Genomic DNA, 72,089 nt, shown 5'->3' with positions numbered 1-72,089 from the left:
TATCATTTTATCCTCTGTCTCCTTGTGTGGGGTAGCTTTTGCTCACATAGCCCTTAAAGCCTAGTGTTCTCCACGGCACTGTCCTTGTCCCTCTTTTCTTTTCAACTACACGTGCCCCCGGAATGACTCCAGGCTGTATCTATCACCTGTGCACTGATGATCCTAAACAGACATCTCTAGATGAGAACTCTGAGGGCCAAACTGTACATCCAGCTTCATATGCTACTAATATTCCACAGACACTTCAAACTCAAAATGGCCAAAACGAGACTCATTTCCTCTACCCCTCCTCTCTCTTGTCCTGCCCAAACCTTCCCTTTCTCCAGCATTTCCTCTCCTAAATGACAGCATCATCATCCACCCAAAGAGAATAGAGGAGGCTTCCAAATTCTTTTCTCCTAGCCTCTTCTTTACTCCTCTAATCTCCTTAAGACTTGGCGATTCTATCTCCTAAATAACCCATTTCCCACTCTTCATCTCATGGGCCCATGTTAAGCTTGTGTCTTTTTTTTTTTTTAACCATGTCTGATGTAGTAAACCTTACACCAATTTTCCTGTCTCTCTGCTCATCCCTCTACTCCGTCCTTCACACTGGTGCCCATATGATGTTTCTAATTGCTGGACTATAGGGAATTCCTTGGTGGTCCAATGGTTAGGACTTGGTTCTTTTACTGCCAGGATTCAGATTTGATCCCTGGTCAGGAAACTAAGATCCTGCAAGCCACATGTGTGGCCAAAAAAAAAAAAAAAAAATTGCTGGACTCTATAGTTCTGGCTTTAGAAAAGGCAGAGGAGCCAGAGGTCAAATTGCCAACATCCATTGGATCAATGAAAAAGCAAGAGAGTTCCAGAAAAACATCTAGTTCTGCTTTATTGACTATGCCAAAGCCTTTGACTGTGTGGATCACAATCAACTGTGGAAAATTCTGAAAGAGATGAGAATACCAGACCACCTGACCTGCCTCTTGAGAAACCTATATGTAGGTCAGGAAGCAACAGTTAGAACTGGACATGGAACAACACACTGGTTCCAAATAGGAAAAGGAGTATGTCAAGACTGTATATTGTCACCTTTCTTATTTAACTTACATGCAGAGTACATCATGAGAAACATTAGGCTGGAAGAGGCACAAGCTGGAATCAAGATTGCCAAGAGAAATATCAATAACCTCAGATATGCAGATGACGCCACCCTTATGGCAGAAAGTGAAGAGGAACTAAAAAGACTTTTGATGAGATTGAAAAGGTTGGTTTAAAGCTCAACATTCAAAAAACAAAGATCATGGCACCTGGTCCCATCACTTCATGGGAAATAGATGGGGAAACAGTGGAAACAGTGTCAGACTTTATTTTTCTGGGCTCCAAAATCACTGCAGATGGTGATTGCAGCCATGAAATTAAAAGACGCTTACTCCTTGGAAGAAAAGTTATGACCAACCTAGATAGCATATTGAAAAGCAGAGACATTACTTTGCCAACAAAGGTCCGTCTAATCAAGGCTATGGTTTTTCCTGTGGTCATGTATGGATGCTAGAGTTGGACTGTGAAGAAAGCTGAGGGCTGAAGAATTGATGCTTTTGAACTGTGGTGTTGGGGAAGACTCTTGAGAGTCCCTTGGACTGCAAGGAGATCCAACCAGTCCATTCTAAAGGAGATCAGCCCTGGGTGTTCTTTAGAAGGAACTGAGCAGCTGATCTGATCTGATCTGATCTTATAGTTCTGGCTCACAGCCTACAATGGATGCCCCTACAGACTTCCTGCCATGTTGTGGCTTGTTCACTTTTGCATGAAAGGCCCTCCCCAAATCTTGTCTACTAGATGAACTCCAAGTCATCCTTTAAGACTCAGTTTCAAACATTTCTTTGACTTCCTTAGGTGAAAATGATGTCCCCAACTGTTCTCTGCATGTTTGCATGCTCAGCTGCTCAGTTGTGTTTGACTCCTTGCAACCCCATGGATTGTAGCCCACCAGACTTCTCTGTTCATGGAATTTCCTAAGCAAGAGTCTGGAAGTGGGTTGCCATTTCATCCTCCAGGGATCTTCCTGACTCAGGGATCAAACTCGTGTCTCCCGCATCGCCTCCTCTGTATTCAGTTCAGTCGCTCAGTCATGTCCGACTCTTTGCGACCCCATGAAGTGCAGCACGCCAGGCCTCCCTGTCCATCACCAATTCCTGGAGTCCATCCAAACCCATGTCCATTGAATTGGTGGTGCCATCCAACCATCTCATCCTCTGTCATCCCCTTCTCCTCCTGCCCTCAATCTTTCCCAGCATCAGGGTCTTTTCCAATGAGTCAACTCTTCTCATCAGGTGGCCAAAGTATTGGAGTTTCAGCTTCAACATCAGTCCTTCCAATGAACACCCAGGACTGATCTCCTTTAGGATGGACTGGTTGGATCTCCTTGCAGTCCAAGGGACTCTCAAGAGTCTTCTCCAACACCACAGTTCAAAAGCATCAATTGTTTGGCACTCAGCTTTCTCTATAGTCCAACTTTTACATCCGTACATAACCACTGGAAAAACCATAGCCTTGACTAGACGGACCTTTTTTGGCAAAGTAATGTCTCTGCTTTTAAATACGCTGTCTAGGTTAGTCATAACTTCCCCTCCAAGGAGTATAAGCATCTTTTAATTTCATGGCTGCATTCACCATCTGCAGTGATTTTGGAGCCCAGAAAAATAAATTCAGCCACTGTTTCCATTGTTTTTCCATCTATTTCCCATGAAGTGATGGGACTGGATGCCATGATCTTAGTTTTCTGAATATTAAGCTTTAAGCCAACTTTTTCACTCTCCTCTTTCACTTTCATCAAGAGGCTTTTTTGTTCCTCTTCACTTTCTGCCATAAGGGTGGTGTCATCTGCACATCTGAGGTTATTGATATTTCTCCCGGCAATCTTGATTTCAGCTTGTGTTTCTTTCAGCCCAGCGTTTCTCATGATGTACTCTGCATAGAAGTTAAATAAGAAAGGTGACAATATACAGTCTTGACGTACGCCTTTTCCTATTTGGAACAGTCTGTTGTTCCATGTCCAGTTATAGCTGTTGCTTCCTGACCTGCATACAGGTTTCCCAAGAGGCAGGTCAGGTGGTCTGGTATTCCCATCTCTTTCAGAATTTTCCACAGTTCATTGTGATCCACACAGTCATAGTCAATAAAGCAGAAATAGATATTTTTCTGGAACTCTCTTGCTTTTTTGATGATCCAGCAAATGTTGGCAATTTGATCTCTGGTTCCTCTGCCTTTTCTAAAACCAGCTTGAACATCTGGAAGTTCATGGTTCACATATTGCTGCAGTCTGGCTTGGAGAATTTTGAGCATTACTTTACTAGCGTGTGAGATAGTGCAATTGTGCTATAGTTTGAGCAATCTTTGGTATTGCCTTTCTTTGGGATTGGAATGAACTCTTTTCACACCTTATTCATGTTCAGTTGCTGTGTGTCAGTGTTTCCTGCTTGCCTGTGAGCCCCTGTGTTTTCATCTTCAGTCTCAGTACTTGGTCTTTACTGGGCATCCAGTGAAAGGCTGCTGAATAAATAAGTGAATGAATACATGAAGCAGCTGGTCAGTGCAGGGCTGAGTTTGAATGTGGGGCAATAATCAGGCCCAGATGTGGGGAGTTCTAGTAGGAGAGCAAGGGAGATAGAGCTATTCCTTTTCATTCTCAAGGCCTGTACCCCAGGCTTGTGTGCATCACTTTATACAGACACACCTGCCACAAGTCTTCTACTTTAATGAAGTCAGTCCACAGGTATAAATCACATAAACTCAAAATTAGCCCCCTGAGGACCTTTTAAAATACCTCTAAAGTGCAGGATACATGTACAGACCCTTTCTCAACTTGGTTCATCTGGGTTTCTCTCTGGCATAGGAATAGATTCACTTCTTTATCTGAGAACCAAAATGAAGTAGTTGGCTCACATCCAAGGGCACTGTTGAAATACAAATGCTTACCACATTCATCAGGGTGAGATGCTCTTCACTATGACAAGGAGGAGGAGGAAACTGAACCAGACCAGCCAACTCTCACCTAATAGATCTCATTCTACTCAGACAGATGTGTGTCCTTGGTGAGAATCACTCATCCCCTACTGCAGTCACCCATTGCCCAAGCCCATTTCTCAACTTCACCCCTCTGCCTATGTCTGACTTCTTACCAAGTCACCAGAGGCCCTGCTCTTCTCCAGAGCCACCCTCTGCTCAGGGGAGGTCAGCTTTCTTCCTGATCGCTGCTCCAAGCTCTGTCTGCTCAAGCTGTGCACTCTGACAGGATGCCTTCCTTGTTCCCCATCCTCCAATGTCACCAACAGGACAAGGCCCTGCACATTTCACCCTCTCCAAAGTGCCGGTCTGTGTCCATGCTGACTTCTTTCATTCCTGAGTTCCTGTTGCCCTTAGGGTCAGGACCAAGTACTTGAGTTCAGTCTACGGAACTTTCCCTGTGCCTGGGAGTTTCAGTCTGCTAGTCAATATCTGTATCTCTTTGTAGAAGAGTATTTGACAAATCAAGAAGAGTAGGTAATTAGAAGGACTGAAAAAACCCAGTGTTGGCAAGACTCTGTAGCAACTGAAACTCTAACACACTGCCAGCAGGAGGGAAAACTGTTTGGCAATATCTATTAAAGCTAAATATTTATATATACTTTGACCAAGCAACTCCATTCTTGGGTACACACCCAAGGGAAACAAGTGCTTATGTCCACCTAAAGACATGTACAAGCATGTTTATGCCAGCTTTATTCACATAAACAAAAAACTGGAGAGACAATTCAAATATCTATCAATAGTACATCAGATAGTATTTTATACAATAGAATGTTACCCAGCAATGAAATAAATTAACCTCTGCTATATGTAATGAAATGGGTGAATCTCATAGACATAATATTGAGTGAAAGAAACCAAACATAAAAGAACATACACTGCATGATTCCACTTATATGATGTTCAAGCACAGGCAAGATAATTTATGTTGTCTATACCCCTTTCGCAGAGTTATCTTTGCAGAAATACGACTGGAAAGTGACACAAGGGAAAGTTTGAGAGTTCTGAAAATATTTAAATATTGATTTGGGTGATGATTGCCCAAGTGTACCTGCAAAGAGTTATCAAGCTATATATTGGTACATATATAAGATTGGTACATTTCACTGTCTTCAAGTCATAAATCGATAAACAATTTTCTCAAAAAAAGTAGGTTATGAATAGCTCTTGCTTTTGCTATCCAGCACTTTAAAAAATCCTTTTATTAAAGTAATTTAAACCTGACTTACCACTGACCTTTACCTTCAGGGGATGTAGACAAGGCATATATAAATGTCACATGATCCAGGACTGGTCAATCAGAGTTTTTCACACATTGGCCACAGTATTTGGTTCAGAGATGGACATGTGATTTAAACCAAAGTAATGAGATTCACTTCCACTGTATAATCATAAGGGATTTGATTTAGGTCATACCTGAATGGTCTATTGGTTTCCCCTACTTTCTTCAATTTAAGTCTGAATTTGGCAATAAGGAGTTCATGATCTGAGCCACAGTCAGCTCCCAGTCTTGTTTTTGCTGACTGTATAGAGCTTCTCCATCTTTGGCTGCAAAGAATGTAATCAATCTGATTTTGGTGTTGACCATCTGGTGATGTTCATGTGTAGCGTCTTCTCTTGTGTTGTTGGAAGATGGTGTTTGCTATGACCAGTGCATTCTCTTGACAAAACTCTGTTAGCCTTTGCCCTGCTTCACTTTGTACTCCAAGGCCAAATTTGCCTATTACTCCAGGAATCTAAATTCCTACTTTTGCATTCCAGTCCCCTGTGATGAAAAGGACATCTTTTTTGGGTGTAAGTTATAGAAGGTCTTGTATGTCTTCACAGAACTGTTTAACTTCAACTTCTTCAGCATTACTGGTTGGGACATAGACTTGGATTACTGTGATATCAAATGGTTTGCCTTGGAAATGGACAGAGATCATTTTGTCATTTTTGAGATTGTACTCAAGTACTGCATTTCGGACTCTTGTTGACTATGAGGGTTACCCCATTTCTTCTAAGGGATTCTTGCCCACAGTAGTAGATATAACAGTCATCTGAATTAAATTCACCCATTCCAGTCCATTTTAGTTCACTGATTGCTAAAATGTTGATGCTCACATTTGCCATCTCCTGTTTGACCACTTCCAATTTACCATGATTCATGGACTTAACATTCCAGGTTCCTATGCAATATTGTTCCAGGTTCCTATGCAAGATTGCCAGGAGAAATATCAATAACCTCAGATATGCAGATGACACCACCCATATGACAGAAAGTGAAGAAGAACTAAAGAGCCTCTTGATGAAAGTGAAAGAAGAGAGTGAAAAAGTTGGCTTAAAACTCAACATTCAAAAAACCAAGATCGTGGCATTTGGTCCCATCACTTCATGGCAAATAGATTGGGAAACAGCAGAAATAGTGACAAACTTTATTCTTTTGGGCTCCAAATCACTGCAGATGGTGACTGCAGCCATGAAATTAAAAGATGCTTGCTCCTTGGAAGAAAAGCTATGACCAACCTAGATAGAATATTAAAAAGCAGAGACATTACTTTGCCAGCAAAGTTCCATCTATGGAACCATCTATGGAACCATAGTCAATGCTATGGTTTTTCCAGTAGTCATGTATGAATGTGACAGTTGGACTATAAGGAAATCTGAGCACTGAAGAATTGATACTTTTGAACTGTGGTGTTGGAGAAGACTCTTGAGAGTCCTTTGGACTGCAAGGAGATCAAACCAGTCAATCCTAAAGGAAATCAGTCCTGAATATTCATTGGAAGGACTGATGTTGAAGCTGAAACTCCAATCTTTTGGCCACCTGATAGGAAGAACTGATCCATTTGAAAAGACCCTGATGCTGGGAAAGACTGAAGGCAGGAGAAGGGGACAACAGAGGATGAGATGGTTGGATGGCATCACTGACTTGATGGACATGTGTTTGAGCAAGCTCTGGGAGTTGGTGATGGACAGGGGAGCCTGATGTGCTGCAGTCCATGGGGTGGCAAAGAGTTGGACATGACTGAGCAACTGAACAGAGTGAGATTCAAACCCATAACTTGAAAGTTAACCCTAAACTTATGTGTACATTTATAAGAAAGTGAGAGGTTCTATGGACATATGTCAGCTATCTGTTGTTAGATCTAGCTCCTCAGAAGAAAAAGAACAACAACAACAAAAGAACTCCTAATCCTCCAAGTCCCCTTACTGAAACTGTTGCCTGACTCTGAGAAACAACTCCCTCCTATATCCATCCCTCACTTGCCTGGAAGTCGTTGCCTCCCTGGTGAAGTGGAAGTGAGTAGAAAGAGTGTGGTTCTGCCCTTGTCAGATATCTTCCATACAGACTTAAGGATCACATGACCACACTCTAGCTGCAAGAGAGGCTGGGCACTGTAAGAGTCTGACTTAGTGGCCTTCATCACATCCCATTTCTGGAGAAGAAGATGGCAACCCACTCCAGTTTTTTTGCCTGGGAAATCCTATGGACAGAGGAGCCTGGCTGGCTACAGTCCATGGGATCACAAAGAGTGAGACATGACTTAGCAACTGAACAAAAACAACAACAACAACAACAATCACACCCCCATGGCCACCTCTAATCTCAGCCACAGCTACAGTGCACAGCCATCCTATGGGAGCCCAGATGCTGTTCTCCCTGGCACCATCCCTCTTCCTGTATGAGGTCTTGTCCTTCAGCGTTCTTCCCCCCGGGCCTTCTCCAACACCCTGGGACCCTGCTTAGCCTACAGGTAATAGTACCCCAAAGTACAGAGGTGTTAAGGTCCCTCTTGACAACTTCCGACCACTGAAGGGCAGAAGCTAGTAGATAAATTCTCTCACCATTAGGTGAATGGCTATAGGAGACCTTCTGTACTGTCCTCATCTTGATAACAGACTTTCTTTCTTGACATCACACCCCTCAGGGGTCAGGTTTCAGGGGTCTCTCCTCAGTAAAATACCTAGGCCAAGTCCTGCTGTCAGACTCTGATCTGGGGTGAATTCAGACTAAGACAAGAACTCATGGAAAATCTGGGGAGCGCTAACTATTCTCAGACAACAGTCTGTGGAACTTTGTCTGTCAACTTAAGGTGAGTAAAAGTTTGGAGATGCAAAAGCCTATTGGAAATTTCCAATTTAAGGCCTCAGTGGTTTGCAGAGCCCTTGGGAGAGGCAGCAGTATCAGACCATCTTTGCTTCACTCCTTCATGATTACTTCTTGAATTTTCAGTTCAGTTCAGTCACTCAGTAGTGTCTGACTCTTTGTGACCTCATGGACTGCAGCACTCTCGGCCTCTCTATCCATCACCAACTCCCAGAGTTCATTCAAACTCATATCCATTGAGTCAGTGATGCCATCCAACCATCTCATCCTCTGTCATCCCCTTCTCCTCTCAACTTCAATCTTTCCCAGCATCAGGGTCTTTTCAAATGAGTCAGCTCTTCGCATCAGGTGGCCAAAGTATTGGAGTTTCAGCTTCAACATCAGTCCTACCAATGAACACCCAGGACTGATCTCCTTTAGGATGAAATGGTTGGATCTCCTTACAGTCCAAGGGACTCTCAAGAGTCTTCTCCAACACCATAGTTCAAAAGCATCAATTCTTTAGTCCTCAGCTTTCTTTATAGTCCAACTCTCACATTCGTACATGACTACTGGAGAAACCATAGGCTTGACTATACAGACCTTTGTTGGCAAAATAATGTCTCTGCTTTTTAATATGCTATCTAGGTTGGTCATAACTTGGATTTTACTCCAGGTCATTTCCACTGTTATCTTATCTGGTTTATGTTAAAGCAGGTTGTGCTGAGAGGATGGTTCCAGGCTTAAGTCCTTTGTGTAAATGGCAGTAACCTGTTGTAATTCTGCTGCTCTTCTGATGAGATGATGTGACTGTGTGGCTCTATCTTTAAATAAGATTATGCCCTCATTTCAGCCCTGATGTGTGACAAATCTGGCTGACATATATAAAGTTGAATAATTATTACTGTAGCCTAGTGGGCTACAGTTTATGAGCTTGCAAGAGTTGACAGAACTTAGTGATTAAACCACCACCACTGAAAGCTAGAAAGAGGCAAGGTAAGTCCTTCCCTACAGCTGACACCTTGATTTCAGATTCTAGCCTCAGAACTATCAGAGAATGGATTTCTGTTGTTTTTAAGCCACATTTGTTGTAATTTGTTACATCTGCCATAGGAAACTAACATAGGGAGTCTAGGTTGCTTGGATACACAAGGGCCTTCTCTGTGTGAATTCATCAAACTGTATGTGATGTATGCAGTCTTCTATGTATATGGTACATTTCAGTTCAGTTCAATTCAGTTGCTCAGTCATATCCAACTCTTTGCGACCCCATGAACTGCAGCATGCCAGGCCTCCTTGTTCATCACCAACTCCCGGAGTCCACCCAAACCCATGTCCATTGAGTCAATGATGCCATCCAACCATCTCATCCTCTGTCATCCCCTTCTCCTCCTGCCCTCAATCTTTCCTAGCATTGGGGTTTTTTCCAATGAGTTAGCTCCTCGCATCAGGTGGCCAAAATATTGGAATTTCAGCTTCAAAATCGGTCCTACCAATGAACATCTAGGACTGATCTCCTTTAGGATGGACTGGTTGATCTCCTTGCAGTCCAAGGGATCTCAAGAGTCTTCTCCAACACCATAGTTCAAAACTATCAATTCTTCGGCACTCAGCTTTCTTTATAGTCCAACTCTCACATCTATACATGTCCACTGGAAAAACCATAGCCTTGACTAGACGGACCTTTATTGACAAAGTAATGTCTCTGCTTTTTAATATGCTGTCTAGGTTGGTCACAACTTTCCTCCCAAGGAATAAGCGTCTTTTAATTTCATGGCTGCAGTCACCATCTGCACCATCTGTGATTTTGGAGCCCAGAAAAATAAAGCCAGCCACTGTTTCCCCATCTATTTGCCATGAAGTGATGGGATGCCATGATCTTAGTTTTCTGAATGTTGAGCTTTAAGCCAACCTTTTCACTCTCCTCTTTCACTTTCATCAAGAGGCTCTTTAGTTCTTCTGTACTTTCTGCCATAAGGGTGGTGTCATCTCCATATCTGAGGTTATTGATATTTCTCCTGGCAATCTCGATTCCAGCTTGTGCTTCCTCCAGCCCAGCAATTCTCATGATGTACTCTGCATATAAGTTAAATAAGTGGGGTGACAATATACAGCCTCCATGTACTCCTTTTCCTATTCAATTAAATTGAATACACGTCAATTAAAGTTAAAAAAAAAGAGGGGCTTATCTGGTGGTCCAGTGGTTAAGAATTGACCTTGCAATGGAGGGGACAAGGGTTTGATCCCTTGTTGGGGAGGATCCCACAGGCTGAGGAGCAACTAAGTCCAAGTGCTGCAACTACTGAGCTCAAGAGCTCAAAGTACTGAAGCCCGTACACCCTAGAGCCCGTACTCCACCACAAGAGAAGTCATTGCAATGAGAAACCAACTCGCCACAACTAGAGAAAGCCTAGGATCAGCAAGGAAGACCTAGATCAGCCAAAAATAAAAATCAGTTTACAAAAATGTAAAAAAAAAAAAAAAGAAGAAAGGAAAGTAATTAAAGTATCTCTCTTCCTTATCTGAGCCCACACCTGTGCTGTTCAGTGCTGCTGGAGAAAACCTGCCAACCTCAGCCAGGAGTGCCTAATCTCTGCAGAGCTCTTGTGCTGCCCACCAATCCCTTCACATGTCCGTGGGGAAGGGCTTTCTCTTGCTTCCCATGAGGCTGCTTCAAAGTTCTCTTCTTAAAATTCACTCCACAAGAGGATCTCCTCCACTCACATCAAATGACCCCGCTGGTAACTTGTCAGTGAAAAGGACACCTCTTAAAGGCAACTCCTGAGTACCCTGCAATTCCTCCTCCACACCCCACTGTTCCTCTACCTTCCAGTTAAAAGGAATTCTGCCAAGAATCATTCTGGTCTCCGGATCCCATCTCTTCTAGCCTCTAAAAAGCTCACATACTCTTTTGCAGTGTTCTTATATTTATAAAGAAATCCACACTTCCTTCGGCTAATAGAAAGATCTCTCTCATCCCTTCTCACTGCATATCCTGGAGATTCTGAAATGTGTTCCCTAGCAAGGTGTGCTTGGGTACATTTTGAGAATCCCTCCATCTTCTCTGTGTCCTCATCTGTGTCATATATTGATCTTTTGACCTGGTATTTCCTGTTGACCCCTCTCCTGCCCCACATTCAGGCAGCTAGGCATTTTGTTCTGTTGGCTCAGGGAAGGGGTGACACAGCAGAATGTGGATAACAAAAGAGGCTCATTTTAGGCTTTGGGGTTTCAAAATCGCACGCCTGAGAGCAAACGCAATAAATTAGGAAAAATAAAAACAAGCCAAGCTACCTCTGCAGACTAGACAATGAAGAATGCAAAGAGAGAGCAGCCAGTGGCACACAGAGAGCTCAGAGCCAGCCTGGGGTGGTGGCGGGGAGGGTGCTACAGAGGCTGCCCACACCCCACTTCAGGACGGAATGCTCCCCCTCCCCCCAGCTTGCTGGAGTGCTGACCGCTCATGGCTCACACCTCAGTCCCTCCCCAGGCGTACAGAAGGCCGTTTTGCCCAGAGTGTGCCCCTTCCCTAGAGACAACCATAGATTCTTCTGTGTGGATGAACAAAGGTCCAGCCCTCTTGCTTCAACTTAGAATAACTCTTTGAGGACATTCCATGTCCAAGCTTCCTGAGGAACTGATGGGGGCGTCTGCAGCACCCCAGTTCAATCTCTCCCTCAGCCTGAACATAGCTGCTGTTCCCCAGGGTTTCCCCATTCCCACGCCTTTCTAGCTTCTTGCACTCAAACATCCATCCACCTAAATAAAGGCTCCAATGGGTCTTGCCACCTCCTGGGAAGACACATCTGAAAACTGAGGAATGGAAGGAGTCTGGAGGGGCTCCTAGAGCCCCTGAAGCTCAGCCTACTGCAGGACCCTAGGGGAGAAGTGACACTCGACCTGTGTTGGCTGAGAAAGCCTGAGTGAGTCTCTCACTTCCCACAGGCCTGAGCTTCTGCCAGAACAGTAAGGGATCACTGATCTGATCAGGACGTGATACCGGTGATGAGGGACCTGAAGAGGCCTCAGGGGTGGGGCCTGCATGGGTCCACAATGATGACCAGATGGGAATAAGGGGGCCTCAGAAGGTGCTACTATGATGGACAGCGACACGGAGAGCCCAGTATTCTGGCCCTTCACTTCCAAGTATTGATACTATACACACACTCCCTCTGAACTTCCTTAAGGAAAGAAAGTCAGCCTGGGAATGGGCAGAAATACAGTTTACATGGGCTATGAAATCATATTTATCAAACCTCCATATGACCTCCAAGCCAAAAATAAAAAATTAAACATAGATTAGAGGAAATATCCAGCAAATAGGAAGAAAACAAAGGATTACTATTTTTTTATATATTTATTTTCATTTATTTATTTTGCTTCACTCGGTCTTAGTTATGGCAGGTGGGATCTTTAGTTATGGCATGCCAACACTTAGCTGCAGCAAGTGGGATCTAGCTCCTTTCCTAGCAATTGAATCCAGTTCCCCTGCATTGGGAGCTCAGAGTCTTAGCCACCAGGGAAGTCCCAGGACTACTATTTTTAACATGAAGTATCCGTACCGAGTCCATACTGATGGACGAGAAGAATACAAAGACCCCAAATGAGGGGGAGTCTCTGTTATTTGCATACATTACCTTATTCAGCTATTACCTCAGTTGTCTTTTTTTTTTAACATTTATTTATTTATTTTACTTTACAATATTGTATTGGTTTTGCCATACATCACCTCAGTTGTCTTTTAAGCAGGTGCTATGTTTTCTCCGCCTGAGGAATGTGACGGACAGGAGAGGATGACCATCACCCAGTGGTGGAATTAGGGTTCAAACCAGGAGCCTAACTCTGTAGACATGGTCTTGACGAGTATGTGGTATATATAAATATATATATATACATACATATATATTTGCAGTTAAAATATTTATGAAGACAATTACAAACATTAAAAATGCTAATGAGATAATGTTACCTGAAAGGTGAATGCATGTGCACAGTGATTTGTGATTTTCCGTGTACATGAATCTCTGAAGAGGCCGTAATCATGATATGCATGATGGTGATCTTTTCTTTTATTTGTCAAAGTCCAGAAAAGTAAGTATCAATCGTGAGCTGAGGAGTGAAGTCATTCGTATACAGTTCAGGTGTCCACACAGGACCAGCTCCCTCTCCTTCCTACTCTAGCACCCTGCCGCATCATGCCGGGCTGTCATTGTTGGTGTCGTTGTTTGTCTCCCCAGACAGCACCATTAGTTCAAAAGGGAACTAGGGATCAGAGAGGTAAAGTGTTTTGGCCAAGGCAGCATGGGTGGGAAGAAGCCAAGCATGGACTTAAATCCAGGGTCCTCTAGATCTGACCCTAGTTTTTCTGACTTCTATTAAAGTTCCTATTTCCATTCCATTATTCTACTTCTTTGAGAAACCTATATGCAGGTCAGGAAGCAACAGTTAGAACTGGACATGAAACAACAGACTGGTTCCAAATAGGAAAAGGAGTACTTCAAGGCTGTATATTGCCACCCTGCTTATTTCACTTATATGCAGAGTACATCATGAGAAACACTGGGCTGGAGGAAGCACAAGCTTGACACCTGAGCTGTATCAAGATTGCCAGGAGAAATATCAATAACCTCAGATATGGAGATGACACCACCCTTATGGCAGAAAGTAAAGAGGAACTAAAAAGCCTCTTGATGAAAGTGAAAGAGGAGAGTGAAAAAGTTGGCTTAAAGCTCAACATTCAGAAAATGAAGATCATGGCATCTGGTCCCATCACTTCATGGGAAATAGATGGGGAAACAGTGGAAACAGTGGCTGACTTTATTTTTCTGGGCTCCAAAATCACTGCAGATGGTGACTGCAGCAATGAAATTAAAAGACACTTACTCCTTGGAAGAAAAGTTATGACCAACCTAGACAGCGTATTAAAAAGCAGAGACATTACTTTGCCAACAAAGGTCCGTCTGGTCAAGGCTATGGTTTTTCCAGTGGTCATGTTATGGATGTGAGAGTTGGACTATAAAGAAAGCTGAGTGCCAAAGAATTGATGCCAAAGAACTGTGAGTGTTGAAGCTGAGTGCCAAAGAACTGTGGTGTTGGAGAAGACTCTTGAGAGTCCCTTGGACTGCAAGGAGATCCAATCGGTCCATCCTAATGGAGGTCAGTCCTGGGTGTTCATTGGAAGGACTGATGTTGAAGCTGAAACTCCAATTCTTGGCCACCTGATGTGAAGAGCTGACTCATTTGAAAAGACCCTGATGCTGGGAAAGGTTGAGGGCAGGAAGAGAAGGGGACGACAGAAGATGAGATGGTTGGATGGCATCACCAACTTGATGGACACGAGTTTGGGTGGACTCCAGGAGTTGGTAATGGACAGGGAGGCCTGGCATGCTGTGGTTCATGGGGTTGTGAAGAGTCAGACATGACTGAGCGACTGAACTGAACTGATCTATCTAGGAACTGAAGCCTGTTTTTAAAATACGCTTTTTATTCTGGAATAATTTTAGACCTATAGAAGTGTCTCAAAGATAGCATTGAGAATTGTGTATAGTCTTCTCCAGTTTACCCTAAATGTTAACATCTTTCAAACTTAACTTTTTCAAAGTTAAGGAATTGGTATTATTACTATTAATTGAACTCCAGACTTTATTCAGATTTCACCAGTTTTCTCACCAATAATCTTTTTCTGTTCTAGGAACCAATCTGCATGTGTGCATGCTAAATCATGTCAGTCATGTCTGATTTTGTGACCTTACAGACTGTAGCCTGCCAGGCTCCTCTGTCCATGGGGATTCTCCAGGCAAGAATACTGCAGTGGGTTGTTGTGCCCTCCTCCAGGGGATCTCCCAGCCTACAGATCTAAACTGCGTGTCGTAAGTCTCCTGTGTTGGCAGGCAGGTTCTTTACCGCTAGAGCCACCTGGGAAGCCAGAAACCAATCTAAGATACTGTATTTAGTTGAAACCCATTTTTTTTTCATACATTAAAGCATCAAAACCCACACTTTAATTCCAGTGGAAAACACTGTACAATTCTGGCTGTGGTTTTCCAAGTCTGCTCAAACAGCTTTTGGTTTTTTGAACATCTTTGGGGAACCGTGATTCTGACTATCATGAGGGCTTTGAGCAATGGAGTAATGATTATTCTAGCTGTTCTCTTGAAAACAGTTTTGGGAAGGGGTAGGGAGGCCAAGAAAGAAAACAGGGAAACTGGTAAAGAGGCTAAAGCAATAATTCAGCAGAGAAATGCTGGTGGCCAGGATCAGGGGAGGGGTTGTGGAGGAGGGAGTTGAGGTTGGATAAGTGATGGTAGGTTTTATGTGTCAACTTGACTAGGCTACAGTCCCCAGTTATTCAATCAAACATTGATCTGGGGAACTTCCCTCATGGTCCAGGGGTTAATAATCTGCCTGCCAGTGCAGGGGGACACAGGTTCAATCCCCAGTCCAGGAAGATCCCACGTGCCATGGGACAACTAAGCCCGCGTGCCACAGCTACTGAAGCCCACACACTCTAGAGCCCGCGCTCCACAACAATGAGAGGCCCGTGCACTGCAACTAGAGAACAGCTCCCACTCCCACAACTAGAGGAAGACCGAGAGCAGTAAACAAAGACCAGAGCAGCCAAAATAAATTAATTTAATTTTTAAAAATTATTTTTAAAAAACCACTGATCTGGGTGTAGCTGTGTTGACGTGATTAAGTTTCTAATTACTGTTTTGTTGCTAAGCCATATCTGACTCTTTGTGACCTCATGGACTGTACCAGGCTTCCCTGTCCTTCACTATCTGCCAGAGTTTGCTCAAACTCATGTCCATCGAGTAGGTGATGCCATCCAATCATCTCATCCTCTGTTGTCCCCTTCTCCTCCTGCCTTCTATCTTTCCAAGCATCAGGGTGTTTTCCAATGAGTCAGTTTCGAATCAGGTGGCCAAAATATTGGAGCTTCAGCTTCAGCATCAGTCTTTGCGATGACTATTCAGGGTTGATTTCCTTTAGGATTGACTGGTATGATCTCCTTGCAGGCCAAGGGACTCTCAAGAGTCTTCTCTAATGCCACAGTTCAAAAGCATCAATTCTTTGACACTCGGCCTTCTTTATAGTCCAACTCTCACATCCATACATGACTATTGGAAAAACCATAGCTTCGACTATTTGGACCTTTGTCAGAAAAATGATGTCTCTGCTTTTCAATACACTGTCTAGGTTAGTCATAGCTTTTCTTCCAAGGAACAAGCTTTTAGTTGACTTTAAATTGGGGAAATCATCCTAGATTCAGGGTGGGCCTGATTCAATCAGCTGGAAAGCCTTGTAAGTGGAACTAAGGTTTCCTTGATGAAGAAGTTCTGCCTGTGGACAGCACATTTGGCTCATGCCTGAGCATCTTCTCCTGCCCTTCCTCACAGCCCACGCCACAGATTTCAGACTCATCTAACCAGCTCTGCAATCATTTAAGCCAGTTCCTGGCAATACATCTCCTACAGGTTCTGCTTCTGTTGTTGAACCATATATATAGATACAGATATTGAATACCTTTTGTGATTTAGGTTGTTTTAAATATGAAACAAATTTCTAACGTGGAGCTGATAGGATATGCTGGTGGACTGGAAGTGGGATGTGAGGAAGAAAGGCATCAAGGATGATTCCAAAATTTTTACCCTGAGCAGCTAGAAAGTTGCTTACTAGTCTCTTTCTAAGGTAGGAATCAATCAACTATGAAAATCATCCAAAGGAGCCCATTCAAATGATATGAAAGAAGATACCCCATTTCCTCCCAAGGAAGCCCTTATTGAGAGAGGGTGTCACAGGCAGGAATGGGCAGGAGAGCCTAGCCAGCCTTGAGGCGGGCGGGCTTCAATCCAAGGGGAAAATAGGGACTAGAGTCCCCCTGTGTTTCCTGCCCCTCATGCAGAGATAGTGGGGTTTTATCCTGACTCTGGAAGAGCAGATCTTTTCACTGTCCCCTGCTGTGAACCCTACCTCCCCCGCTGGTGTGCACTGTGTGGCAACAAGTTAGCTAAACCCTGAGCCAAAAAACAAGCCAGGAGGGCTCAATAGAGACTTTATGAGTACATGCTGCTCTTTGGGCTTCTTTTTCCTGTAAAGGAACAGGGTGTGCTTGAAAGCAGAAAGTGACCTGGGTTTTTTATTTTGTTTTTTTAAAAAATCTTCCTGGAAGGCAGAAAGGAAAAAGGAAAGCACAGCATTTGTTTGTCACTCTTTCTGCTCTGATGAACACAGCGGTGGGGCCTCTGACCCCAACCTGGCCCTGAACAAAACTGAAGAAATGAAAGGGGCGCTTCCATAATTCTGGCTGCTCAGAGAGACACTGAGGCGGCAGACCTGTGAGGTACCAGCCCACACACCAAGACCTCCATTTCTTCTACCTTCCAGAAGGCAACCAGCAAACTGGCAGTCCTGTTTCACCAAGCCTCACCGGCACATCAGCTATTCACAGAGAATGGAAACCTCCACCCCTGCGGGTCTGCAGTGGATTCCTCAGTTTCTAGCCCAGTCGTTGCCAATATAAACGTTTAAGGGGTTCTCCAGTAAATAAGTCAATGGACTTTCCATGTGGCACGTTAGTAAAGAACCTGCCTGCCAATGCAGGAGACTCGGAAGACGCAGGTTCGATCCCTGGGTTGGGAAGATCCTCTGGAGAAGGAAATGGCAACCCACTCCAGTATTCTTGCCTGGAGAATTCCAGGGACAGAGGAACCTGGAGGACTATAGTCCATGGGGGTCACAAAGAGTCAAAGACGAATGAGTGACTGAGTATATACACACACACAGGTAAATAAATCAATAGAGCATCTTTCATCTGAAGGGGCCAGATACTGTGCTTCTTCAGTCTCAGATCGACAGCTAATACTTTCATGCCGGGAAGCACTTCGTTAAACCAGCTAGTTTCCAGAACCTTCTTCCTCCCTGTCTCTCCTTCTGCACTGGACCTCCAGTGAGAAATCAGGAGCAGATCCTTTGACCCAGAAAAGTATCAGGTGTTTGTTTTTCCTAAAAAAGCCAAGTCTGGGACTTCTCTGGTGGTCTAATGGTTAAGAATCCACCTTCCAATGCAGGGGACATGGGTTTGATCCCTGGTCAGGGAACTAAGGTCCTAAATGTTTTGGAGCAACTAAGCCCATGCATCGCAACTAGAGAGTCCATGCCCATCAACAGAAGATCCTGTGTGCTGCAGCTGAGACCCCATGCAGCCAAATAAATAAATATTTTTTTAAAAAGCCAAGTACTCAGGTTTCAGGTTCACTTTGAGTGATTTCTGCAGGGTCACTGCTTCCTCTCCATCTGAAAGTCTCATTGCTGAGGGAAAATTGGACGAGATCCTAATCGCTCAGGTCTGTGCTGCAAAGAAAGTGAAGTATTTTTGTCCTACCTCCCTCTGCCCTTGATCTCTACAGGAAAGGGGGAAAGCCCCAAGGAGTCTAGTTTGGGGTAAAAACATGCACCATACAAGATTTTCATGAAGATTAGACAACTTGGGCCAAGGGCTTGACAACTTGGAAGCTGCCAAGGGCTCTACAGATGAGATATACAGAAGTCTTGGCTGAAAACCGACTTAGATTGACAAGCCTAATGCAGACACAAGAAACTGAAATGGTCTCTGTGGTCTCTGGAGGGGTGGGGGGCAGGGGGTGTTAGCCAGGCAAGGATGGGAACGAAATCTCCCAAAAGAAGACTAGAAGAATTCTCGACCCAGCAAAAAGCTGCGGAGAGGGGACTGCAAGTAATATAAGAGAATCTGTGGGGTTTTCCCGTTTCTAGTCTCTAGGGCTTTATATGTATGAAGGACACACTTGGTGCCAAGGGCACAGCCCAGGGGCCTGTGGGAAACAGCTCCGGGAGCCCGTCATCTCCACAGTGCACAGGGTGAAGGGCATCCAGAGCCTGGGATCTGGGGAGCATAGGGAATTTTGGCTTCTATATGGTGTTTCCAGACAAAATATTTCTTCCTTTCTGTTCATGAAGCTTCTTTTCTGATGATCCTGGCAATGCAAGCTAGCACAAGGACTAAGCTGACCATGTCTGTCCCACATCTTTCCAGCTCTTTCCAGCGGTGCTTGGCAAAGGAAAACGAGGATGGAAAGTGTGACAGCAAAATGCCTCAGAAACATGCAGAAGGGGCCACTGCTGGGGAGGATGAAGACAAAGCTAATGTAAATTGATTGATGACTTGCTATGAGCCAGGCATTCTTCTAAGTATTGTTTATGTATTAAAGAAAGAAAGAAAGAAAGTGAAGTTGCTCAGTCATGTCCGACCCTTTGCGACCCCATGGACTATAGCCCACCAGGCTCCGTGGTCCATGGGATTCTCCAGGCAAGAATACTGGAGTGGGTTGCCATTTCCTTCTCCAGGGGATCTTCCCAACCCAGGGATCAAACCCAGGTCTCCTGCATTGCAGGCAGATGCTTTGTCCTCTGAGCCACAAGGGAAGACATTGTTTATGTATTAGCTCCCTTAATTCTCAGTCCTATGAGGCAAGATAATTCTTCTCACCATTTAATGGATGAGGAAGCTAAGACACAAAAAGTAATTCTCCCAATGTCATGAGGGTAAAGTCAGGCTTTGAACACAGATCATCTACCTACATAATCTTCCATTCAGTGGATATAACATATTTCCCTAGCTTGTCATCAGAAAATGAGGAAACAACATGCCAGAAAGTGTAAGACACAGGGTGGACTGACTATAAAGATATAGCTAAAGATGTACTAAAGATGTAGCATCACAGCTTAGAAGGTAAAATGGTTTTGGCTACTGTATCAGTAAGTTACTCTACAAATAACAGAATATCTATGGGGCTTCCCAGGTGGCGCTAGTGGCAAAGAACCCACCAGCCCCTGCAGGAAACTGAAGAGATTCGGGTTTGACCCCTGGGATGGGAGATCCCCTGGAGTAGGGCATGGCAACCCACTCCTGTATTCTTGCCTGGAGAGTACCACAGACAGAGGAGCCTGGCGGGCTACAGCCCACAGGGTCGAAAAGAGTCAGATACAACTGAAGCGACTTAGCATGCACACACAGAATATCTAACCAAAATTAATTAAACATAAGGACATTTATTCTTTCACATAGCAATAAACCTAGATTCAGTCCAACTTTAAAGGACTGGATCAGTGATGTCTTCATGGATCTAGATATTTCCCATCTCTTGGCTCTGCCTTCCTGGGTATCTCAACCATGTCTCCCTCCTAACAACATGGCTGCAGCAGTTCCAGGCAACACATGTCAACAAGAATATATCCAGCAAAGAAGGAGTTTCCCATAAGGCTCTCAGCAGATGTCACAGGTCAGTTGTACTAAATTGGATCTCATGTCTGTGTCTTATGCTGCAGGAGAATCTGAGGATGTGAGTAGCTACAATTCACAGCTCTACTGAAAGACAAGCACCTCCAACAAGTCAGAATGAGGTTGGGGTAAGGGGTGTGGTGCCACTAATTTGACCACCTAGTTATTGTTTTTATATTTTCCTTGTCTTCATCTCTAAGGTGTGGATGCATGAAGAACAAATCAAGGCCATGACAACACAAATTGCTAAACCATGACCCAAAGCCAGCTCCAGTCACGTTCCTGATCTGAGGCTGGGTTTAGATTCACATTGTGCAAAACATCCATTTCTGGTGCTGCTGTTGGTTATCTGAAGAAACTGTGCCAACAGTGAGACCCAGTGTCCCCATGGTGTTATGGATGATTGCAGCCTAGAGTCCCTAATTTTAGTCCTACTTTTTCCCACCCATTTAGAAAGAATCTATGCTTCTCTTTTATTCCTCAATCAAATATCTTCCTGCTCAGTCAAAGAGAGAGCTGAACAGTTAAATTGGATCATTTCCTCTTAATAGAATGTTTGTAAAATCCTAGAAATTTCTCATGGCCACCAGAGAGATGTTAGCTGTGTGCAGCACTAGAGTGACAGGAATCGTGACTGTTAGAATTAAGTTCAGCTGCAATAGGGATGTTAAACATGGCTTAAATATGACTGGTGTGTATTTTTTGTCTCGTGTAAAAGTCCTGATTTAGCATTTCAGGGCTAGTCAGAGGGTTCCACAGCGGGGCTAGCTAGGGCATGATCCTCTTACTTCATAGGGCAGACGTTCAGATTAAATAAGGTCATTTATACAGTGTCTAGTATCGATACATCATAAACCTTCTTTTGTTTGATAAAGAAAATAAAGGTAACTAATATTAACTGAGCTTTATCTATTAATATGGGTTAGAGCTCTTTACATATTCACTCATTTAATCCTCACACCACCACTATAAGGAAAGGACTGTCATTATCCTCACTTTACAGATGAAGACACTGAGAGATCTGTTGTTGTTCAGTTGCTAAGTCGTGTCTGACTCTGCGACCACATGGACTGCAGCATGCCAGTCTTCCCTGTCCTTCACTATCTCCCGGAGTTTGCTCAAACTCATGTCCATCGAGTTTGTCATAGCTTTTCTTCCAAGGAGCAAGTTCTTTTAATTTCACGGCTGCAGTAACTGTCCGCAGTGATTTTGGAGCCTAAGATTAGGTGTCTTAATGAGATTGTGTCTTTAGTTAGTGCAGAACTGAGAGGTGAACCCAGCTTATGTGATTTCTGAGCCCAAGAGCATAACCACCCATCTGTACCACTGTAGCCCACGTCACAGGCCTCCCACCACCCCTCTCCCTCAGTCCTCTGGCTGTAAGACAGTCACAACAGGGAAAGTAAAGCATATGCTAAGGGCTAATTGGTAATATGAGGCAGTAGGGGCTGAGTGCTGAACGTGCTGTATGATTCGAACAGGGAGAGGCTCCATTCCCTGGAGTGAGCAAGGGAAGGCATCACAGTGGGGAGAGAGTGAGCTGGGCTGTGACAACTGGAGGAGGGTGAGCCAAATGTGGGGACTGGAGTGGGTAAAGGCTTGGATTCCCAGGTGGCTCAGTGGTAAAGAACCCTTCTGCAATGCAGAGATGCAGTTTCAATCCCTGGGTCAGGAAGATCCCCTGGAGAAAGAAATGTCAACCCACTTCAGTATTCCTGCTTGGAAAATTCCATGGACAGAGGAGTCTGGAGGGTTACAGTCTGTGGGGTCACAAAGAGTTGGACACGAAAGAGAACGCACCACCAAAGGCTTGGAGGAAGGAAATAGCATGTTTAAGAAATGACAAGGAAACCCTCCTGGCTAAATCATAGAATTCTTACAGAGGAGTCCTGAGGAAAGCATTTGGAAATGAAGATTGGAATTAGATTAAAAAGAAACTTGAATGTTGTTCTAGAAAGCTGAGCTGTATTCAGTAGACACTGGGTAGTCATTAGGGGGTTTTGAACAGTGAAATCACATGATGGAAGCAGTTTCTTGAGGAATAATGTGGTGGTGGGAGGGGTGACATGGAGCTTGGGAGACGGGCTAAGAGGCCCTCGAAATGGTCTGGACATGAGGTAATGTGAACTTGAAGTGTTAGCATAAGGTATGGATGGAATGGAAAGGACATGAGAGGCATTGCTAGAGCAGAAATGAGGTGACTGGTGACTGGAGCTGGGAGTGAGGGAACATGAGGGGTTGGGAATGACTGCCAGTTATTAAGGGTGAGTGATGGGAGAATACTGTCATAAACAGAACCTCTGACTCTCGTAGTCAGAGGGGAACCCTGGGTGCCATCCTCTGAGAGGTCTCTATCAAGGTACCCGGACCAGCCAGTTAGTTGTCTTCTCTTTATGCTTTGCTGCAAAGTCCCACTTCCTCCAGAGAAGAATCTAGGGTAACAAGGGAAAGCATGGATTTAAAGTCAAAGATAGGAATTTAAATCTTCCCTGATTGTTACCAGCACGGGCACATTTCTTATGGCACATTTCTGTCACCTTGGATACATTTCTCCATTTCTCTGAGATTCAGTTCTTTTAAGTTAAGGACGATAACACATACTTGATAGCATTTCCGGGGGTTTCAATAACACAAAGCAACCCAATTGGTGAAGTGGTAAAGAATCTGCCTGCCAATGCTGGCAGTTTCAGTCCTTGGGTCAGGAAGATCCTCTGGAGTAGGAAATGGCAGCCCACTCCAGTGTTCTTGTCTGGAGAATTCCATGGACAGAGGAGCTTGGTGGGCTACAGTCCATAGGGTTGCAAAGAGTTGAATACGACTGAAGTGACTTAGCATGCATGCAAAACATTGTGAAGATTTTATAACTGAAAACCTAAACTAAGACTATATAATGAAGCTGAGCACTAAATTGGGCTCTGAGTTTCTCAGCAGCCAATGTGAAATGAGAAATAGGATGAATTTCCTAGTAGTGATTATGAAAATAGGCCTAAAAGATTATATCCACATGCTTAGGATTTGTGTACAAGACACAAAGATGGTACCTTGATATGAATATGAGATGCCTCAGTTTATATTCTTGCTCATAAAGAAGTCCACATCATGTACTGTTCCACCTTCAGTTCAGTTCAGTCGCTCAGTCGTGTCCAACTCTTTGCGACCCCATGAATCACAGCACGCCAGGCCTCCCTGTCCATCACCAACTCCCGGAGTTCACTCAGACTCAAGTCCATCAAGTCAGTGATGCCATCCAGCCACCTCATCCTCTGTCGTCCCCATCTCCTCCTGCCCCTAATCCCTCCCAGCATCAGAGTCTTTTCCAATGAGTCAACTCTTCGCATGAGGTGGCCAAAGTACTGGAGTTTTAGCTTTAGCATCAGTCCTTCCAAAGAAATCCCAGGGCTGATCTCCTTCAGAATGGACTGGTTGGATCTCCTCGCAGTCCAAGGGACTCTCAAGAGTCTTCTCCGACACCACAGTTCAGAAGCATCAATTCTTCGGCACTCAGCCTTCTTCACAGTCCAACTCTCACATCCATACATGACCACAGGAAAAACCATAGCCTTGACTAGACAAACCTTTGTTGGCAAAGTAATGTCTCTGCTTTTGAATATGCTATCTAGGTTGGTCATAACTTTCCTTCCAAGGAGTAAGCGTCTTTTAATTTCATTGCTGCAGTCACTATTTGCAGTGATTTTGGAGCCCCCCAAAAATAAAGTCTGACACTGTTTCCACTGTTTCCCCATCTATTTCCCATGAAGTGATGGGACCAGATGCCATGATCTTTGTTTTCTGAATGTTGAGCTTTAAGCCAACTTTTTCATTCTCCACTTTCACTTTCATCAAGAGGCTTTTGAGTTCCTCTTCACTTTCTGCCATAAGGGTGGTGTCATCTGCATATCTGAGGTTATTGATACTTCTCCCGGCAATCTTGATTCCATCTTGTGCTTCTTCCAGTCCAGTGTTTCTCATGATGTACTCTGCATATAAGTTAAATAAGCTGGGTGACAATATACAGCCTTGACGTACTCGTTTTCCTATTTGGAACCAGTTGTTATTCTATGTCCAGTTCTAACTGTTGCTTCCTGACCTGCATACAGATTTCTCAAGAGGCAGGTCAGGTGGTCTGGTATTCCCATCTCTTTCAAAATTCTTCACAGTTTATTGTGATCCACACAGTCAAAGGCTTTGGCATATTCAATAAAGCAGAACTAGATGTTTTTCTGGAACTCTCTTGCTTTTTCCATGATCCAGCAGATGTTGCCAATTTGATCTCTGACTTTTCTAAAACCAGCTTGAACATCTGGAAGTTCATGGTTCACATATTGCTGAAGCCTGGCTTGGAGAATTTTGAGCATTACTTTACTAGCATGTGAGATGAGTGCAATTGTCTGGTAGTTTGAGCATTCTTTGGCATTGCCTTTCTTTGGGATTGGAATGAAAACTGACCTTTTCCAGTCCTGTGGCCACTGCTGAGTTTTCCAAATTTGCTGGACTATTTGGTGCAACACTTTCACAGCATCACCTTTCAGGATTTGAAATAGCTCAACTGGAATTCCATCACCTCCACTAGCTTTGTTCATAGTGATGCTTTCTAAGGCCCACTTGACTTCATATTCCAGGATGTCTGGCTCTAGGTCAGTGATCACACCATCATGATTATCTGGATCGTGAAGATCTTTTTTGTACAGTTCTTCTGTGTATTCTTGCCACGTCTTCTTAATATCTTCTGCTTCTGTTAGGTCCATACCATTTCTGTCCTTTATCGAGCCCATCTTTGCATGAAATGTTCCCTTGATATCTCTGATTTTCTTGAAGAGATCTCTAGTCTTTCCCATTCTGTTGTTTTCTTCTATTTCTTTGCATTGATCGCTGAGGAAGGCTTTCTTATCTCTTGCTATTCTTTGGAACTCTGCATTCAGATGCTTACATCTTTCCTTTTCTCCTTTGCTTTTCACTTCTCTTTTTTTCACAGCTATTTGTAAGGCCTCCTCAGACAGCCATTTTGCTTTTTTGCATTTCTTTTCCACGGGGATGGTCTTGATCCCTGTCTCCTGTAATCAAAGTATCATATAATCAAAGTGAAGCATACCTTACTAAATATACTTCTGCCTAGTAATAAGCCAGTCATAGTTTTAAAGTAAATGACTAAAGAAAAAAGCAAGGAAACGGTATGTTTGATACCTCAGGAGAGGAGAATGCAGTTTAGTAAATGTAATTTTGCTTCAATGGTCTGCCTAAGAGGAACATGCTGGTCTGAGTGGCATCTTGAATTATCTTAAACAAGATAATGTGCATGCCATTGGTTTCCCTTCACTCAAGTATAAGACCAGCCAATTACATGCAATCTTTCCTCACCAGAGAAATAACAGAGAACTTTGCAAATACTACAGGGCATTATGGTGCCTACCAGTCCTCAGGGAAAGGCTGCCACATAAGATGTCTGGAACTCTTTCCTGCAGAAACTTCCTTGAATTAAGAATAAAGGTTGCTATTATTGTTTTTGGCATAACACAAGACCAAAGTACTGGGGGCGGGGCTTGTTTCTAATAGAGTCGGTGATCAAGAAGATGACAGCATTATAGGACTAGAAGGAACACATTCCGTATCTTCAGTAGTATTATTATCATATGGCCTGAAGTTCCCAGATCTCACTACTCAGTAAGTACCAAAGAAACTGCACTGGGATGCCCACCTGCTGACTCATATTCCAAAGTCTTTCCTTTAGATTTCTGGGACTTACAGGGGAAGTTTTACAAACACTAATAACAAGCCTACTCCCAGTGGGTATCTGCTAGTCATCCTCCTTGTTTGCTGGGCATGGGCTAAACTCTGCCTTTCCTGCTGCCCCTCTAATGACTGCACAGCAAGGGGGAAAGTGGGCATGTGGCTTCTGGGAAGAGAAGATAAGGATGTGGCCATGAGAATCTGTCCCTGGGCTTGCCCTGGACAAAGCTTTAGTTCAGGGAATGGCAGACCTCTGCGTCTACTCCTGATTTGTTACCTCACCTTGCACAGGTCACCTTGGTGCCTTGGCTTCAATTGCCTTTACTAAAAATGGCAAGAGTGTTCACATTTTACAAAGATGTAGTGGGAACTGGCTATTTAATGATCGAATGGTATTTTGAAAACAAGTGCAAGGTAAGTGCTAGGTCAAGAAAGCCAAAGACTTGTGGCTTCCCTAATGAGACAGTGGGATGAGCCTTTTTTTTTTTTTTTGCTTTAGACATACAAAGAAAATAAAATTTAAAATGTGTGTATAATATTGAGAGAGACCAATATCAAATCCCCAAAATCAATAGATTTTTCTTTCAGTCAGTTCAGTTGCTCGGTCATGTCTGACTTTTTGCAACGCCATGGACTGCTGCACGCCAGGCTTCTCTGTCCATCACCAATTCCTGGTGCTTGTTCAAACTCATGTCCATTGAGTCAGTGATGCCATCCAATTGTTTAAGCCTCCTTAAATGAATTAGGTTGCTACATATGTGAAAGCCAGGTTACAAGGAGACCAGATGGTCAACACTGAAATCAGATTGATTATATTCTTTACAGCCAAAGATGGAGACACTCTATACAGTCAGCAAAAACAAGACCGGGAGCTGACTGTGGCTCAGATCATGAACTCCTTATTGCCAAATTCAGACTTAAATTGAAAAAAGTAGGGAAAACCACTAGACCATTCAGGTATGACCTAAATCAAATCCCTTATGATTATACAGTAGAAGTGAGAAATAGATTTAAGGGATTAGATCTGATAGACTTCCTGATGAACTATGGACAGAGGTTTGTGACATTGTACAGGAGACAGGGATCAAGACCATCCCCATGGAAAAGAAATGCAAAAAAGCAAAATGGCTGTCTGAGGAGGCCTTACAAATAGCTGTGAAAAGAAGAGAAGTGAAAAGCAAAGGAGAAAAGGAAAGATATAAGCATCTGAATGCAGAGTTCCAAAGAATAGTAAAGAGAGATAAGAAAGCCTTCCTCAGCAATCAATGCAAAGAAATAGAAGAAAACAACAGAATGGGAAAGACTAGAGATCTCTTCAAAAAAATCAGAGATAACAAAAAAAAAAATTAGAGATATCAAGGGAACATTTCATGCAAAGATGGGCTCGATAAAGGACAGAAATGGTATGGACCTAACAGAAGCAGAAGATATTAAGAAGACGTGGCAAGAATACACAGAAGAACTGTACAAAAAGATCTTCATGACCCAGATAATCATGATGGTGTGATCACTGACCTAGAGCCAGACATCCTGGAATATGAAGTCAAGTGGGCCTTAGAAAGCATCACTATGAACAAAGCTAGTGGAGGTGATGGAATTCCAGTTGAGCTATTTCAAATCCTGAAAGGTGATGCTGTGAAAGTGTTGCACCAAATAGTCCAGCAAATTTGGAAAACTCAGCAGTGGCCACAGGACTGGAAAAGGTCAGTTTTCATTCCAATCCCAAAGAAAGGCAATGCCAAAGAATGCTCAAACTACCAGACAATTGCACTCATCTCACATGCTAGTAAAGTAATGCTCAAAATTCTCCAAGCCAGGCTTCAGCAATATGTGAACCATGAACTTCCAGATGTTCAAGCTGGTTTTAGAAAAGTCAGAGATCAAATTGGCAACATCTGCTGGATCATGGAAAAAGCAAGAGAGTTCCAGAAAAACATCTAGTTCTGCTTTATTGAATATGCCAAAGCCTTTGACTGTGTGGATCACAATAAACTGTGGAGAATTCTGAAAGAGATGGGAATACCAGACCACCTGACCTGCCTCTTGAGAAATCTGTATGCAGGTCAGGAAGCAACAGTTAGAATTGAACATGGAACAACAGACCGGTTTCAAACAGGAAAAGGAGTACATCAAGGCTGTATATTGTCACCCTGATTATTTCATTTATACACAGAGTACATCATGAGAAACGCTGGACTGGAAGAAACACGAGATGGAATCAAGATTGCCGGGAGAAGTATCAATAACCTCAGATATGCAGATGACACCACCCTTATGGCAGAAAGTGAAGAGGAACTCAAAAGCCTCTTGATAAAAGTGAAAGTGGAGAATGAAAAAGTTGGCTTAAAGCTCAACATTCAGAAAATGAAGATCATGGCATCTTGTCCCATCACTTCATGGGAAATAGATGGGGAAACAGTGGAAACAGTGTCAGACTTTATTTTTGGGGGGGCTCCAAAATCACTGCAGATGGTGATTGCAGCCATGAAATTAAAAGACACTTACTCCTTGGAAGGAAAGTTATGACCAACCTAGATAGCATATTCAAAAGCAGAGACATTACTTTGCGAACAAAGGTCTGTCTATAGTTTTTCCAGTGGTTGAACTGTGGTGTTGGAGAAGAGTCTTGAGAGTCCCTTGGACTGCAAGGAGATCCAACCAGTCCATCCTAAAGGAGATCAGTCCTGGGTGTTCATTGGAAGGACTGATGCTGAGAGTGAAAGTCCAATACTTTGACCACGTCATTCGAAGAGTTGACTCATTGGAAAAGACCCTGATGCTGGGAGGGATTAGGGGCAGGAGGAGAAGGGGACAACAGAGGATGAGATGGCTGGATGGCATCACCGACTCGATGGACATGAATTTGGGTAAACTCTGGGAGTCGGTGATGGACAGGGAGGTCTGGCGTGCTGCGATTCCTGGGGTCGCAAAGAGTCGGACATGACTGAGCGACTGAACTTAACTGAACTGAAAGTCATGAAAAATTCTATGCCATGTGAAGTTACATAACTAGGGGCATTAGGATGATAGAAAATTTGGGAGGGAATGAAATCCCATAGATAACATTTGATCATTACATTTTAACAAAAAGGACATTTAATCCTAAAATATTCTAATGACATTAACAGCCTTAATGAAAACCTTTCCTTAAAATTTAAAGAAGGTTTTTAGGACATGCAAGAATACTGGAGTGGGTTGCCATTTCCTTCTCCAGGGGATCTTCCTGACCCAGGGATCAACCCTGGGTCTCCTGCATTGTAGTCAGATTCTTTGTCCTTTGAGCACTACGCTGCTAATGGGTATGGCTTAACAAGCTACTCTGATAATCAAATTTCTTGACTTTAAACTAATTATTCTGGATTTTAATTGTCTTTTGAAAAGAGTAGAGCACATAGGAGAAAAGATGATCTGGTAACCTAGAAACATCTACTTCTCAGATTTCCCCAGAATCTGGGGGGCAGTTTTGTACACTCCCTAAAGCCAGCACTGCTGCTCTCCTTGCCATTCTTCCCCTTCGTTAGAGAACGACATGTGAATCAGGCTGAGAACGAAAATGTGAAGAAGGTACTGTAGGCTGGCTTTGACACCTCCGGTTATACTCTTGTTTGTGTAAATCAGTAAATTCCTCATTGCAGAGTTCTTTTTTCTTTCTACTCCCAAAGGTGTCCTAACTATGCAAAATTATTCCATCAATTGCCTTGAACTTCCCTCGTGGCTCAGATGGTAAAGAACCTACCTGCAGCTCAGGAGACCGGGGTTTGATCGTCAGGTTGGGAAGACAACCTGGAGAAAGGAAAGGCGACCCACTGCAGTATTTCAGCCTGGAGAATCCCATGGACAGAGGAGCCTGGCGGGCTACCATCCATGGGGTCACAGAGTCAGACACGACTGACTGAGTGACTAACACTTGCCTTGGACACAAGCTAGTTAGTTATTATTGTCCCAGAGTCTTGCATGCTGAATTTTCCAACTTTTGAAGACTTCTATTTTCAGTTAGACCCTGGCACTAATTGCAATGATTCTTATTTCATTTGCAGTCAGGGTGAGAGGGCGGGGGTGGTGATGATGTTTGAACTTTAAATAATCTCCTGGTCTTGGGGATCTTCCTAAAAAGGGCCTCCTCCTGTCATTAGCACTGACAGAACTCTGCTCCATTAATGAAGGACCATTTTCCCCAGTCATTTCCTTCCTTTCAGAGAAAGCCTGGATCCCTTTGACACCTTCATGTTCCAAATACTCCCTATCAGCCTGTGGCTTGTTTTCTATAATAGCGTCTTTGATTAAGGCCTTCTTCTATCAGGGCATTTGAATACACAATCCCCACCCCCCACCCCCACCACCCCGCCTCTCTTTTGTCATCCAAGTTCTTGCTTGATGCTTCTGGTCTCCAAGACAGCCCTCAGCCACTGCCAGGGATTAAGATGCCTCTGAAATCCACCCTTGTGCTGCAAATGCCTTGCAAAGAGTCTTTTGAAAACACTGACTTCTTTTCCTTTTTCATCCCTGAAACAGTAGTTACCAGGAGATATTCGGAACATGGCTATTAGGTAAGACACTGCAGACAATAGCTAAGGGGCAGCAAAGAAATTGAAAAGGCTTCATAATCCTTTACTTGTGCCTCCCAAGTGGTAGCTGCTAAAAGCGACTTCTGCAAACAGGCATCTACTTCTGCCATTTACACTAAATCAGATGATCATAGAGCTGGGAGAGCCCTTAATCTGCCCTTTCGCATTAGCCAGGCCCTGCAAGACTTTCTGTAGACTGTTCCAGGATCTTCAAGTGCTGTCCTCACGCCTACACCTGGAAAAGGAAAAACGCCTGGGGAGATGAGACATCCACTTCTTCTGGGACCAGAGGAAGAAAGATATAATTTTTCTCACCCAATCCTCTTTTCTTCCTGAACAATCTCTGGGTGGATATCAACCCCAGCCCTCAAATACCATATAAGATTGTTACCATTATCCTCATTTCACATATGGAGAAACAAATGTTCAAAGAGGTTAAATTACCAGCTTCCCTGGTGGCTCAGGCGGTAAAGAATCAGCATGCAATGGGGCAGACCCAGGTTCGATCCTTGGGTTGGGAAGATCTCCTGAAGAAGGGAATGGCAACCCACTCCAGTATTCTTGCCTCCTGTAGACAGAGGAGCCTGGCAGGCTAGAGTCCATGGGGTCTCAGAGAGTCAGACACAACTGAGCGGACTAACATTTTGACACTTTCGATGAAGTGAAAGAACTAGGGACAAGTGACCACACCAGACTGCACAGGACTAGAGGGTTTTCTGGGACAAGGGACTTTGAGAGCTAAAACCAGGACAATGCTGGGAAAGGCAGGAAGATTGTTTGCCCAAAGGTTGAACCAGGTCTCTAGAGCCTTTCCCCTGAACCCTGAATCATCCTCAGCCTGACCTCTGACCTTGGAACAGTTTGGACACGATGCAAAATGCAGAGTTCATTTCCCTTTGAGTCAGAGAACAAAGGGCCATCAGATTTGGGAGATCAGCTCGGTACAGCCAGTTGCAGGCTCCTCAGAACCACCGGGATGATGAGTCCGGGAGCTCCCTCTGCAGAGAGGTGAACGCCAGACACAAGAGCATGCACCAGCACTTATGCAATTCCCCACATCATGAGACATTTACAGGAGACCTCAAATCACTGCCCACTGCACTGCCAGGGCCTCATTACAGAAACCTCAGAGAAGGCCACGGAGGAGTCAGGCTTTTGCTGAAACGCACAGAGCAGGATTGAGCTGAATTAGTTTACAAAATCAGACCACAGCATACTTTTTTCAGGGATGATCTACAGTCCCTTCCCTCTTTTCTCCCCGCACCGCCCTCACCCCCAGGCTTTCTCTTTCAAGATGTCTCCCTGGATGACAGCAGACTAAACAATGATCGACTAAACACGTGGTGGAAGTGTCGCTGGAGCCCAGTCCTGAGTGGGTGGTCCCCCTACACACACACACACACACACACACACACACACTGTGTCAGGTGTTACCCTCTCATTGCTGGATCCTAGGAGGGTAGGGGGTCCCAGGTTATTGAGGGGGAGGACCAGGGAGTGGATACTTACCAATGATAAGGGAGTGGCGGGTTTCAATGTTATAACAAGTGGTAAAGCTGGGCCTGGGTATTGAGTCTCCTCTCAGCCCTAAGTGGGGGAGCCATCCTTCTACTCTAGCTGCTGAGGGTCCCTCCTCTCCACCCACCCACACCTGACTCTGTCTTCTTGGAGGACAGAAGATTAAGATAGAAAGGGCTTCGAAGAGATCATTTAGTTGGACTCCCTCCTCACACAGGGCTGAGGCAGGGGAGGAGCTGAGAGCTGGCAACACGGCCAGCCCCGGAGTCCATGGGCGCCTCTGGGGTGGAGAGGAGGAGGCAGGAGGAAGAAGGTCTGTAGCTTCTGATCAAAACTCTCCTCTCCCTTCTGCTGATCTGTAATTTTAGCCTGAATTATTTTCAACCCTTTTTCCTCCACTATATAAAACATGCAAATCTCTCTGTTTTGTTTTGTCTTAAAACATCATATTTTTGTTAGCTCTGTCCTTTCTTCTTCCTCTCTGTTCCCAACTCAAATCATTCACGGAAGTCAAGTGTCTTAAATAGATGGAGCTCAGAGCTGGGGGGGACCGGGGGGAGGAGGAGGGGCCACTCTTCCTCTCCTTCTTGGGGCTCTGCAAGTTGCTGTTAGAAGAGGCTGCAGCATGGGCTCTGGGGTGCGTGGACTTCAGTAGTTGTGGCACATCGGCTCAATAGCTGTGGCTCATGGGCTCACCGCAACTAGAGAAAAGGCCCAGCAGCAACCAAGACCCAGCACAACCATCAATAAATAAATAGACTTATTTATTTAAAAAAAGAGAAATGGCTGTAAAGATCATCCCATGCAGTGGTCAGGAATGTGGACTATGCCTGGGTTGGACACCCAGTCAAGCAAGTTTTTACCTAAGGGTTTTGTTTTTCTTTACTCCAGTCTCCACCGCCTGTTTTCTAAAAGCACAGGGCCCATCCCTGAAATTTCAGTAGTGGGTGTGGGGACTCTTTCCTCACCCCATGTGTTAGGGGATTACGAGCAGGCTGAGGTGGCCCCAAACCTGCAACATCTTCCCATTATTCATGAACCAGGAAGCCTCTCCAGTGAGGCTCCACCCTGAGAAAGTCACCATGCTGCTTCTCTTGCAGCTCATGTCAGAGATGGTAGGTCCTCATGTTGAGGGAGGCAGGGGTGAAGCAAGGCATCTGGGCTGAAGAGATGCCCCCCTCCATCCTCATTCCACAGACAGGGTGATGTTCCTCATTACCAAGGGCCTTTTCCTCCTCTGATCATTAGCTGAATGGAACTTCAAAGGAAAACAAGGCCCCTTCCCTCCCCATTCATTAGACTCTGGATGAAACTAAATGGAATGAGAAGAAAAGGCAGCACGGGCCATACCAGATGGAACAGCCTTACCCAGGCCACTTTGTTAAGGGGTGCTGCTTACAGGCGGCAGCATTCTCACCCCCAGTCATCCGCTGACTCAGAACTCTGTACGGACAACAGATGGATTAGGTAAGATGATGGATTCCACACTGACAATGGAATACCTATGGTTCACTGAGAAAATGACCTAATCACTACTAGGTATACAACAAACTACAACGAATAGAGTGTGATTATGTTGTAACTGCCAGCCCCACTTCACCAGGGAAACTGTGACACCCACTGATGGGAGCAGCCAAGCGAGACACCTCCTACCCAGGCCAACTGGCATCCTTTTCTGGATCCAGGTTCTCTGTCGTCTGCAGATCCTTTTCTGCCTCCCACGATGTTCTGTTCTGCACCCCAGACAGGCTGGACCAGGAAGGGCATGCAGGAGTCAGAACTTCCACATCATCTATAGAGAATTCTCAGTCTCTCTGTCTACAAGTTCATACCTTGAGGGCAGAACTTCCAGCAAGTATGCTTCTGTATTTTAGTTACCTCCTCTTCCCCATCTGCTTCTGTACAAGTCAGATATTGGCCTTTGGGAAGTTTGTATCCTTCACAGTGAATTTTCTTAAACGCTTTTGATAGTTTCCTGACTCCCAGGGAATAACTTCTCTCTCTGCACTATTGCTCAGTTGCATGTGCTCCCCATTCATACAGGGATGCACCCAGTGACGTCTAGCTTTGGACAGGAAGACAATGGCTATTCAGACATCACTGTCTTCTATGCGACTCTACCAAACATCTTTGTTTGTTGTAGTACTTGGGGGTTTTAGGCTCAAATACTTTATGCCCACCATGTGTGGGTTCCACAAAGAAGACCAAGGAAAATCTGGGGTCCTGTTTTAAGTATTAGCAGTAGCTACTAATTGTTGATTATATACCATGTTCTAGGCACTATGCTGTAATTTACCTGTATTATATCTGGTCTTTATGGCGAACCTGTGAGATAAGCATCATTATTCCCATTTTACAGCTGAGGAAACTAAGTCTGAGAGAAGTTACACAACTTTCTGTGGGTCACATGGATGGAAAGTGGCAGAGATGGGGCTTAAATCCAAGTCTGTATGATTCAGGAGCCCATACTCTTTCCTTTCTACCATTTTTCCAGTAGCTCGGCAAAAACACCTTTTTTTTTTTTTTTTTAACCAATTCCTGGACATTGCTCCTTCCTTGTAAAGCATAACAACTAGCTCACTTCATCCTTTATCCTAATTCTCTCTCTTTTGTTTTTTCTTCTGCTAAGACAGCAAAAGAGATGATTTATTGTACATGTTATATTCAGCCACAACGGGGAAGAGAACTAGCCCAGAATGTCATAGGTCCAGGGCAAAGGAGCAAAAGGGACAGCTTCCATGTGAACAAGGTGAGTCTCCCAGAGGTGGGTGAGGGGATCAGAACGGCCATAGACATTCCAGATCCACTGACTGGTGGTCGAGGGGATCAGAACGGCCATAGACATTCCAGATCCACTGAGACAAGTTCTAGATAGTAGGCAATTCAGCAACTCGTGCCAGCGCCCCTGGCCTCTGGCTTCTCTTGTTTCTGCTTTGGTGGCTTCCATGGTGTACAAGTTTACTTGGACCTCTGCCTCATCTTTCTCCTTTTGCGCTTTAGCCTGCACTTTCACTTCTTTCCTCCACTCTGTTCTGCTGTTTCTCAGAAGATGGCACTGAGGCTGAGAGCCATCCTAATTCTCTTGATGGTGACAACAGATAATTCCAGAAGCTCACCGCAGGGAAGAGGTCTAGAACAGCAAAGCAAGGGAAAGTAATTACCCATCTGCAGGTGTTAATTTGAAGTGTGTTAACCACCAGGAGAAAAAAAAACACACGTGCGAATTACTGTATCAACCATATATTTCTAATTCACACATCCCAGGCAAAAGCTGAAGCTCTCAGGCAGAGGCAGATGCCAACATGTGGGATTATGTTGTTCACCAAAAAATAATAAACAAGAGGAGGAACAGGAAACTGAGCCTTAAACCCCCATACCTTGTTTTGCAATCCTTTCTATAATTAGTTGCATTATTGGACTTGATGTTTCTAAGAAGTCAACAGCTCTATCAGCCCCATTTGATATAGGAGAAGATGAGAGGCTAACAGATTGCATGCTATTCCTTGGATATGCAGAAAATCAGTGGTCATATAAAGACCTAGGATCTAAATCTATAGAAAAAAAAACCACTGTGGTCAGCTACTTCCCTTAATTATGGGTTGATGAAATCGTTTTAATTCTGCTGAGAGCGAAAGCAAGATTTTCTCATTTAAAACAGGTGCATGCATGCATGCTAAGTTGCTTCAGTTCAGTTCAGTTCAGTTCAGCCGCTCAGTCATGTCCGACTCTTTAAGACCCCATGAATCGCAGCACGCCAGGCCTCCCTGTTCATCACCAACTCCCGGAGTTCACTGAGACTCACATCCATCGAGTCAGTGATGCCATCCAGCCATCTCATTCTCTGTCGTCCCCTTCTCCTCCTGCCCCCAATCCCTCCCAGCAACAGAGTCTTTTCCAATGAGTTAACTCTTCGCATGAGGTGGCCAAAGTACTGGAGTTTCAGCTTTAGCATCATTCCTTCCAAAGAAATCCCAGGGCTGATCTCCTTCAGAATGGACTGGTTGGATCTCCTTGCAGTCCAAGGGACTCTCAAGAGTCTTCTCCAACAACACAGTTCAAAAGTTCAATTCAATTCAAAACTTCACAGTTCAATTCTTCGGCGCTCAGCCTTCTTCACAGTCTGACTCTCACATCCATACATGACCACAGGAAAAACCATAGCCTTGACTAGATGGACCTTTGTTGGCAAAGTAATGTCTCTGCTTTTGAATATGCTATCTAGGTTGGTCATAACTTTCCTTCCAAGGAGTAAGCGTCTTCTAATTTCATGGCTGCAGTCACCAGTTGTGTCTAACTCTTTGCAACCCTATGGACTGTAGCCCAACAGGCTCCTCTGTCCGTGGGGATTCTCCAGGCAAGAATACTGAAGTGGGTTGCCATGCCCTCCTCCAGGGGATCTTTCTGACCAGGAATGGAACCTGCATCTCTTATGTCTCCTGCATTGGCAGGCAGGTTCTTTACCACTAGCACCACCTGCGAAGCCCCCACTTAAAACACACCCACGCAAATTGAAAATCCAATTTTTGAGTCCTGGATGGTTCCTAAACACTAAAGCCGTTGAGGCTGTCATACTTCAAAGGACCTCAGATAGACAGAACTGTTGGTAGCACTTCTGTACCACCTCTCTGTTCACTGGACCCTGATTTTGTTCAGATAACAGGGAAACTTGTCTGAGGAATATGGAACCTTTCCTCCGGGTTCATGAGATAAATTTTGATCAGTGTGATTCATTTCCTCCCTGCAGATGATGGATTTAGCCAATGTGGTATTCATGTGATCCACTTCTCAGCAAGAAGACATAACTGGAAATTTGCTGATGGTTTCTGGATAGATTTTTCTCTCTGACAAAGAGAGATACTAAGGAGAAAGCCCACATCACCTCCTACCTGTCTTGTTGTTGTTTAGTTGCTAAGTCGTATCAGACTCGCTGCAACCCCATGGATTGCAGCACGCCAGGCTTCCCTGTCCTTCAGATCTTCCAGAGTTTGCTCAAACTCATGTCCGTTGAGTTGGCGATACCATCCAACCATCTCGTCTTCTGTCATCCCCTTCTCCTCCTGCCTTCTATCTTTCCCAGCATCAGGGTCTTTTCCAGTGAGGCAGCTCTTCACATCAGGTGGCTTCAGCTTCATCTAAGGATGAAATGTGCCAAACTACTGCAGCAACCTGGCCACCATGAGAGGTGGTAACACTGCCACTCTGAAGGCTACAGAATGAAAAATAGAAAAAGTCTGGGTCTTGAGGACCTCATTGCACCACTGGACAAACTGAAACCACATACCTGCAGAGTTCTTAATTGATGTAAAACTGCTCTATGGTTTCAGCCACTTTTAGTTTCATCCCCATGATACACTGGATAACGAGAAATAGCTTGTAACCAGTGCATTTATACAAGAGCGAAAAAAATGCGTCTGGAGCAAGATAAGACTCTGCTGATGTCAGACTCTATCTCTTGGGATGCACAGCCTTCAGAGGAATTTAGAAACTGAACAAGTAGCATATATTTATTGAGCAAGCACCTGCTTTGTTCCGTACACTGTGCTGGGTGCTGGGTTTACAGGACTGGACAAGTAGGCAAGGTCATTAAGTCAAGGAAATCACATTCTGGGAGACTAATGATAAACAAGTAAACAAATAAGAATAGGTGAAAACATTCTTAGGCAACTTTCAAAATATTGCTTCAAATCAATCCTGAGTATCATCAGACACTGGAACCAGAGGTAGGGATTCAAATTCTACCTCTACCACTTGCTGTGACCTTGGGAAAGTCATTTAATTTTTTCTGAGTATCAGTTCCCTTATCTGTGAAATGATGATATTAAAAAAACTAACTCATAGAATTGTGAGGATTAAATAAGCAAGCAAACTCTCTATAAACCATTTTGCCCAGGTGCTGGCGCGTAGTCAGTTTCTCTAGATCCTAGATGATGACGATGATCATATTCATTGTCACAAGAATTTGTGCCAGGCACTGTGGGTGTCAAAAGATGAACAAGACATAGACCCTGTATTCAAGAAGCCTGGGAGGCGAGAATCCAGATTTGGCCACAGAACAGTCAGAAGTTAGGCAATGAATTAGGAGAAACAAAAGAATTCCTCTGGTAACCAGGGATGGGGTGGGCTAGGCTCCCTGTCTCCGCTTTTCTCCCACACATGTTTTATGACCATTATCCCCTTTTCCAAGAGAGAAAGAAATATTCTGAATGATTGCTGCTCTTCTTTCACCTATAGCCGCTGTTCCCAAGAGAATCAAGTGGGCCTTTTCTTTCTCCAGTGAAGTGAAAAATATAGGTTGTGTTTATCTGGATGGTACTTACCAGTATGGGCTACGTACCAGCAAATATACACAGATGCTCTCATAAATGATCTCACCAAACCCTGTCTCCCTTCATCCTCTTAAAATCAAACCCACTTAATGTGTTTAGTGTCATGCAGTTGACTATTAACTCCTGTATCTAGCTGTCAAATCCAGATAAACACTGACTACCTGGGTCCCCACACCCACACACATACCCTCACCCTTAGGAAGCTTTCCTCTGATGGCCACACAAATCACTGAACATGCACCCTGAGAGTGCATCTTCCCACAGCCTTGCTCACCCACTGGTTATTTATTTGAGCTCTCATGGGGAATCCTGCAACTCTCAGCTAGGAATTTCATTAACAAAGGGAGAGGAGGGACAACTGGGAGGACAGTCTAGATGCAGAGGGAAAGAAATTAAAATCTCTTTCAAAGGAGACCTCACATTGTATCATCCTAGCCTGATCCTCCCTTATAACTTATTTGTACATTCTGTGCCTGAAGAAAAAAAAAAAAAAACAACTTTTCATTGATTGGGCTATTGCCCAGGCTTTTAGTTTGTCATCCTGTCCACGGAGCTGCAAAATCAACCTCAAGCCTATGCTTTGAAATGAGGCAACATTTAACTGGAAGTCCATTCAAAATAAGGAGCTCAGGCCAAGGGTCCAGGGTCCTGCATTTCTTCCTTTTTCTCTCAGCTGCACCTCTCTCATCCGATCTTGGTGAAGAGTTCTCCTTTGCCAAGAAAGAGATCAGGGATAAGAAGGCAGTGCCGAGAAAGTTCCACGAGACTCTCAGAAGTCACCGCCTGAATACCAAACCTGAATTACCAGGAGAGATGGAACGCTCGGCTGTTCTCCTCCTGCCCACGCTGCAGGTTTTTCAGGTCCCTGCTTGAGCGTGCACTCACAGGCGTAAATAAACGTGCTATCCACAGCCTGCGTCAGCCAACCCAGCTATTTAAGCAGGCTGGCATCAGCTAACTCAGCATCCAAATCCAGCGCTTGCCTTTGCCGCTTCCACGTAAGTAACTTTCAGAGGTTTGCCTTTCAGGCAGAGGAATGAACTTGTGTAGAGACTGGACTGAAATGCTGTTGTGACCCTGTTTGCTATTCTGATAGGAAAAGGTAGAGACAAAAGGGAGAATTAAAGAGCCGGCCCCAAGCAGGGAGCCAGAGAACGATGAGGGGTGTGAGGCATCAGACGTTGGCAACCCTGCCTGGGGGTGGAGGGGCATTTGGAGCCAGGGGGAGTCTGTGTTGACCTTTTGACTAGCAGGTGAGATGTTTTTTATATCTCTCCTATCTCTGAAAGACACAGTGAAAGCAGCGCTTGTAGGACTGTGCTCAGCGCATATGAATTTCTATCCTTTAGAAGTCAATATTGCTATTCTACACCTTAGTCTAAAATCAGATATAGTATTGTTTAAAAATATTTTTTGACCCAAAAGGAGTCAAAATTTCCAAAAGGGAAGGTGTCTCTGGGTTGATTAGAGGTGGCTCCGCTGAGAGTCTGCAATGCTATTTGTTGTTACTTCTGGTTCTCATAATCCTTATCAGTTATAACAATGAAAACATTGACCTTGTTTAAGATGAAAATAAACATGCTCTGGGGCTTTGCAGAAATGTAACTTTGTGATATTTGAGCACCAGGTATCTAGGCAGATTGTTAAGTAAAGTGAAATAAGAATTAAAAGGCACAACATACCACAAAGCTTAGGTGAGAAGATCTTAGACGAGGAATGCAAAAAAATTCCCATGAGGTAGCATTGACAGTCAACAGGGCCCTGGAGTGTATTTAGTTCAGTAGGATTAAGAATAACCAGAGTCCAGAAAACAAAATACAGGTACTTGGGATTAAGGAAGGAAAAAGTAGGGGGAGCAGATAGTAGGGGGTATATAATTAGACATCATATTCATAAGTGCATAGGACTAGAATAAGGAATGAAACATGATGTGACTTCCATGTGTGTGTGTTAGTAGCTCAGTTGTGTCCAACTCTGTGCGACCCCATGGACTGTAGCCCACCAGACTCCTCTGTCTATGGAATTCTCCAGGCAAGAATACTGTAGTGGGTTGCCATTCTCTTCTCCAGGGGATCTTCCCAACCCAGGGATCAAACCTGGAATTCCATAGTTCCTCCTTTTGGATCAAGAGTCTGGTGATGAAGAATCTGGGGAAATCCAAGAGCTTTTTCCATGTAGTTCCCCTGCCCTCTGCCCCCAGTACTCATCTGGACGCCCATTTTCTGGATCCCTAGCAGTCTATGCGGAGAAGGCAATGGCACCCCACTCCAGTACTCTTGCCTGGAAAATCCATGGACAGAGGAGCCTGGTAGGCTGCAGTCCATGGGGTTGCTGTGGGTCGGACACGACTGAGCGACTTCACTTTCACTTTTCACTTTCCTGCATTGGAGAAGGAAATGGCAACCCACTCCAGTGTTCTTGCCTGGAGAATCCCAGGGACGGGGAAGCCTGGTGGGCTGCCGTCTCTGGGGTCGCACAGAGTTGGACACGACTGAAGTGACTTAGCAGCAGCAGCAGCAGTCCATGACCCTAAATAAAGACTCAGATTTAAGAAAGTGCATAATTTTTTAACTGAGCTGAAGCTGCTGACTAGGAACCTACAGAGAGGTAGTGGGGAGTCAAGACCCTTAACACAGCAGGCACTTCTTGCCACCAAACCGAAGCTCAGCTGTAAGGTCATAAAGGTCTGATTTCCATCGAGCAAATAATGATTAAGGGGCTTCTCTGAGCAAAGGTTAGTTGGGGGCCAAGAGGAAGAGAAAAGAAATATAAGGTGGCTTCTATTCTTAAAGAGTTTGAAATCTCAAATACAAGGATATAAGAAGCCAGCAAAAAATTAGTACAGACTGCATTGCACAAAATGATAAAATATGCAAACTACTCTATAGGAACAGCAAGCAGCTCAGTGGTTACCTGAGACAGGGGAGCTGGAAAGACAGTTACGCAGATTAGGAGGGTTTGGGGGTGATGGGTGTGTTCACTATCATGATTAGGCAACCATTTCTCACTTGTGAAAACTGATCAGATCACACACTTTAAACGTGCAGTGTTAGAAGCCAGTTATACTCAACAAGGAATAATTTAACAATTCACCTTTTTTTAGATAACTAAAAGCATTTCTAATAATCTGCCAATGCAACATAATGAAAATGAGAAACGAGTATTTTGGGGGAAAATTAACTCAGTAAATAAAGTGAAGGCCCAAACCATCAAGACTGTGGACTTTTATAGAACTGGAAGGGTCCCAGAGATCATCTCAGGCAGGCCCAAACCATCAAGATTGTGGACTTTTATAGAACTGAAAGGGTCCCAGAGATCATCTCAGGCGGTGGTTGTGCACCTCGAGAAAAATACCTGGGATTGAGCCCCGCCCCCACCTGTTAAATCAGAACCCAGGAATGGGTGGTTCCAGTAATACTGTTTAAAGCTCTGCAGGTGATTCTAATGTGCAGCTGGGGATGGGAACCAGTGAAACCCAAACCACTCATGAGACACATGGACAGGGCAGGGCCTGCCCTCGGCCACATGAACCCCCAGCCCCTTGACCATCGTGTGCCAGGGACCCAATTGGATAGTGATAGGACCTCAGAGGATGAAGGACCCCCAAGACCACTGCTTCTGGGTCCTCAGCACCACACTTCCAACTCTAGCTAGGGAAGGATATCTGGCGTATTTCCAGCAAATTCTTGGAACCCAGACACGTTCCTGGTGCCAGGCATGACGAATTAGTCAGAGCCTCAAAGGTGCATTATTTAAGGATTGTGCTAACGTGTGAGAAGGGATGTTTCAAAACTAAAGCTTCCTTTTGTTTCCTACATAATATCTAATCTAAGCCAGGGGATTATAATTATTGAAAAGAATCAGGGCAGATGCATCAGGCGCTCTGCTCTGGGGGACAGCCAAGTCGGTCTTTCAGGAGCTAGCCCGGGTTCTCAGCATTGGGATGAGTCTATTTGGCACCACGGGTCTTTTCATCATGATTCCCAGGGCAGCTGGGGCAGAAACATGAGCGGAGTGGAGTTTGTGGTTTCTGTTCTTCCTATGGGGCCCTCACCTTGGCACCTGTGTCCATGCAGGGGCAGGTGTGGGTCTGCCTTTGGGGCCGCAGAGCCTCACCTGCTCTGCCGGGGCCACCTGCCATGTTTCAGGTGGTTTCTTCCATTTCTCCTCCAAGTCCAACAATTTCTAGGGTCTCATCCCTTAGGGCTTTGCTTACCCAGTTCTGGAAAACTAATTAAAGTAATAATGTTAATAGACAATGATTGTTTAATGAGTTATGTCCCTCCCTGGTATATTACATAGGTTTCAACAAGATAACACATCTGGGAGTTCTTTGAATATAGTTACCATTGGGAGGGAGTAATCAGCAGAATCAAAGTTTTAGGCAAAATGTGCTGTGCAGGAGACCTGGGTTCAATCCCTGGGTTAGGAAGATCCCTTGGAGAAGGGAATGGCAACCCACTCCAGTATTCTTGCCTGGGAAATCCCATGGACAGAGGAGCCTGCCGGGCTATAGTCCATGGGGTTGCAAAAGAGTTGGACATAACTTGGCGACTAAACCATCACCATCACCATATCCCTATTACTCAGAATCCCAGGCAACTTACTGGGGGAAATTATACCAAAATTGGGAGTTTTCAATAGAAGTCCTGCAGTCACTTCCCATATGGACCTTCCTACACATTGTGGGCCCTAAGAGATTTCTTTTTATGAATGAGTCTATTCTTTGTTAAATGCATTCATCCTCCTCAGAGATGGCTGCCTTTCATTTATCTTTCTGAGAAATGGAAAGTCACCATCAGGTCACTACAGTAGGGATTGCTGCTGCTGCTGCTAAGTCGCTTCAGTCATGTCTGACTCTGTGCGACCCCATAGACGGCAGCCCGCCAGGCTCCCCCGTCCCTGGGATTCTTCAGGCAAGAACACTGGAGTAGGTTGCCATTTCCTTCTCCAATGCATGAAAGTGAAAAGTGAAAGTGAAGTCACTCAGTCGTGTCCAACTCCTAGCGACCCCATGGACTGCAGCCCACCAGGCTCCTCCGTCCGTGGGATTTTCCAGGCAAGAGTACTGGAGTGGGGTGCCATTGCCTTCCCCCACAGTAGGGATTAAGACGTCAATAAATTCTGCTTCCAGGGCTCTATAAATATTACCTGCTTCCTTCTCAGGGCAGAAGGCTGGCACTGGCAGAGCAACTTGCCCAGGCTTAGTGACAAGGGGCCTCCTCCCTTGGGGACCCAGTCCTGCAGCCTGGGGCAAGGTGTCCCCTTAGTTCCTGTGACTCTGACAGACTTTCTTGCATTTGGAAAGCTCAGATTGCTGCAGCTCTCGTTGGCAAGTGGTAGCTATACTAGGGTAGGGCCAGCCTCTGAAGAGGGGTGTGATCAGGGTGTTCTGAACCTCTCTCCGGGGAAGCAGAGTCTGCCAGATACAGGAGCTACACGGCACAGAGTCCTGACTGGTGAGAACAGCCGTGAGCGAGGAGGGGAAAGGTGAGCATCGTCCTGGGCCCCTGGAGACCAGGAGACAGCAGACCCAAGCTCTGGGGTAAAGGATTAGACTGTTGCCACCAGGGTAGCACCCTCAAATTTGCTTTAATGCTGCAGATGAAGCCAAATGTTTCTTCTTCTTACCATTCAGTTTCACCAAAAAAAAAATTTTTTTTTAAAATAAGTGACAGGTTTGCACCACTGATGAAATAGGGTTGTAAAACAGTGACAGAATTTCTACCTTCTTGGTATGACATGTCTGAATATTTTCCCTTCATCTTTGTTTCTAAATTCTCTCTGTGTGGAATGGCTTACTTTTCTTGGATATACATATATATTTTAAGGCTGTGTCATGATCTGTCACCCACATCAGTTTTTGGATTTTGTTGATGGTTTCCTCCAAATTGAAAAAGCCAGGTGAACAGGGCTATGCAATGATGAATTGTTAGAGGGGTGGCCTGTGGCCTGGAGTGATTTATGAAGTACTAACCTGTGTTCTTGCCTGGAGAATCCCAGGGATGGGGGAGCCTGGTGGGCTGCTGTCTATGGGTCACACAGAGTCGGACATGACTGAAGTGAATTAGCAGCAGCAGCAAACTGCCTATTAAAAACCAACACCTGAGGAGGGACTCCGTGCTTCCATGCAGGGGGCACAGATTCAATCACTGGTCAGGAACTAAGATCCTGAATTCCATGTGGTGCCGAACCCCTCAACAACTGAGGATCCCAAGGTGGCCCCTGGACCACACCTGTCCTGTCCACAGGCCTTGGGCCAGTGGAGAACAGGCTTGAGGCTGCAAAGGAAAGGGCCTGTCCCCACACAGTGGTTGCCTGCATCTGCCCTCTTCCTGGCCCGGCTCCCTTAGCCTCCCCTGCCTGCCAGTGACCTCGATGTGGCTTTAGGGTTCCAGTGCTGTTGATTCTGAGCACAGGCAGGGTCTGGGTCTTATGAATGCCTGACCAAGCAGGTGCAGATCAGGCTGTCCTTTTTAATGGCTGGGGAAGTCCCTTGATCTTTAGGTGATAAAGTAAACACTCCTCCACAGATCTCCAAGGTAGACAGGTCCTCACAGGGCAGACAGCCTAGCCTGGGAAGCAGAGCAGGAGTCTGGTGGTCAGGAACCTGTTATATTTTCAGCTCTACTTCAGCTATTATGGAATTTTAAGCAGGAGGGAAAAGCCTAAAACATCAGTTGTTCCAGTGGAGTACTACTAGTGCCTCCTTTCATTCTAAAAAATACCTGACCTTGAGCAATATACTATCTGGTCATCTGTGACTACAGTATATGAAGGTAGAAGAGAGTAGGATGAGTTGCCCTGTATCTTGGGTTAGTTGGAGGTTGAACTGCCTGTGAACCCAGGCCTCCCCACTCCTCATTCTGGCCTCTCTGCCAAGTCACTCACTCCCCAGTGACTCAGGTTCCCTGTGGGAAGCATTGTATCCATCCTGCCCGGCCAGAGAGCTGATTTATTTATATTGGCGCACCAAAAAGAAGTTCAAAATGAATGCTAGGGGTTCAAGGAAACTTGTGATCAACAAATCACAAGGTCAAGTTACTCTGATATTTGCTTTAGGCTCTTGTTAGCGCATGGCCATGTTTAGGACATGATAGAAGCTCTTTTGAAAGTAGAGAAGTTAAGCTTCTCAGGTGACATTAGTGGTAAAGAACCCATCTGCCAATACAGGAGACTTAAGAGACTCAGTTTCGGTCCCTGGGTCGGGAAGATCCCCTGGAGAAGGGCATGGCAACCCTCTCCAGTATTCTTGCCTGGAGAATCCCATGGACAGAGGAGCCTGGAGGGTTACAGTCCACAAGGTTGCAGAGTCGGACACAACTGAAGAGACTTAGCACGCATATTACTTTTACCCATCCTTGTATAATTTCTTGTGATTTACTTCTGGTGGTTTTGATAAAAAGTGATCAAACATAAAAATCCAGTCAGATCACTCATGAATGAACTATTCTATCTTTATATGTTAAAACAAAAACAAAGTCACATACAACGTAAGGCAGACACTGATCCACTCTAATCTCCTTGTGTAACTGGGCAGGAAACTAATGGCGCTCATTCCAGCTATTAGATCTAGATGGATCACGAAGGAAGCTTCCTGTAATTCTTAAGGCCATGACAGATCTGTTTAGACAGTCTAGTTTTTGTTGATGTATTTTCGTTTCCTTCCTGTGTGCTTGCTCCCTGAGGAAATTTACATAAACGATTTTCCCCAGTGCTTATATTCCCTCCCTCCTTTCCAGATTTCTAGTCTACTGGTCCAGGAGCGAAATATGTTTTTAAAAAATCTTTAATTCAATAATTTATGCCTGGAAGTGTCTATCACTTTATTATATGTTCTTCACGCTCTTTGTGAATAGTAGAGTAGCATCCTTTGGAGATGACTAGAACTGAGGTTTATGAAGCATGTGTGAAGAAGGAGGGAGGTCTTCTCCTGCCTTCATTAGCCTGGTACCCAGTTCAGGGTTCCACAGTTTAAAAGGAAAGAAAGTCTTTCAAACTAGCTCGAAAGAAACAAGTCTATGAGGAGTGGCAAAAGAACCCTATGCTGTTTAAATTGGGTGAGAGAGGGCTAGAGAGTCATTTGATGATGGCACTGAAAAGCATGGAGTATGTGGACCTGGAGGTCAGTGACCAGCTATTCACCTTGCCCTTTGGGGAAAAAAGCCAGCCCAGGTAGTCTGCACATGAAGAGTATGAGGTAAGCTGTAATATATTCCCTCATTATGCAGCAATTACATTGGAAAGAATTATACAGGCAAGCTCTGAAAGATGGGGCAATCCAACAATATTTTCGTCTTCAAAGTCTTTTTTTTTTTTTGTCTTTAGGCTCATGTGGAATTAACATATTCCTTAACTCATAGTACACACAAGACTCTTCTTAGGTTTTATATCTCATTCTATTTCTTTTGCTCTCCCAGTCTCCCTCTTTCTTGCTCTCTCTTTTAACTCAACACCACATTTTTATGGTCTACCTGTGTTGCCAATTATATTTCTAATATTTCCAATGCATTATTTCTAACTCCATTTTAATAGTCTGCTACTTGATCCATTGGTTTATCTAATCCTATAGTGTTAGACAGTTCTGCCGACAATTCTCACAAATGTTGCTATAATGAATACCCTCACAGGTATAGTCAACCACCGTTTAGATCTGGTTGGTGGAAGACAGGGGATTGGAGTGGAGTGGGCTAGATGGCCTGTGTTTTCTCTAAGCAATATGGAATATTGAGTCACCCATACAAAATGGAGATGCCTGATATTGTAACTTCTAGTCTAGTATTTCATGGAGAAGGAAATGGCAACCCATTCCAGTATTCTTGCCTGGAGACTCCTGTGGATGGAGGAGCCTGGTGGGCTGCTGTCCATGGGGTCACACAGAGTCGGACACGACTGAAGTGACTTGGCATGCATGCATGCATTGGAAAAGGAAATGGCAACCGACTCCAGTATTCTTGCCTGGAGAATCCCAGGGACGGAGGAGCCTGGTGGGCTGCCATCTATGGGGTTGCACAGAGTTGGACACGACTACAGCGACTTAGCAGCAGCAGTAGTCTAGTATTTCAAACATTTAGAAGCTTCACTAAGTTTCTTTTATAAGACTTTAAAAACTGATTGAAATAATTTTCTAGAACTTAAAGAGCGTGATCTTCAGCAATCACTCCTTCTCAAAATGTTATTTTCTTAAACTTGAGTTGGCAGTTTTAGAAGCATTTCATTTCTTTGTATTGCTGACTGATTACTGGACAAAGCAAATGAAATATTTTAAGAAATCTTATTAGGAATAAAGCAGAGTGAAGTTTTTATGGTGTTTTGCTATATTAATGATCGCAAAAGCTGGTGTTATCAGTTGCCCAACATTGTATCCTGAACCACTGAAAGCTGGATTAGAACCTTAACAATGGTATCTTATATCTATACCATGTTTATAATTTATAGTGATATTCATAAACTTAATCTGTCTCACTGAATCCTACAACAACCCTGTGAGACAGGTGGAGTAGGATTATAGCTTCAATTATAGATGAAGAAATGGAGGTTCAAAACAATTAAGTGAGTTGTCCAAAGTCACTTGGAGACTTAAGTGCTACTGTTGGAAAGAGCATGCAGGTCTTCTGATGCTCCATCCAGGCTCTTTCTGCAAAATTATATCTGATGCTCAGAGAAAAGATCTACTGTAGGTTCAGAGCTAGCTTTCTGGTATATCTGTCCTTTCCAATTATTTTGTGATGTTAATGGTTAGGCTAGAGCTGCACGCCCTCTGTTTATCCCATTAGCTGAACACCTGTTCATAAAAACCACTCAATGGGGGAAAAATAAGGCCCATATAACTGAGTATCATGGCAACAAGCAGCATGCATGGTTGGACTTTGGCATAATTTGGAGCTCTACAAAGAAACCAGGTGTGTGTCATTTTATCCATTACTTAAAGTACAGTCATAAAATAAGAATGGTAGTTGGACCATAAAAAATAATAATTGATTCAAGTGTATTTGTGCAAAGAGATAATTCCATTCTATCAAAGAACCTTTCCAGCAAATGCACAAACAACCTGAAGAAGTTACGCCTGCTTGCACTGGGCAGGTTTCAACAGCCTGTGAGCCAGCAGCCTGAACATCTACTGATCATGCCTGTGTAGTCCCGTGAAGGTGCCCAACTGCTGTTCCTTACTAGGTAATTAGGACTCAGGCAAAAATACTATATAACCCAGCATACATTTTGAAAATTAATAAATCATGATGACATGTCTCCAGAATTACAAATGAACAGCCCTCTTCAGAGTCAGGCACAGGAGTGAGAATATTTTCAGAAAGAAACTAATTTTTTTAACATTCTAAAGTGACAGAATGACCACAGAGAAATATGACAGTTCTACTTTATTCTGAATTATCTATGCATGGTTTAGAGGGACCAAATTTTTAAAATACCAGACTGATTTCCATCATCAGAATTTAAAGTTTATTTTTATTTGGCTGTGCTAGGTCTTATGAGGGATCATAGTTGCAGCATGGGGAATCTAGTTCTCTGACCAGGGATGGAACCCAGACCCCTTGCATTGGGAGGGCAGAGTCTTAACCACTGGACCATCAGGGAAGTCCCAACTTTCAAGTTTTTGAGCATCCTTCCTTTTCTATGCAACAAACACATGCACCTCAATACTGACTTAATATAATTAATGTTCTAGATAAAACATAATTAGGAAGCTTAATGGGTGACACAAAAACTAATATTAAAAATATACTCTAAAACATAAAAAGAATGTTAATCTGCCCTTTTGACTTACTTGTGCCATTTTTCTTCTCCACAAACTTCAGAAAGTTGATCTTTTGTTACTTGATTCTAAGTTTAGTAGTGCAAATTTGTCTTTATGTTTAATGGTTTTCTTTAGAAATACCATAACAGAAGTCTAATTTCTTCGTGTGTTAGAGCATCAGACATTTTTCAAACAGAAGGCTTGATGATTCAGTTTTCTTCACAAGTCTCATGCCTCCTGTTTTATCTAGTTTGAAAAGGCTTGGCTGTGTATCATGGAAATCTCTAGTACAAGCCATTTTCGTTTTATTTATGTTTGATCATAGGACCAATCTCTGTTTGATATGTAATAGGTATTCACACTTACTAAGCTCTAGTACAACTCTGCTAACAATACCCAAAGCAGGCCGAAGCCCAAGCATTATTCACCCTGTGAGATAAATTCTATTCTGTGTATTCAAACTGAAATAAAAATGAAAGTTAGGAAATTTGAAGCTATAGTGTATCCTCTTACCTTTTAACCATAGAGCTGCAACAGTATGCTTTCTTGAGAGCAAAAAGCAGCCTCCTATTCAATACTTTGGGTAGGTATATGTGGTCTGTCCTCAAGATCCTAATAAGGCCTGAATCTTGCTAATACATAACAGTAGCTCAGATTCCTAAATTCAAAGGAGAATTTTTACTATCCTACACCAAAGTGAGAAATTTAACGTTTTACATGTAATGAGGGGACCGGACGTCTAGATTTGCCTGGACATTTTTCATATAGGCCTGTTGTTCTGGTGTAATTATTCAAGTATCCCTTTTACACTTAAATGTCACCACTCAAGTGATGACAAATTGTATGGCCATGTTAATTTAACAGATAGACTGAATATTAAAAAAGCACTGTGGCTCAAAATGTTTCTTGGGTCCCTCAGTTGTCCTTTGAAGTAGAAACTAGGTACAAAGTGCTGCGTAGATCATGGACACACCCTAGGGGGACACTGTACTCCCCTTTCTCAGGTCCATGACATCATTAAGCTGCTGATGAAGAATAACATGAAAATTCAAAACCCAGGCCATTCTCATCATCAGAATTTAAAAAGAGAAACAATCTCAGAGGTCATCTGACCCAATAACTTGACTTTTTCTGGCTGAAGAAATAATCATAACACTCTTGGAAATGTGTATGTTATTTTACAGCTTTCTAAGTTGTTTCATGAGCATAATATTCAGTAATTTCACTGGATCACAACCAGAGTAAATAGGCAGGAAGGGAAGTTTTTATTCACATTTTACAGAGAAGAGAACTAGATTTCAAATAAGTTAAAAAAACAAAAAACAAAACCCAAACCGAAAAAACCAAACCTCAGCCAAGATAATGTAACTATTAAGTAGAGGTGTTAAAGTTGAAATCAGCTCTGACTTCTAGCTCAGTGATCTTTCCATTATTCCATACCAGTTTAGTATTTTCACTCATTAATGAGGATTTATTTAACATGTATCCCCTACATATAATTCATCTGTTAAAAAAACACAAACATTCCCTCTTTGGAGAAAACTTTATTTCTGCTTCTCTTTCCCTTCCTATCTACAAACAGCTCTGGTCAGCAACTGAACTGTTCTTGCCTAGCAGCACACTTAGGGACTGGCTAAAAGGATGAGGAGGAGAGGACCATGCAAAGTAACCTCTGGCTTTTTATTTACCATTCACATCGTTAATCGTATCTCAGATGACCTGCTTTTCACATCAATCCTTCTCAACATTCCCCGTTTCTTCTTCCTCTTTCCCCTTCCTTAGTTCCTCTAGGACACACAGACAAAATGCAGCTCTAATTACTATGCCTTCATCAAGACAAAGATAAGCTGTGATTTTTGAAAATAAAGTTCAATCAATATGCGTTTGATCATAAGCCTTCACTACACACCCAACAAAGTGTCAGGGACTATTCTGCATACTTCACAGGCATCAAAGTTGTGCCATCAGCCTATAATATTCTCAAAACTTTCCCTGCCAAACCCCTTTCATATCTGCACCAAAACCTCATCTCTCTCAAGTCAAATTTTAATCAACACTCCTTTTTCTTAAGCATTGCTTTCAAAATAAAGAAATGATTTCTTATTAAATTTCACTAGGATAATTTATCAGGATTATTTTCTATTCTTTTCCAGTTATGAATTATATAGCATTTCAGTTACATTCCCTTTTGTGGGTTAGCCTGGGATTCTATTTACTATAATTATAATACTATAGTTTACAGTATTATTTCTAGAGAAAAATTTCTGAATTCATAACAATAATAGTAGAAATAAACCTTTGAAAAGCAACCTGCTTACAAAATGGAGATCTCCTCTAAGAAGATTATGGAAATGGGATTGCCCTCTTTCATTTACCCATTTATTTCTAAGGAGGTAGACTGAGTGCTCCACTTGTTTCGCAAAAGGAGTATAAGGTTTTATTATTGATTTTCACTGTTTTCCTATGTTTCCACATACAAATCTTTGGATTAGAACATGAGTTGGGCTATCAATGAAAAGAACTCAGTGTTCAGGCAAAGAATTTTATGTCCAAAGTTAATTAATGATTAATTCACTGCTGGAAGTCATTCACTTCCAACAGTTTTTCATAATATCTTGCTATTTTCTGTAAATGGCTATAGAAGGTCTGGACCGCTGAAGGATTTGTTCCAACAATAGTCTTAGGAAGTTCCTTAATTAAGTCAACAAAACTGTGTACATGTAGGGGTTAAAATAGCAGCAATACTCACTAAGAGCCAGCTGATCTGGTTGGAGCCAACCCATCTGACCCATTCTATCAGATGCTGTAACTCTTTCTCGTTTGTGTACTATATTATTCATATAATGTCATCTTTCAAGTACATCTGTACCAATTAAAGAAGAGCATGTGTGGGGAAAAAAAAAATGCTAGCCTGACTGATGGTGCTGCTAGTATTAACTAAAATCACAACTAATCCATTTAGCTGGGTCAGAGTCATGTCTGGTCACCAGGGTTGAGAAATGTGTCACAGGGAAGAAGCTCTGCTCTCAGACCAGCCCCACCCCACGGAAGCTGGAGCAGACAGGGGACACAGCCTCACTCCTGTCCTAGGAGCACCACTCAGCTTGACTGCCCCCCTTCCCGCAACCACCTATCAGGGTGCTTCTATCTACCTAGCTACTTGGTACACAGAGGTAAGGCAGTGTAATGGTTAAAAACATGGATGCAGAAATTACACTTTCTGGGTTTTAATGCCTGCTCTGCCACTCACTTCATTTGTGACTTGGAGAAGGTTATACACATCTCCTTGGGGAAAGTGTATAATTTCCATCATTTTACACATATATTAAGTGGAGACAATAAGAGTGTCTATCACATAGTGTTATTGTTCTTCTAACACTTAAACGAGTCAATATGTCTAAGACATTTAGGACTGTGCCTGACACATAATAATTACTCAATATATATGTTGTTGTGAGGTTTCTGTATCTGATTCAAAAATAGGAATCAGCTCTGTGTTGTTTGGGGCAGTGAGAACCAAAGGGCATTATTAGGAGGCTAGAATGTTATTTTTTCCAGTGTTATGTTTTGGTTTTGAACATGGCAGGTCCTGATTGTTGAAAACACAGAGCACTGTCTTCCTAACTTTTGTCCTAAATCAAGTCAGGCCAGATGCCATTGGCTACATTCAGTTCAAAAGACACACGGTGAGCACCTATTAAGTGGTAGACACACCTAACGAGTGCTGGAGAAATGGAAATCTGTAAGAGATGACATAAACACCAAGGAAAGCCTATAATTTGTTGGGGAAGACAAGCCCATGAACAAATTATTTCAAAACGACTTCAATTTGGTCATTATTCTCATAGGCCAAGACAGCCTCAAAAACTCTCCTCACCAATTCATAGAATAATTGTTCCTGCTTATTAACTTCCTCACTACTCACCTTCTGTCCTAGTAATGCTTTCTCATTAGTAGATGAAAGTATGTTAGGGAGTGGTGGTGAGGAATGAGCAAAGAAACTAACATTTTATGGAAAATATCAACTGCTAAGTTCAAATCAATATACAACATGTAGAACTGCTCATGAGAAAACCTGCCACCCTCATCTGGTTAGTACTGAGAAGTTCCATCTAGGAATATCTCTTAAGATGGAGCAATATATACAGCATTTGATTTTTTTTTTTTTTTCTCTCAAAAAAAGGTTCTTATTTCAACCATTGTGCATTACCATTCCAGAAAGATAAAAAAGGGATTGAAACTCAGAAAGAGTGAAACTTACAATTCTTACCAGTTTGCTACCCAGAAGATGCCCTACTGAACTATGGTTTTTAAAAAACAATAGTACAAGGACTGGGGCTTCCTAGGTAGTGCTAGTGGTGCAGAACCCTCCTGCCAATGCAGGAGACATAAGAGACATGGGTTCTATCCTTAGGTCAGGGAAGATCCCCTGGAGGAGGGGATGACAACCCACTCCAGTATTCTTGCCCGGGAAATCCCATGGACAGAGGAACCTGGCGGGCTACAGCCCATAGGGTGGCAAAGAGTCAGACACGACTGGAATGACTTAGTATGAACACATGCATAAGGATTTCCCTGGTGGTTCAGGTCGTAGGACTCTGCACCCCAAAGCAGAGGGCCTGGGTTCCATCCCTAGTCAGGGAACTAGATCCCATATGCTGCAACTAAAATCCCACATGCCACAAGGAAGACCTGGCACTGCCAAATAAGTTAGTTACCTAAAAAAAGTAGTATTTTCCATAAGCAAACACTTTACAGTTTAGAAACACTTTCCTTACAACAATATCATATGAACTTTACAACAGAGCAGTGAACTAGACCCAGGTGTGTATTATTATACCCCTTCTTTCCACGAAAGAAATGGAGGCTCAGCAAAGTGATATTTCAAACGATTAGTGCTCAAGAGTTCTAATTATTTGACCTTTTCATTACATTGGCTCAAGTTTCAGTTTGCTTTTAATTCTGCTGGGTTTCCTGAAATAGAGGAGCTTCTAAGGCAAGAGGAAAGCAAGTCTAAAGAGGAGGACCTGGAATGTACTAAGCCGGATTAGCAAATACACAGGACACATATAAAAGTGGGCATAGGATATACAGAACTTAAAGCAAGGCAGCATTTCATATTTTTAAGTCGTGGCTTAACTCCTAAGAGATACGCAACCCCAGAGCAGGGCTGAAACGCTGAAAACTAAATCTGATGATACCTTCGCCTAACAAAACTTTGAGAAATGAGAGGTGCTTGGGGTGGTAGCATTGCTGGTGACCAGTGGAATGAATGAATTCAAGCCCTAAGCCTTCCTGCCCCGTGGAGTCAAGAGCAGCATGTTTTGGGAGAATAAAGCGTGCTTGTCATTGTGAGCAGGCAGGTGGTTCCGTGAGTGCCCATAGCTGTTACACTGGATCAGAAGTTAAGAGTTCAGATCATACCAGACAAACTTGAATGCTTCCCCAAAAGGTACTTCAAAGTGTGGAGTCAGAACAAAACCTGAAAGGGGGTGATTTCATTCTCTCTGTTGCCTTGGTGTCAAGTAGATACTAGGGCTTTCCCAGGAGAGGTGAGGAATTCTACAAGAGGGTTGGGCTGTGGCAGCCACTAGGGAATGAGGCTGGAGAGACCAGTCAGTCAGAAATGGCCTGCCTGCCCCAGTTCCAGCTCTTCACTAAAGGGAAAGACCATGACCAAAACTGGAGCTCAAAGATCCAAGCAGATGATTTAATCATATCTTAGAATTTCTATGACATCAAAAGAGTGTAAGGAGACTGCATTTTGGAAGTAGGCGTCAATCTTGCTTATGACATCAAGAGCTGATGTTACAGCTGTGGCCAGAATAAAAAGGGGAATTCTGAGTCTTCCTCTGATGCTGTAGATAAGTTAGTTAACCTTTCTTGACCACAAAGCAGGACCAATTCCATTCTATTTCTAAGAGAGGATTGTGAGCAAAACTGAAAGAACTAAGAGTAACCCACTTTTAAACTGGAAGGCAGTGCCCCCATGGCCATGGTATTGCAGTTCAAAGACTGAGCACATTAGTTGATCTCACATGTTTATATCTTATTTTAAGCCCACAACCAAATAATCTCTTTTATTCTTCCTGCCTATCCCTACATCCTTTCTTCTTCCTTATTCAGTTGTTTTAAGTCCATCTCTGTCGTTTTGATCTGGAGACTTTGATATTTGCTTAAAGGGTGAGGGAACAATAAATTGATACAGCTAACACATTTTTTAAGTGCAGAGCGAAGTCCTGACTCCCAGAAGCTCTGTAGAAGGGAAGATAGAAACATTTTTAGCATTATACAGACAAAAGGCCTGCTGTAATTAGTTTTCCATCCATCTTTCGCATTGTTCTTGGTCACCAGTGGAAATAACGAGCTAGCCTGAAGACAGTCTAAACTCTCCAAAAATACCTCAAATCTCCTTCTGGGCTCCAGCAGGAAACACTCTTTTTATACACTAAATAGTAAATGTATGGAAAATTTTAGCACAAGAAGTTAAGCAGGATGGAGACATAAACAGCTTCAAGAAGGTTTAGATATTATTCATGGACACACACACACAAAAATCTAACCATTTTGGAAAAAAATTAAAAAGTTTGCCAATACAAGTGTTGATGAGAATGTCGAGCAAGGAAATGCTACCTACTGCTGGAAGAAGTACAGTTTTTCTTTTTTTCATTTTCAGTTTTTTAAAACTAATCTTTATTGGAGTATTGTTGCTTTACAATGTTGTTAGTTTCTACTGTACAGCAAAGTGAGTCAGCTATACATAAATATCCCCCTCTTTTTTTTGGATTTTCTTCCCATTTAGGTCACCAGAGAGCATTGAGTTCCCTGTGCTATATTAGTCCCCTGTTCTCATTCTTTATCTATTTTATATATAGTATCAATAGTGTATGTATGAGGAGTATAGTATAGTTTTGTTCAACAATTTTGGAAAAGAAGTTGGTATAATGTTGTAAAGCTACTAGTCACATACCTTATGACCAGTTCCACTCCTAGAGAAGTCTTCCTAAAAGTGCTTCAGAGGACATATACAAAAATGTTCAGAGACACAGTGTTCATAATAATAGCAAAACACTGGAGACAACCCAAATATCCACCAACAGGAAAAGACATAAATACATTGTAATGTGTTCACTAAATGGAAACAACTGAATATGAATGAACTTCTCTACACGCTGAGATATGAATGGATCTTGAAAACATATTGATGGACAAAGCAATCTACAGAAGAATTATATATAGTGTGATATCGTTTTTATAGATCTCAAAAACATAAAGACTTTTAAAAAGCTCTTTTAGGGATGCATACACATGTGATACGGAGAAGGCAATGGCACCCCACTCCAGTACTCTTGCCTGGAAAATCCCATGAACAGAGGAGCCTGGTGGGCTGCAGTCCATGGGGTCGCTAAGAGTCGGACACGACTGAGCGACTTCACTTTCACTTTTCACTTTCATGCATTGGAGAGGGAAATGGCAACCCACTCCAGTATTCTTGCCTGGAGAATTCCAGGGACAGAAGAGCCTAGTGGGCTGCTGTCTATGGGGTCGCACAGAGTTGGACACAATTGAAGCGACTTAGCAGCAACACACATGTGATAGAACTAATTTTTCCACAATATTGTAAAGTAATTAGCCTCAAATTAAAATAAGTAAATTAATTTTTAAAATTAAAAATAAATAAAAATAAAAGACTAATTTTAAAGAAAAATGCTAAATCTTCTAATTTCAAGGTAATAAATATTAAAAAGAGAAAAATATAAAAAAGAAAAAATTTAGGTCATCTGTATTCCCACAGTCTAGATATAAACACTGTTAACATTTTGTTGTATTTTCCTCTGCTTTTTTTTAACAAGTAAAATTGTAATCAATATAGCATTAAAAAGTCTTTTCGTATTTAGATTTGGAACCTTGTTTATCTGAAGACAGCAATGATGCTAAGTGTGTAGGAAAGGTGTATTTATAATCTAATGTTCAGTTTTAAGTTGTATTCTGTAAATTGTCTATATAAATAATAACTTAAACTTTAGCATTTGCTGCATTGGAAAATTCAAAAATTTATAGAATCGTTTGTCAAGGTTGGCAAATCTCTTCCACTGTAATCTTTGGTTTCTAAATCATTTATGGAACTTTGTATGGTAATAAGGTAGAAGGATTTTACCTTATGATGGTCTGCTTTCTTAAATTCTAATCTTGGAGCTCCCTGGTGTCGCAGTGGTTAAGAATCTGCCTGCCAATGCAGGGGACGCAGGTTGGATCCCTGGTCTGGGAAGATCCCACATGCTGTGGAGCAACTAAGCCCATGCGCCACAACTGCTGAGTCCGAGCTCTAGAGCCTGTGCTCTGGAACAAGTGAAACCACCGCAACGAGAAGCCCGTGCTCCGCAGCAAAGACTAGCTCATGTTCACCACAGCTAGAGAAAGCCCGTGCAAAGCAAAGAAGACCCAGCACAGCCAAAAATAAATTAAAAAAAAAATTCTAATCTCAACACAAGAATGTGTTTTTCTGTGAGGGAGGGGATATATGTATAAGCTTAGTCATGCAGCAGAAAGTTAACACAACATTGTAGAGCAATTGTACTCCAATTTAAAAAAAGAAAAAACTTCAAAGAAAATAGAATTTCTTTTTAAGATTTATTTTATTTTTTGGCAGTGGCGGGTTTTTTGCCACTGCATGAAGGCTTTCTCTAGTCGAGGTGAGCAGGGGCCACTCTTCATTGTGTGCTCTGACTTCTCATTTCGGTGGCTTGTCTTTTCTTCACAATGGCTTGTCTTTTCATCACGATGGCTTGTCCTGCTGCATGGCCTCAGTAGTTGTGGCACACTGGCTTAGGTGCTCCTTGGCACGTGGGATCTCAGATTCTTAACCACTGAATCACCAGGGAAGCCCAAGAATATGTTCTATTTGAAAAAGATTTTTAAAGGGTTTTATATTATTTCTGAATTTTTCAAAGCATAGTGAAATTTCTCTTAATAATTCATAATATTAAAGACATTTTCCACATTCCTGACCATATATACAAAAGGTAAATAGTGTAATGTCTAAATTTCTTCTCCAATGTATATTTTTAGAAGTTTATTCCTTTAAAACTACCTCAACCTACTGTCTGCTCAAATGTTGAGATGATATACAGCAGCAGAGTTAGAAGATACTTTAAAGCATCTTTACAGTATAAGAAATAAGAGGTCTTAAATGTTTATAGTTGATTTTAACAATTAAGTTGTAAAATCTTGTGAGAGCCGAAATATTTTTTGTGTCTCTGCCATGCTGGCTTCCTACAGTGTGGTTTTGGTTCAGGAGGTCTGTAGTGGTCCTGGACATTTCTACAGGTGATTGTAAGCCCCAGCAGGCATGAGAACTACTATTCTAAGCTTAAAGACATTAACCACCAGGTTCATATTTGAAGAACAAACAAAAACAAGAAAAGTCCTTTCCTTTAACATAGCCTTGTGTTAGCCTGAGGAAGCAGATCAATATTCTACTCCTATGTGTCAATTTCTGAGAGATATTGACAGCCTGGGTGATCCCCCCTGGCACTCCATCCAGAGTGGCTCAGTAAGTGATAAGGGAGAAAACTCTGCTTCCAAAGACCCACCACTATCCTTGGAGAAATGGTGGCATGTTATTTTTTTCACTTAAGAAAATACAGAATGGTTCAAGAGCACGTTGCTTCCAGAAAGTTTACAGTGAACATAACGGAGACACAAGCTAAAGTAAATTGGGGGATGACCCTAAAGAATGATCCATCTGCTTTCTTTGTTTTGTCAGTTCACCATGGGATGGTTTATGAGGAGTATCTGCCACTGATCACTTTTTTTTTTAATGTATTTATTTTACTGTACTGGGTCTTAGTTGGGGCTTATGGGATCTAGTTCCCCGACCAGGAATTGAACCTAGGGCCCCTGCATCGGGAGCGAGGATTCTCAGCCACTTGGACCACCAGAAAAGTCCAGGAAGTCCCATGCCACTGATAACCTTTTTCTCTTAGTTTGATATTTTCGGCATTACAGAGAGATCAGAATGGCTGGGAAGGGGAGAAGAAGATGGTAAATGTGAGCCCAGAGAGATTTCTGCAGGTCCCAGCTAGTAGCACTCTCCATGAGCTGGTTCATATAGGTGGATACTTTCAAATAAATAAATAAATAAATGACTATAGGATTAAGGGACAAAGGTAAAGCTGTAAGATTGGCACAAATGTCTATCCAGGCATTGAAATTTACAAAAGAGCCAGCAGCTTTCATTTAACCTCTTGCAAAGGTTTATGCATTGTCTTCTTGCAACCACAAAAGAAAACACAACCACAGGACTCTTTGAATGTTTCATAAGATATTAATAACCACAGCAATGATCAACGTGTGCTCAGAGTAAAGATTAAGAAGCTTTAAAATATTTTTAGTTCCTTTCATCTGACATTGTTTAGACTACCTTCAGAGATATTTTTCAACAGTTTCCTTACTGGAAAGAGTTGAGAAGTTTTATAAGGCCAAGGTTACTAGGGTGATGTGATTTATAAATTTCCTTTGAAAGAAAGAGAGGGAAAGAAGAAATGGAGGAGCAGCAGCAAACACATGTTAACCAAAGACAACTGAAACGACAGAGACTGAGCTTTGTGGGGAAATAAGAGGTAGATATCTCAACTGTGGTTAGATCTTCTATCCTCATTTCTAGAAATCAAGTTTGTTTGGTGTACCTAAGAGAAGTAGGTACTTTCTAATGGTCCTCCCATAGCAACCAACCAAGTCCAATGCCCTTAGTCAAATAACTCAAGGAGAACTTTAAAGCCAAGTGGACCTATCCATAAAACTTCATATAAAGTCCTATAACAGGGAGCCACAAAAATATAAGAGAAAATGCACCTGATTAAGAATGTGTCACCTTTGAGTTGTGTAATAATGGTTAAGAAACAAAAAGAGGGAAAGAAGTACACGAGGAATAGTCCTTGAATCTGAGTTCAGTTTAGAAATTTGTGCGTTTGATGAACACTTCTGAAAGACTGGGGATTCTACAAAGAAGCAGCAAAAATTTTCCTGGAAGAGCCACCGTAACTGTGTCACTGGAAATAGTTGGACTCTTTTTAGGGCAAGGAATAAAACCAGAGGCAGGAGTTTCCTCTCGCCTGTGTTTTCTTTTTTTTTCCAGGCAAAATGAGCAGTGGTGGGTGGTTCCAGTGGGCAGGTTTGGCAGGTTGGTATCCTATGAGGTCAGTCAATGCCCATTCAAAATATAAACAAGCCCCTGCTTGATTTTTTCTGCCAAACTAAAGACAGGATGGCCTGTTGAGAAGGATCTAGAAGAGCACAGTACTGAAAGAGAAGCCAAGGCTTTTCCATTCTATGATGCTGGGCATCAAGGTTCTTTCCAGCTTTGAAGTTCTGTGTCAAAGAAAGAGGGGGACAGGCACCAACAGGAGAAGAGGCATTTACGACCTGGCTTAACCTCATCCTGCCTCACCACTGGGACAGGCATCACTGGGACAGATTTTAAAGTTAGGGAGCACAGAACTGCCTAAAAACACCAAGATTTCACTATAAGCTAACAACTGGTTTGACCCCAGGATCTCTCACAGTAGAATGATTTCTTGTCTCACCTCTTCAAGTGACCAAGAGGAGAAGGAAAAACATTTAGGGAGCCCAGGATGCAGGTCACAATAGAAAAGTTTATCACAGCCTCGGGGACATTATGCAGGCAGGTCAGTGGATTGTGGCTCATCCCCAGGTACAAACTACATCAAAATCCACTCGGGATTGTGCTGGCTGATTTTGCAATTGTTTGTTAAAACAACAAACCAAGGTGTTTCCCACACATGTGCTTGTCTTTTACTGTCAGAGATGGCAAGTCCTGACCTGTCTGTCCCAAGTCCTCAGCCAAGAACTTGAACACTCTAACTTCCTACATCTCAATACATCTTAAACTGGGGGAAGGGGAAGGGTGCACATCTGCCATTTTTTGGCCCCATTTCAGAGGCTACTTAGGTATGAGATATGCAGCAGGAAGTCATGTTGCCTCAAATCTGCTAGAACAATCCATACATGCATGCTAAGTTGCTGCAGTCGTGTCCGACTTTGTGACCGCATGGACTGCAGCCTACCAGGCTCCTCTGTCCATGGGATTCTCCAGGCAAGAATACTTGAGTGGGTTGCCATGCCCTCCTCCAGGGGATCTTCCCTGACCCAGGGATTGAACCGGCATCTCTTATGTCTCCTGCATTGGCAGGTGGTTCTTCACCATTAACGTCACCTGAGAAGCCCCTGCTAGAGCACTATTTGGCTCTAAAGTAAGGAAATATAAAAGACCTTGAAGCTGGTCAAACACCCGTTCTCTTGACTTTGCAGTTATTTTTAATACAATCACAGGGGATGTCTGATTAAAAAGATAGTTGCTGTAGATCCTCCTCAGCTGGATTTGGGCTCTGTCTTGGAAATCCTTATCTAGAGAGGCTCATAGTGAAGTGGACTCTACTGCACCCTGCGGGAATCATGTCCAGGCCACGCTGGGCCATGAAGAGCCGGTTGACAGGAAGCTTCCTACTCACAGCTTTAGTTCGAAAAACCTGGGGTAGAGGGATGAAGAAGGTTGCAGATTTCAGGGTGACTCACACAAGCCCTCAGGTGGAAATTTCTCCTGCTGCTCAGTCCCTGGCCCTGGAAAGTGCAGGGGTGAAGCGCTGCAGACCTATCTCCACCTCTGTAAAAGGCAGAGATTAAAAGCGCCGCCCCCATTTCCCCAACTGTGAAAAGTAACTTCTGCCCTCTGGGTCATTTCTCTGAAGGAGGTGTGGGGTGTACCGCCCTCCCTGGAGAGGCTGCAAAGTGCTAAACCTCTTTAGAGGCAGCAGGGCTTGCAAGGGTGAGGCGTCCCGCCGTGGAACCCGGCTGCCAGCCCAGCGATCCGTCAGGACTGTCACCAGAGCAGCTCCCTCTGCCCGGAGGAAGCGTTTGAAGGCGGTTTTTCAAAAATCACCGCCGCTCTTCCTCCACTCCTTCCTTAAAGCCTCAAGGCGGGGAGGGTGCGGCCGCCTCCTCCTTGCATTGCCCTAGAGCAGGGGCCCCGGGGAAACCTGTTGTAAAAACTGGGGTCAGGAGGGAGGCCCAAGGACGTGCAGGGATCCCCTAGGCGCGCCCCCGGAAGGGCCCCGCGCAGGCTCCCGGCACAGCCTGCAGCGCGGGACACCCGCGCGCCGTGCCACCGCAGGCGGGGACAGCCCCGCGGGCTGAGGGCACCCCGGATCGCCGTTCCTCCCTGCGCTCTGCCCACGGCCTCGCTCATCACCGCCGCTTCTCCCTCTCTAGCAGCCGTGCCGGAACCATGTCGACCGAGACCGCGAGCGGCCCCACTGAGGACCAGGTGGAGATCCTGGAGTACAACTTCAACAAGGTCAACAAGCACCCGGACCCCACCACGCTGTGCCTGATCGCGGCAGAGGCAGGCCTTTCAGAGGAGGAGACCCAGGTAAGCCCCGGCGAGCGCCCCGCGCGCCCACGCTCCCGCCCCTCCGGACAGCCTAGATCTCGAGAAGGTGAGGGCCTCCCTCGCCCTCGGCTCCCGCCTGGCCTTCTTCCCCCGGATCTATCAGCGTTTCTGCCCGCACCCCGGGAGCCCAGACCTGCATCGCTTCCACCGCAGCATCCCTGCTTCTCGGCTCCACCCGCGCCGGGTCTGCCCTGCACCCCAGCCGAGTGGCTCCCGCAGAAGCTGCTTAGAAACCCCACGCCCGCCCTCCCGTCTGATTTTCCTCTCTCCCCTGCAGCCAGAGAAAGCACTCTCTCCTCCCGCCGGGCTGGGAGCCGCGTCAATGAACCCACTTTTGTCTTGCTCTCCCAGGTTTAGTTCCCCTCTGGGCTCTGAGCGAAACCTGCCGGAAAGGCGCCGTGTTCGCCCACTGAGCCCAGCGTCCACAAATCTATTCCCAGCGGGAATGTCAGAGCTGGACGGGATCGTAGTGATAAGCTATAAATTCAGTCCTCGGGGTTGGTAAACGAGGAAACAGGTTCAGAGGGAGGGAATTGTCATGACGGCACAGGTCGTTATGCATGCTCTTTACACCACATCTCGCTGCAGCTTCCGCTCAGCTGCAGAGCTAAAATTGAAGGGAGTCAGGAAGATTTGGTTCCGATTTTTAAAAATTCCACGGTTCTAAGGAGATCTAGGATCTTCTTTTTCTGGAGTTTTCTGACAAGGTAGACATCTAACATTACAACTGAAGGGAGCGAAGAAAGATGTCACTGTAAGTGCACTGATTTATTTATCTATTTTAAAAACTTCTGTATTATCCTGAAAATCGTTTAGGACAGAGAATGTAACACTGCCCAGGATTTTAGCCACTAGGAGCTGGCTTGAAGGAGTACTGGCTCTTTCAACCGACTTTTTTTTTTTTAACCCCTGCCTAAACTCTGACTTCTATTTTCCCTTTGGTCATGGAAAGACAGTTATGCCTGATAATACCACTTGGAACTCCTCTAGCATCTCTCCCATGGGAACCCAAAGCACTTCACACCACTAGTCTCAAGTCTAAAGCAGAGACTTTCTTATTCTTCCCATTTTATAGACCAGGGCATCAGACATTTTGTTCTCTCCTCACCATGAATCATAACTTAGATGAAGCTTAAGAGCCTGTAATGGGTGCTTCAGTGGATCAAGACCCCAAGATACATCTTGGATCCCAAGTCCAAAATGATTTTTACTAACTAAGCCTTTGAACGTGGTGGGCTACAGTCCATGGGGTTGCAAAGAGTCGGACACGACTGAGCGACTAACACTTTTGAAGAATTTGCCTGTAGGAGATCCTCCCATTCCTAGGTCCAACAGAAAGTCAAACATATCTTTTTAGAGAAGGAAACAGCTGTCTGGCTAACCAGAACCAGAACTTAATAGAAGGTAATTTAGTGATTTAGTGTAACCCAAGTCTAACAGCTCATGTTTCTGTGAACCACCCCCTTTTTCCCCAGGAGGCAGCCTGCTGAACTTTTGTCATTTAAAATCCCACGCTATATTTAGAAAAGAGGAGTGATCACAGAGACAGTAACTCAACTTCTTAAAAAGAAAGCTATGGATTCACTGTGGGCTCTGTGAAAGTGTTAGTCACTCAGCATGTCCAAGCTCCTCTGTCTGTGGGATTTTCCAGGCAAGAATACTGGAGTGGGTCACCATTCCCTTCTCCAGGGGATCTTTCCCACCCAGGGATTGAACCTGAGTCTCCCACATTGCAGGCAGATTCTTTATCATCTGAGTCAGATTCTCCCTTGGCAAGTTACTGTCATTCCCTTATCCAGAAAGCAGAATGATTACATTGACCTTTGTAAGAGATGATGCTTGCCACCTATTGTTCCAGGTATTCTCCAAGTATTAAATCCTTTATTTTCTACAACAATGCTGTGAAGTGGGTGCTTTTGGCCCCATTGCACAGATAAGGGAATTGATTTACAGAAAGGTTAAATAATTTGCTTAAGTCCACAGCTGGGAGGCGGCAGAGCTGGGATCTGTGGCCTAGCAGTCTGGCCCCCTGGCCTGGATGCTTAAATACCATGCTGTTTTGTCTCCACAGAAAAGAAATGGAAACAACTGGATGGGATGGGAGGAAAGGACTGAAAATTCAATTTATGTTCTCTTTCTTCCTAAAAAAAAACAAAAACAAACTATACCATAAATGACAGTCATCTCAGGCTGCATTCAGTCTTTCCTCAGGATACACCTTATATGAGAGAACTGCACTGAAATCAGGTTTGAGGCAGGAAGAAAAAGAGGGCAGCCTTCTGTAATCAAGGTCAGCCAGTTCAGACCCCTGCACAGCAGGTTCCTCCACCCTCTCAGGCAGCCCTTCTCCCATCTCACCTCTTCTCCCACCCTCAAATAGCAAATGGGCGACCCAGCTCTGAAGTGAGCCTTTGCGGGGATGAGTCAGCCTCATAGCAGGGCCCTTTGCTTCCTTTTCCTGCCACAAGGCCAACACCTTCTTCCTCCCCGACATTGCCGCAGCTTGGTTTTACCCCTTTGTCTTCCAGCACCAACCACAAGGAAGCATCTGAGACCCAAGAGCTCAGAGAGAGGCGAAATTGAGCCATTTCAGAGGAAGAGGCTTCCTAGGTGACCCTCTGTCCGCTCTTATCAGATCGGATCTCATCTTCCAACTTCCCATCCTCCCCCTAAACCCGCCATCCCCTTAACCCCCTGCCAACCGTCCCACCCCCACGGGGACTGGTGGGCGAGAACGGTCTCCCTGGAGGGACCCTGTAAATAACTGATGGAGGCCAGGGTGTGCTGGGCCTGCACATAAGCAGTGTCTGCTATCAATACTTTCTCTGTTTCTTTTATTAATGTTGCCTTTTTCCATAAGAAAAGGTCGTCAAAGCCAAGATAATATTTATTTCACATGCTTGCTCTCTTTATGCCTAATACCACCCACTTCCAGAATTGGATTCATATTCTTTTTCCTAGAACAAGGAATACTAGGAAAAGAAAAATAAGCATGCTATGCTACTGTGAGATATTAACAGTTAATGCAAGCTGATTCACACTGCTGATACTTTGGCAAAAGTAAGACTAAAAGGTTAAACTGTTCCCTGACTGGGGACTTTGACCCCTTTGTAACTGTCCCATTGTAGGACAGTGTTCTCTATGTGGAGGGACACCAACAGGAACCCAGCATGAGATGAAGGATGCTCTAATGTAAATAACTTTTTAAGGTGCATTTGCTGGGGTCCTTGTTATTCACTCATGTCTAACTCTGCGACCCCGTGTACTGCAGCACACCAGGCTTCCCTGTCCTTCACTAGGTCCTAAAGTTTGAGCAAACTCCTGCCCATCAAGTCCATGATGCTGTCCAACCATCTCATCCTCTGCTGTGCCCTTCTCCTTCTGCCTTCAATCTTTCCCAACATCAGGGTCTTTTCTAATGAGTCAGTTCTTTGCATCAGAATGCCAAAGTATTGGAGCTTCAGCTTCAGTCCCAGCATGGATTTTTTTCTCATGACAGTAATTAGATTTCCCCTATATTTAAATTAGATAAACTTTACAGAATCCCAACCCCTGTGTCTTTTATTATTTTTGAAGTCAGTGTGAGAAGGGGCTGGGAAAGCTCTCATCAGCCCCTTGGGAGGTTAGGATGATCTGCCATTTTCTATTATCACCGATTCAACCCCAGTGTAGTTGCATTGGTTCTTAGATTGGTTTCCAGAATTTTTGTCTCCTTTTAATATCCTGGGATTCTTCCCAGAACCCTGGTTTTAGTTGTTAAATGTTTCATCAGTGGAAAAAGACCTCTAAAGGTCTCCTCCTAGAAAGAATGAAATGTTAGTCACTGGAGTAAAGGACAGGAACAGTATTATTTTGCCTCAACCCCTCCACATCACAAGGTCTAATTATCATCTCTTCCCTTGGAGTAAATAAATCTCCATCAATGGGTGAGGCTAATGAGGGCATCTGTTTATAAGCAAGCAAAGGATGAATGTCTATCCCAGGGGATGACCGACCAAAACAAAGAAGAGACAGAAAAGCCAGGTGGAAAATTAGTCTCGACGTGAGTGAGATGTGATAAGATTCCGCTCTGAAGGTGAAAAAAAGCAAGCGAGGTGTTTAATAGTTTTTGTTGGAGAGCAACTGGTTTGCTAAATTATTATACATGTGTGTGATTTAAAATATATATCTTCAGAAAATAGCTGAGCTTTTCTTGAGCCTCCCCCCATCCCCCAATGCTAGGGTTCAACTTATTAAGTATTCGGATGCCAACTCACCAATTCACAAATGTGGTCATTGCTGACGTTATTTTCAGTAACTGTATATTAATATTCTGCTTCATTACTCATGTAAGAATTGGCTCTTCTGAATGAGTTCAGCTCAATCATTTTGTCCTAAACGAATCCTGAAAGAAAATGAGCCTTTCTCCCTCCAAGTTTTAATTAGTTGGTCTGTAAAACTCTGCCGTTTATTCAGCTCTAGTAACTGGAAATTCTGTTGAATCAGACCTTGTAGCCTCAAAATCCCTGCAGAGACACCTCATTAATGAAACTGGAACCAGATTCCAGAGTTAACTAAATACACACATGGATCACCGAAGCAAATATGCCCATCTTTAGCTGTAGAACATTGGCTGAAGTGTGAAGTGTGAAGTGTTAGTCGCTCAGTTGTGTCTGACTCTTTTTGAACCTGTGGACTGTAGCCCACCAAGCTTCTCTGCCCATAGAGTTTTCTAGGCAAGAGTACTGGAGTGTATAGCCATTGCCTTCTCTAGGGAATCTTCCCCACCCAGGGACTGAACCCGGGTCTCCGGCACTGCAGGCATCTGTGCCACCAGGGAAGCCCAGAGCATTGGTTAAAGCCACCAAAAACACCTGAGTTCTCTATTCTCCTTAAGGAGGGAGACCCCTAAGAGTGAAATACTGCATCCAGAAAGCAACCCCTAAGAGAAGGTTTCCCTAAGGGCAATCTGCTGCCACTGGTTTTCAATTCTTTTCTCTGCTGCCACATCCACAGTACAAAGGTATATAAGACCACAGATCTCAGTGGCTGAGTAACAGACTTCCGTGTGTAAACTCTGTTGAACAGTTAGGGCAAAGTATAGGCATGGTCCCTTGCTGTTCAGCCAGCTGAGCCTTGGTGCAGACCCTAGACCATCCTGTTTCCTCACTTCCTTCTAGCTCTCAGGCCTTGAGACACAGAAGCACTCCTTCCCCCGTGGTCCTCGCCCTTTCTTCTCATCTTGGGTGTATGCTGACTCCCTAGATCTCTGTAGAGATGAGGGCCCTGGAGCCCACCCTGTTTGCTGGGAGGCTGTGCTAAGTCAGAGACGTCTAGGTGTCACCACACAATCTCCACACCATCTCCATCAGCACATCCCAGGTCTGGTGTCCATCCCACAGCTGTGTTCTTTCTCTCTGCTTCCTTTCTGTCCCCTCATCTACTGGCCCCTAGAACAGGTACATTTTAAGTTCATTTTATTTTTTAATATTTGTTCATTTATTTGGCTGTATTGGGGCTTAGTTGCAATGCACAGACCCTCTAGTTGTGGTGCATGGGCTCAGTTGCTCCCAGGCATGTGGGATCTTAGTTCCCTGACCAGGGATCGAATCTGCATGCCATGCATTGCAAGGTGGATTCTTAACCACCGGACCACCAGGGAAGTCCTGCTGCTGCTGTTGCTGCTAAGTCGCTTCAGTCGTGTCCGACTCTGTGCGACCCCATAGACGGCAGCCCACCAGGCTCCCCCGTCCTTGGGATTCTCCAGGCAAGAGCACTGGAGTGGGTTGCCATTTCCTTCTCCAATGCATGAAAGTGAAAAGTGAAAATGAAGTCGCTCAGTCATGTCTGACTCCTAGTGACCCCATAGACGGCAGCCCACCAGGCTCCCCCGTCCATGGGATTCTCCAGGTAAGAACACTGGAGTGGGTTGCCATTTCCTTCTCCAATGCATGAAAGTGAAAAGTGAAAATGAAGTCGCTCAGTCATGTCTGACTCCTAGCGACCCCATGGACTGCAGCCCACCAGGCCCCTCCGTCCATGGGATTTTCCAGGCAAGAGTACTGGAGTGGGGTGCCATTGCCTTCTCCGAGGGAAGTCCTAGGAATAGGCAAATGTTAGAAACCCTAACCAGGACAATAGAAACTCCCTAAGCTTCCCTCTTCACTTATAGTTGAGCTGACTGGCGCTCTAACTTCCTCAAGTTCTCAGAGCCAGTTGATTAGAATAGAGCTTCCTGTTGGCAGGGCCCAGGACTACAGAGCCCCCAGTGGTCACCTACTCAAGCAGTGAGGTGGAGAAAGTGTGCCATGTTGTGTGAAAGGTTGGGAAGCACAGGAGAATAAAGCCTAGAGGTTCCGTCCCTCCCATAGAGCCTTCTACTCATCGTCTCCATGTAGATCAATGCTTGCTGCTTCTATGCCTTCACTCTTCTCTCTTCAATGTTGTTTTCTGAAAAATCCAGATCCTTTCTGGCCAACCTGCTTCATACTCCAGACTCTTCCCCAGCATGGATCTCCTCATTTCCCCTTTGCAGAATTCCCACCCCTCAGTGGTATAATAATATACAAGCATGTTGAGTCGTGTCTGACTCTTTGTGACCCCATGGACTATAGCCCCTCCAGGCTTCTCTGTCCGTGGAATTTTCCAGGCAAGAATACTGGAGTGAGTTGCCATTTCCTTCTCCAATGGTATAATCTCAATGGTGTAATTATGTTGTAATTGATCCTTTTGAACTGTGGTGTTGGAGAAGACTTTTGACAGTCTCTTGGACTACAAGGACATCAAACCAGTCAATCCTAAACAAAATCAGTCCTGAACATTCATTGGAAGGACTGATGCTGAAGCTGAAACTCCAATACTTTGGCTACCTGACAAACTGACTCATCGGAAAAGACCCTGATGCTGGGAAAGATTGAAGGTGGGAGGAGAAGGGGACAACAGAGGATAAGTTGGTCGGATAGCATCACTGACTTGATGGACATGAGTTTGAATAAGCTCCAGAAGTTGGTGATGGACAGGGAAGCCTGGCGTGCTGCAGTCCATGGGGTCAAAAAGAGACAGAAGCAATTGAGCGACTGAACTGAACTGACTGATATGTTGTAGGGCAATTTTACAACATATGAAGAATGTTTTAGCCTTCACATGGTACCATGTCTAGAACTATCCCATCTGGGGTTTTTCTAAATCCATGGTTAATTTTATGAGGTATGAATATTTGGGTTACACAAATCTAGAAGATTTTGAGTAAACTGGGAGTTCTACTCTATCTTTTCTCACTGCTCAGTGGCCCTGGAGCAGGAAGATTGGGCCAGACTACTCCATAGATTCCCCCAAAAGAATTGCCCCAAGGTTGTCCAGTGCTTGGTTTTTCATTCATTTTATTTAACAAATTTGAATGAAGCACTGTGGATGACCAAGGCCCTTGGGATCATCCCACACTGAGGAGGTAAATCAGTTATATAGATTTATCTGGGGCAACAAGGAGATGCTTTGATTTCTTTTATCATTCAACAAACATTGATTAATCTCTGTTAAGCCCTTATGCTAGGGGCTAATAACGATAAGACGGATGCAGACTCTGCTTTCATGGCTCTTATCTTTTAGAAGGAAATGTAGACTAAAAGCAAGGGAATGCACAAGTTAATGAATTCATTACAGATGTTCAAAGTTCTGTGAAGGTAACCAAGTATTAAAATAGAGACTAAGGAGATGGATAGAGAATCTACTTTAGATACAACGGTCAGGGAAGGCTTCAGTGAGAAGGTTTTATTTAAGCATAGGAAATAATATGTACAAAGGTCCTGAGACAGAAAGGTAGGTATCACAGTGAGAAGAACCAGCCCTATGGGCTCAGTTCTTACTTCCCTTTTTTACAATTGGGTCACAGAAGCTACTTTGAGAAAGGGAATGGACATTTTTCAATATGTGACAAGTAATTTTGCACATTTTCCTCCTCCAGAAATGGTTCAAGCAGCGCCTGGCCCAGTGGCGGCGATCTGAAGGCCTACCCTCTGAGTGCAGATCCGTCACAGACTGAGGAGTTGGTGGGCATTGGTGCTCCCCTTCATGAAGACCATCTGCTATTTCTCTTTTCAGCTTCATCAAGCTATTTTGGTTTTTCAGTGTAGCGTTGTTATGTCCCACTGTTAGCTGTCCTGCTATTTAACACAATATTGTATTTTTTTTTAATGTACATAACTAGAGAAGATAATAACAATTTTTCTATGTGCAAGCACATAGGAAGCTGTGTGCAGCAGCTTCTGTGTAAGGCAGAGGTGTGGCTGCAGATGGTGTGTCTGGCATTTCCTTTTGAGTCATGATGACAGATGGTGTTAAAAACCGCCTAAGTTTCCTTTTGACCATCACCTCCCAGTAACAATTTACTGTCAATATCCATTTCAGAATGGTCAAGGCTTCTGTTGAAAAGATAACATGACCAAGAGAAAGACACATTTCCTTCTAATTCCACTTCCCTAAGTCATTTTCCTTGTGTTTCATTTAATACATTGAGTGAGAATACAGAGGGACTTTGACTCATGTGGATTTCATAAAGCAGTTCCTTGGATTATAGCTGAATTAACTTGGAAAGCACTCAGGCTGGAAGACAAAAATCCCAACTGGCAAAAATCAAATAACTAAGGGGGAAAATCCACAAAAGTCTTGAATTTCCCTTGTTTAAATACATTTGTCAATTTATTTTGCTAAACAAAATGAACTGTTTTTTGTCTCTGAGATGATGTTCCAAATAAAACCTTAACATTTTGTGAAAATGCACTGAGTCCTCTGCAGATTTTTAACTGAATAATAAGCATATCAAAGGAAAGTAGAATAGCTCAGCATAAGAGCAGCCTGACAAAAGAGCTGTCATTTTCTAATCCTTGCTATTCAAAGTGTGGTCCAGAACTGGCATCATCAGCATTAGCTGCAAGCTTGTGAGAAAAGTGCAGAATCTCGACTCCAATCCAGACCTACTGAATCAGAATCTGCATTTTCAACAAGCTCTCCAGGTGATGTACATGCGCATGAAAGCTTGAGCGGCACTGATCTAAAAACTCTACAGTCGATTTGCATCCATTTTCTATTATACATAGCACATGAAACAGCTTAGCGGGGTCTATGTTTGAGTGCGTGAACAGTAACTTAATTACAATGGATCAACCAAATAGGCTTTCTATATGTTTGTTTAATTGACTGTTTTTACATAAGACATCAGCAGGTAAGGGTGACAAGAAACTGCAGTCATTTTATTTTCCTACTTTCCTATCTTTAGCATGTGGCTCATGTGTTCATGGAAACAAGATGGGTGCGTTTTAAATAAAAAAGGAAAAAACAAAGGGCAAA

At 43.7% G+C, this 72,089-nt stretch overlaps 1 protein-coding gene across 4 annotated transcripts; it reads left to right on the top strand.

The window, feature by feature from the left end:
• The first annotated feature begins 39,335 nt into the window (after nucleotides 1–39,335).
• On the top strand, nucleotides 39,336–71,518 carry HOPX (HOP homeobox). Of its 4 annotated transcripts, none has more exons than XM_014479216.2 (3): nucleotides 39,336–39,545; nucleotides 62,588–62,747; nucleotides 70,708–71,518. In XM_014479216.2, exons 2-3 carry the CDS (start codon nucleotides 62,604–62,606, stop codon nucleotides 70,783–70,785), a joined length of 222 nt encoding a protein of 73 aa, XP_014334702.1. In that variant the 5' UTR covers nucleotides 39,336–39,545; nucleotides 62,588–62,603; the 3' UTR covers nucleotides 70,786–71,518. The 4 variants fall into 4 exon arrangements, with proteins under 4 accessions (XP_014334702.1, XP_070228558.1, XP_005899099.1 ...); XM_070372457.1 differs by lacking the exon at nucleotides 39,336–39,545 and adding an exon at nucleotides 44,013–44,037; XM_005899037.3 differs by lacking the exon at nucleotides 39,336–39,545 and adding an exon at nucleotides 62,007–62,144.
• Nucleotides 71,519–72,089: the final 571 nt, after the last annotated feature.

Source organism: Bos mutus, chromosome 6 (genome assembly GCF_027580195.1).
Source record: "Bos mutus isolate GX-2022 chromosome 6, NWIPB_WYAK_1.1, whole genome shotgun sequence".
Taxonomy (NCBI): Eukaryota; Metazoa; Chordata; class Mammalia; order Artiodactyla; family Bovidae; genus Bos; species Bos mutus.
Note: the sequence above shows the minus strand (reverse complement) of the source record. Positions and strands in the feature narration are given on the sequence as shown.

What these genes read in the sequence shown, in the direction of transcription:
- HOPX (XM_014479216.2), top strand. Translation starts at nt 62,604, where the DNA reads ATGTCGACCGAGACCGCGAGCGGCCCCACTGAGGACCAGGTGGAGATC. An exon ending in TTTCAGAGGAGGAGACCCAG is followed by an intron (nt 62,748 to 70,707) that starts GTAAGCCCCGGC and finishes TTCCTCCTCCAG; the next exon opens with AAATGGTTCAAGCAGCGCCT.